The sequence below is a fragment of the Olea europaea genome, chromosome 22 (assembly GCF_002742605.1).
Source record: "Olea europaea var. sylvestris chromosome 22, O_europaea_v1, whole genome shotgun sequence".
Taxonomy (NCBI): Eukaryota; Viridiplantae; Streptophyta; class Magnoliopsida; order Lamiales; family Oleaceae; genus Olea; species Olea europaea.
Genome location: NC_036258.1, coordinates 7,524,779 through 7,596,867, shown reverse-complemented (window position 1 = coordinate 7,596,867; position 72,089 = coordinate 7,524,779). Strand labels below are relative to the sequence as shown.

Here is a 72,089-nt window from a genome sequence, read left to right as displayed (position 1 = left end):
ACCGTCTTAAAAAATGCAATCTTTCTTCCTCCTCCCAGTTAGTCCTAGGAAAGTAGGATAGATCTTTGAAAAAGTTAATATTCATAGTTTTAAAGACTTCCTCTATAGGGGGTTTAGACAATTGAAAACTTTTTGTAGGCATACATCAAAGGGAAATTCATTTGAGAAACCTAAGGTGTAATCTAGACCATGCTCTTTCTGGAAGTTGGAGAAATGCAAAGTGACCCAAAGATGAACATCAGGACGTGTTCTCCAGAAACTTGATTGGGTTTTTGAATTTAGTGGTTCCGATGGTATTCGTTTGATCAAAATGCAGTACTGCATCACTCCAATATTGTTTTAAGGACATTTTGAGTGGATAACGAAGCTGTAGCTACCTCTAGCAAGTATAGGTTTTCTTTCAGCTATTCCATTTTATTATAGTATGTCAACTGATGAAGACATAGTGAACAATATTGTTTTCAAGAAAAGTTATTCCTTATATGTTAAAATGTCCACCTTCATTATTAGACCAAAAAACTTGAAACTTTGTATTGAACTGACTTTAATTCATTAAATAGAATGACTTTAAGATAGAGGAAACTTCATATTTGTCCTTCGAAGAGTAGAGGTAGAAGTACGAGTACAATAGTCAATAAAACTTATAAACCAGCTAAAACTAGAGGAATAAGAAATTACTTAGGAAGTCTCCCTATATCACTATGAATATTGAGAAATGAATTCAAATTTGTTATTATTAGTTGCAAAAAGAACACGACGACTATTGGATATCTTTCATACTTCACGTGAATCTTAGAGGGTAAATGCCCCGAGGGGGGGGGGGGGGGGTTGGGGGGGGGGAAAAAAGTGTTGGTAATAGAGGGGGGGGGGGGGGGGGGGGGGACTTGAGGATGGAAATAAAGTTTGGATGACCAATCAAATAGTGAAGCAGCATAATCTCCTTTTCTTTATCACAAATAGCCTTAGTGAAATAAACTTGAGCATCTTTCTTTGTTTCTAGACAAAAATAATATCACTCTTTTTCTCTCCTCGGCACTATCAATCCCAGTAACCAAGTCCTTGAAACACAACATTCAGAACAGATTATAGTTTTTGAGGCATTACTCTAATAAATTGTAAGTAATGTGAGGAACACAAATAGTAGAGGATAAATTTAAAGCAGATGACAAGGGTATTAAACCTTGCACACGAATGGGGATGAAGAAACCATTGGCTACTTTATTCTTCCATAAACATGGTTTATATGACCAAAAAAAAAGTCTGAATTACCAGCCATATGGTCAGTTTCCACAAATTCTGTGATCCAACGGTAAGTTTGATAAAAAATGATAACACTCAACGTTGAATGATTATTACTTAAGCAAAAACTACAAGAGAACTAGAAATCCAAATTTTCCTAGCATATTATAGGAGGCCTATAACTGATTCTCAGTGAAAGGACTATCCTAAAATGTCTCTGTTAATGACTTGCTATACGTTTCACCAGGTTTCCCATGTATCCTCCGGCATGTCTCCCTTAAATGCCTCTGTTTGTTGCAAACATTACGTCACCGAGTATTTACTTTCCCCTCTTTTTCCACATCGGTTTATAAATTTACCTGCAGCTGTACCATGACTGTACAAATTTCAGTGCTGATTTTTTAAATCGAAATTCTCTAGAGAAATAGGCCTCATTATTACAGTCTTCCGTCCATATCCACTTCTTACAGCAAATAAAAAGCTTCTTGTGAGAAAAGAAATGGTATTCTACCAAAAACTATAACGAGAATTTTTTGTAACCACACCGTAAATTTCTCTTGTGTGGTGATTTGAAGGGTGGTTCTCACTATTGATAATAGATTGGGTTGGAAATTGGTTTCAGTTGGATTTTTTAAAATAATTCCTGCCATAATGGGAAATGGACATAGAAGATGCAAAATACAAGCGGTAATGAAGAAGGCTAAAGGACAAAATGGAAGTAAGAGTTTGAGTTCTATCCTAAAATGTCATCCTTATCAAGAGTAGTCAAAGCTCTCATGTGTTGTTTATTGTTTGCATCTTTGTTCAACATAGGCCCATTTAACATGTCCCACAAGATTGTGGCTTATATGATAAACACTAATCTGGAATATGTATGCTTATTTGGGTCTTAGACAGATCGAATTGTTTATTTGAACTTAATAGAATCTAATACCATATCAAGAAAAAGTCGAGCTTAATAAGAGTAGCAGCATATGCTCTTAAATATTGTTTATTGTTTTCATCTTTCTTCATCTTGTAAGATAAGTAGACCAAATTTTCCCCAACCATTTGTATTGTCACCAAATGTACTTGTCTTATGAACTCAACCGCCTAACTAATGATCCCAAACGAGTGGTATTGATCAATGGGTGTTTCAACTTTAAATATAGTTTATTATTTTCATCTTTCTTCATCTTGTAACATAAATAGACCAAATTTTCCACCAACCATTTGTATTGTCACCAAATGTACTTGTCTTATGAACTCAACAGCGGTACTGATCTATGGGAGTTTCAACTAGTTTACAAGCAAGAACCTATCTCCTTAAGTAGGTCAAGTGGATAGTTCCTTTGAGACAAATACATGCTTTGTCTAAAACTATTATTCCTAAAACTTACCTTGTCTTTAATCTTAAATTTATTATCCAAGTTGTTTGTGAGTTTTTCATTTCAACAAGACTATGAGTCAAAACAATGGCACGACAAAAATACAGTCATCGATATATCCAAGAAAAAAAGATCATACCACCAAGGGACATATTAGCATTTATCTTTAGACAGCATGGACCAGATAGTAAGTTGCTGAGATATAGGATGCAAATTTAATGAATTTCCTTATAACTATTAAAAAGAAAGTATCACGTTTTTCAGTACAGGGTAAAATGACCTATTGATTCTAAAGAGTTCGCATTTAGTTTAAACTCTTGATACTATTCCAAAGTAAAAGACTGAAAGACATCGAGTGTTCTGTTTACTTCTTGATTAAATACAAAACTCAATAGTTGGTCCACCAAAAGGTAATGCTCATTCTGTCTAAGATTCTTCATTAGCTAATGGTATAATAAGTTACGAATGTGACATGATCACAATCCATAAAGGAATATTCCAAAACTTATATTGTAGATACCCATTCTTCCTTTCCATGCAATCTCCCATGTCGGTAAAGGTCCAAGAGCCTTGAAAATTTTTATGTTTTTCATCCTAATGTTAATTTTGAGATCTATGTTTGGAGAAAAGAATCGGCAATCCCACAAAACAAAAGGACTACTACACTAATCCTAAGAAATCAAAGGACTATCTTACGTTGAAGATCATCCTAACTAGAGTGAATAGGCTCAAGTTGTGATGTTTGTGAGACTTCTCTTGCATTGAACATTAATAGTGTTATGACATCACAAGCTAGATCATCATAGCTTTTCTAGATAGAAGAGATCTTTTAGGCATTATCATGCAAAGTTGCCTATTATCTACTCGTGTTCATGTTCATTTTCTCACTTGATAGTCCAAAACATTTTTCCTTGATAAAATCAATATTTGGAGACCATGTGTGGCAATCATTATGACATTGGATCATTTGACTGAGGCTTTAGGCACCACCACCCACCATTATTCTATTAATGGGTGCCTCTCTATAAGGGGTCTAAGTAGGTTTTTTCATATAATCACCTTATTCAGAATGTAGCAGGATATCCAGTTAGGCCGTTTGCCTATTATCTTTTGGGGGCAAGATCACACTATTGAACTCTATTCTTTCCTCTATACCACTCTATCTACTTCATATCATGTAGCCTCCTAAAGTTGTACTCGAGAATTTGGAGAGTGTATTTGCACTATTCGTTTGGGAATCCAAGCATCAAGTGTGTTGATTACATAGACGGAGATGAAAGGATCTTTGCCTTCCTACTAATAAGGGTAGCGTATGCTTAAGAGATTTCATGACATTGTTGATACTTTTTTCTTGAAGTTTTGGTAGCTTTTTCGTTCAAAGAGATCGTTGTAGACTCAATTCTTACTGGACAAATATTACATAGGGTCTCACCTTCATATAATGCTTCACCTATTTGGAGAAGGTTGAAGCTTGGTAGACTAAAAAGACTGAGCCACATATTACGTAGCACCTTGGAGCAGGGCAAATGGCTTGATTGATGGATAAGCGAGACTAATTTAACATCCTTATTCCCACACTAGCAACACTCATTTCCAAGGGTGCAGGACTTCTATGATGGCTCAGAATGGGATACTGGACAATTGTTACGAGCACTTCCATCATCTATGGTTGAACATATTTTTGGGTTACACCTCTATAGGCAAGTGTGATGTGGTCATTCAGAGGAAGACTAACTGCCATATGGCCTCCTATTATCTGTAGTGATTGGAGATCAAAACTAGATCACACATCTTCACATGAAACACAATCCCTAATCGAGAATGGCATCAATTTAGAGATATGTTCTAGGATTCAATGAGATCGGGTGAGAGAGTTAGACCACAGTTCAAGAGATGGAGGTATTCAGGCCGTATGTCCACAAGGGACACATTCAAACTATCATTCCTCTGTTGATATTTTGGTTCCTATGGATTGCGAAGAATGATGCGAAGCACGATGAGATACAAATAGAGCCTAAACGGATCATTTAGAGAGTCTAGCATAATCTCACATCTCCACATAGGTAGCTTATTCTAGCCTATTCATTAGCATAGAGATTTGGCAATCACTTCTTTTTTTGGGTTTCCGTCAACTTTTTCTTGGTGTACTCAATTGTAGGATCTTACAAGATCAACACCAACGAATACATCAATGATAGATTTGCTAGTGGAGGAAGCATTATTCGAGAATGATGATAATACATTAAGGCTTTCTCGTCATCTTATGGGGACTACCTTATTTTGGAGGCTGAGTTAAGGACCATCTTGGATAGGATTTTACTTGCTTGACAACTTGGATTCAGACATTTTAGTGGAGGCATTCTCGTCTATGGCCTTCTTTGCATCACTAGGAGTGAAGGACCATGAAAGATCCAGTTCATTCTCAAACATATTAGACATCATCTCTCATTTGGTTGTGATACTATTTTTCACATTTACTATGAGGGAAACTAGGTGGTTGACTCACTTGCATCTGAAGGATGAAATCAGCACCTTTATCTAGAGTATGGTCCTTTTGATCTACCATGACAATTTCGAGCTCTTGTACAAGTAGACGGATATAGATTTTCTAGTATTAAAGGACGTTAGTTTGATTCTCACTTGCTCTTTTTGTATAGAAAAGTATTTAGAAATGGTTGGAGTTGTTGCCAATATAGAAAGTATCATAGAATTATTATGGATTGATTGTATTTACTTGTATATTATAATTGATGACTAGTTAGACTTGTATGGTATAATTGATGATTTGTTAGGAGATATTTTTCTTTCTTTAGTTAGGAGTTAACATTCTTTTTTCATATATTCTTTTATATTATATATTGAGCCATCACATGTCAGAAATCTATCGAGGAATATGAAATCAGTGTTTTTTCTCTCGTCTTTATGGCATCAGGGTTAGGATTAGTCTAAACCCAACCATCAATGGCGGAAAACACCGTCAATAGCAAAGACTCAAACCACCTCTAAATCTGCAACCAACGAGCTCGAAACTACTACAACCATGAGTTCAATTGGAATTGATAATTCATTCTTTCAACTCACGGTGGAAAAACTCAATGGAAGAAATTGTAGAGAGTGAGCTCAATCAATAAAATTGGTAGATGATGGAAAAGGAAAAATTGGATACCTTATCGGCGACACAAAGCAGAATATGGATGCAAGCCTTCAAAAAAATGGAAATCTAAAAATTTCATGGTAATGGCATGGCTTTTGAACTCGATGAAGCCGTCAATTGGCAAAATCTATCTATTGATGCAAATCACAAAGGATATGGAAAGTTGTTCGAGAGATGTACTCCAACGCCGAAGATTCGTCCCACAGTCTTTGAAATTAAAACAAAATTGTAGCAGGTAAAGCAAGGAGAAAGGGATGTTACTGACTATTATATGGAGATGACGATCCTTTGGCAAAAATTGATCTTGAGCGTAGATGAAGAATGGGACTGCCCTGGAGACGGTATGCAACACAAAAAAGGGTGGATAATGAACGAGTGTGAATTTTTGGTTGGGTAGAACAGAAAATTGGACTACTTGAGAAGCCGGATCCTTGGTCGTGAATCACTGCCCTCTACTCGTAATGTGATCACAGAAGTCCAGCGTGGGGAAATTCATCGCCAAATTATGATAAAGAAGGAAGTTGGCCTGTTGATATAGATGGATCAACCCTTTAGCAAATGCACATGCGCCGTCTAGGTCCTTTAATAACAGGCCAACTGGGTCTTTTAGTGGTGGCCAGATGTAATTACACAGTTCAACCTCTTTATTCTTTTTTGTAATGAATCATCACATACTTCTCATACCAATAATCTTTTTTTAACTAAAACTACTTCAGGCAGAAAATTCTGCAAATATAGCTTGAAATCTACGGACACTGACATCAAAAGATCATCAGGTCCCAAGAATCTCTGCTTATTTTTCATCATCTATGCACTACGAATAGTGTGGTCTCTAATAAGACATAAAGAAGGAAATGTATCACCACCCACATCTAGCCTTGCACAACAAGAAAATAATTTCTGCTGGGCATTTTTTAAATTCTAATAAACATTCATAAGCATGTTCACAAGACATGTAACTATTGGTCTACATAATGCAAACTAATGAAAAAATTTAGAAATCTGTCAACCATTTTGAGATGCTTAACTAGGCAAAAATGATGAAACAGAACAAATAAGAATGAAAGTAATTCACGAAGAATACATATATGATGTCCTTAATAGAGGTTCTATTTAGAAGACAATATTTTTATGAATCACAAATTCAAAATAACAACTTTATTCAGAATTTACAAATTCGAAATGTCGTTCACCAATCTTACTCATGTAAATCAGCATATTTGAGTCTTCAAAATAAACATCACTACCCTCTTCTTGCTAAATTAAATGAAGAACTACAGCTCAATATGAAAACAAAAAAACACATCCTTGCAGCGTGTTTCTCCAGTTTGATGGGATAGAAAACACTGAACGATTTCTCCAAAAATTTATCCGTTGTGGTTTCCAAGACATCTTCCAAAGTGGGCGAATTTCCATTCCACGTAGAGAAGCTCAAGAGTATTTAGATTGGATCAACAATTTAGATGCTAATGTCTACAATAAAAAAGAAATTCTAGAAATGGTGCATTGTATGAAATTATTAACTAAATAAATTTCCAAAAAAATCATGGTCAGCAAAGATTATTTGCAGAACAGAAAACTACACAAAATGCCAGCAAAAAGAGTTTGCTATTGGCAAGATAGCCTACCATAAACCCAACAAAAACAGTTTGCTATCGGCAAGATAGCTATCTTTAAAAAAATAAAAATAAAATAAAATAAAATACAATCAATAAAACAGTTTGCTATCTACAAGATAGCTATCAAAAGATCGCTATCAACATATCATAAACCCAACAAAAACAGTTTGCTATCGGCAAGATAGCTATCTTTAAAAATAAATAAATAATACAATGAATAAAACAGTTTGCTATCAACAAGATAGCTATCATCATATAAGCAATAAAAGTTTAGGGAGTTTGCTCTCGGCAAGATAGCTATCAACACATAAAGCTTATCAAAAACAGTTTGCTATAGGCGAGATAGCTAACATCAAATAAAACTCAGGAAAAACAGTTTGCTGTCAACAAGATAGCTATCATCAGAAAAGCAAAAGAAGTTTGTTTAGGGTTAGAAATTTCATACCAAGCAAACAAATCTGAGTGTTCATTATTATCGGAGAGACGCAAAATTAATTTTTCATCTGTAGTGCTTACGTTTTCCAACCTATCAGTGTTAAAAAAGACTCCATCATATGCAGAATGAAGAACAGCAGTCAAGGAAGAGTCCACAACCCTTCATGCGCCCACGTGCGCCGCCAGCAGATCACCGCACGCCACATGCACCACCACCAAAGGGTCTCCTAGAAGGTGCGATCGTAGTGACAATGTTCACATCCAAGAATCCAGCTGGATGGATGGAATTGCCGGGTAATGAACTCTGTTCTCCTCTTTTTTCTTCAAAACTTGTTTTGGTATACTCGCACTCATCTGAAAATTTTCCTTCAATTTTTCAAGCCTTTATATTATTATTTTCTGATAATTTACATCTATAAATTCCTCTTCTTGAAAAACATTTTTTATCACTTGCAATTTGATGCACAATATTGCTAGTGTATAAAGAATCTTCCTAGTAAGTTGGAAGTTAAAGAAGTTTGACGCTTTATTTTGGCATCTATGAATTATCATATTCATTATTAAGCCCCTAGAGATTTTTTGAGAATAGATTGAGTGAAAAGTGATTTTTTATTTTATAATGTGTGGAGATTGGAAAATTTTATTGATCCACATGCAAAACCGTTCTCCTGGGTGAATATGTGATTGAAAATGAGTTTGAAGAATATGAGGCCAAACACAGGCTAAATACTACTTGCACATTTTCTGTACCAACAGGTGTACATCAGGCTCTATTAGCAGGTCCCATATAGCCCGTATACAGTTGATCAAGGTTAAACGCACGTTGTGACCCGGTCCTATAGTTGTGAATATAGCCTATTTACTCATAACTTATCTGAGATGGGAGTAGGCCAAGTTCGTTTTCCTAGCCACTGGTAGAGAGAGAATGCCTATTGCCATTCAAATACTATTTTGGACAAGTAACTTTGCAAAATCTTTGGAATAAAAGGTAACTTAAGATAAGGTTTTTAGCTTTTTAATTTAAACATGCTTTTTAAGTATAGACAAACAGGACCTTGATCACCAAGAAAGGACATTCACGTAGAATGGGACTCTATCTTTATTCTCCTCTGATTAATCAATTCTTTAAAAGATCTATCCGACTATGCAGTGAATGATTTGATCAAAACAAAAGCATCAATAATCACAAAACAGAAAACAAAAGTACATACAGCATAGTTTGATAACACGCTTTTCAGTCAATAAATTACCGTAAAAACACACAGACGAGAACACCAGAACTGTTTTAGATAAGTATCCTTGAAAAATATATTTGGCAAAATAAGTAACTTAGCATTTAAGTAGAGATAAACGCGCCCTTAATCCCTTAATCATCAAGAATGGACATTAATTAAAACAAAAGCATCAATAACCACGAAAAAGAGAACACAGGGAAAAAAAAAAGTACAAGCAGTACATACGAATTCAAACACACAAGAACACAGAACGAGCAAATCAAAAAACAAATACAAGTAAAACAAGAAGGAACCTTGCGGGACCAAATTTCATCACTTGAAGCTATGCTATGCCATCCACGAGAGATCAGGCGAGATCGTGCCACGCTGCGTGCGTCAAGTTGTTTCAGTATCATCACCATTATTTCCGAACCAAAAGCCACAAATGGATCCTGCAATTCCATTTCTTCTCCAATATTTTTCCTTTTGCGTACCCTTCCTCCTGTGTCAACACCTTCATCATGAAAATCATCACCCGGAGTAGAAGCCAAAGGAAAATTTGAAGGCCCATCTTCAGTTTCTCCTCTATTCGCCCCTTTCTTGCCATGTCTTTTCAGTTCCTTGCTTCTACTCTCAGACATGGAAGAAAAGTGAACAGAGCCTACCCACTAAAGAGTGTATGTAAACTGTGAAGTGTATCTCTCTCCTCCTCGTGTGCGTTCTTGGATAGAGAATACAAGAGAGAGGGAGAATGGTGGAAAATGAACAAAAATAAATAAATAAATAAATAAATACTACGTTTTTCTTGTTTGACGTACACCGCACCGACCTAAGGAGAGAAAACTTAAGCTCGCAGAAATTGATGTCGTCGTACCCTCCTAGGTTACTTGTTGGATTTTAGTGGGGTGCTATTTGTGTCATCCAATGAGAGAATGCCGCGTGGATATTGACACGCCAGGCTGGGGAGGCCTGCAGCTCAAATTTGTTTAGTGGGTATATTGCATTTGGGGTCACCAAAGGCTCAGTAAAATTTCAATTGGCTCATCTAACTTTAATTTATCTAAATCAGGTCACTAAACTCAATTTAATTTCAATGGTGCAGTCACTCATCGAGTCTTGTTATTAAGCCCTTGTTTGAGCCCCATTTTGATATGAAACTGTATTTTAATGTATTATTAAAAATGCAATAATGTATGGTTGAAAATATGTTTTAAAAAAATTGCGTCTTAAAAAAATAAAGGTCAAACATAGACTAAATTTAATGTCACAATTAGACGTGAATGGTTAAAATTAACAATAATATAATGGTAGTCAAATACTCAAATAAAATATGTTACATAATCATGTTGCGATCATAATTTTGAAAAATAACATTTTTTTAAAATCATGATAACTTGTACAATAATACATACTCAAAATCCATTCCTAAGTTCAAGATTTGTGAGGAAGATGTCAAAAGGTTGCACACTTACCTAAAAGGGGAGTTACACAAAGGATTAAGACATTATGTTTAGTAACAAAAGCAAATCATAAAGTGATTAATATTGAAAATAAATTGAAATTCGACATTTTAAGGTAATAAATTAAAATTGAATGACTTAGCCCATATTTGGTAACCATTTTTTTAAAAATCTTATTTTTTCATACTCATTTTCAACCACGTATTCTCATAATAAATTATCTTTCGTGAAAATTCTAATTTTTTCCTACTTTTTTTACTTGTACATTTTCCAAAAAATTACAATTCAAAAATTCATTATTCTCAAAATTTAAAAAAAAAAAAAAATTGTCTAACAGGAGGCTTAAAAATAAATTGAAAATAAGAGTTGTTAAATAGAGGCTAATTAAGTTTAGTAATAGAAGATAATGGATCTTAAACATTCAAAGTAAATTGAAGTCAAGTTATTGGGTAAACTAAAATTGAGCAACTTAATTGAAATCTGACCGAAAGTTCAATGACCAAAAGTGAAATTAACCAATACTTAGCAGTTTGAAAGTGGACTAGTGGTGTAGATTCGCACATACGTGGACGCGGGCATGTTTTGCAGACCTGGCTAGTGCGTACAAAGAAGGTCAATTTACTTGTGGCTATGGAATTTTTGAATTTGTATTTGACCATTTTGGACATTAATTAACACCTTTTTAAAAGTCGTCGTAGTGGGGAAGATAATGATCCAAACAAAATAACAATTATTTCGATTGATGACGAGATTTATAAATATTGGAATTCTTTTTTCTTTTTAATTTTTTTAATTTTTTTTTTTTTTTTTTTGGTTTCCGGTAGAACGGCCGTTTTGCCAAAAATTTTGCTGAATTTCATAGTTTACAATCTGTGTTGATTTGAGATCGATAGCTGTTTTATGTAACAAGCAAAACGTGGACATTGAACTTTGTTTTGCGCATATAATGCCCTCGAGCAAGACGTATGACAATGCATTAGATGATTGTAATTGTGACGATGTTTCACTCTAAACTTATTTTAAGGTATTAAAATTATGATTTGATTAAGATGTGTAGTAGTAATTGTGGATCTTAAAAAATATGTACTTAAAATTGATATTAATTTTGGAAAAAATAAACTACAAATTACTTTTAGCTATTAGTTATCTATTTTTCAATTGGAGAATGTTGTGCAGAAAATTGGAATCGGATTAATTAAATACCAATTTGTTGGAGAAAATACGAGATTATGGCACAATATGAAATAAAGATCATAAAAACACAAGAACAATGTAATTTATAGAGAATGAATATTTTATTATAATATGGAGAAAGAATATATATGTTTGGGTTTACAATGTTTCTAACTTATACTAAACCGTTGTTTGATTCCCTTTTTTTTTCAAGATAAATTTTTTCTCTTCTTTTCGATCACTCATTCTTCAATGAAATAGTATTATACGCAAATTCAAAACTTTTCTAATTTTTTTAACAGCACATTCTCCATCAATCTATTATCTCCTAATAAAAAAATGGAGTTCAAACATGCCCTAGATCATAATGAAGAGCCAAATTATGACCCTGTTTGAGCCTCATTATTTTCTTATTAAAATGAAAAATATGATCGTTATCCATCACATCAAACCACCATATTTGACTTTTTATCTCTTTTGTGGGGTTCATAACGACTATATTTTTCATTCTCATTTTTATAATAATGTGGCTCAAATTTAAATAAAAAGGAAACGCCCAACCCTAATAGTAGAGTTATCAATTAAAAAAATGTTCAAACGCGAAACAGGCTTGGACCGAGTAACTACATCACTTGTGCACTAGACAAGCGTCAGCTTCGTCGCTCGAGCACCATGCGGGTGTTAAGTTTTTTTTAAAATTTTGACGTCGTCGCTCAAGCTCCAAGCTAGTAGGCCAGCTAGCGAAATTGTGGCTACTTTTCTCTTCGATCCATAATTTGATCCCTTCAAGTTTTACACATATTCCAACTCCCCAATTGAACTTCCAATTAGAATTAAGTATAATTTGTCAAATAGACTTTAAATAGGATTTCAAATAAAATTTGAGTCACACTTTAATTCTAACAAATTCCACCCAGACACGAATTCCACTACAATAAACAAGCTTCAAAGACTTTCTACCAGGACGCAAATTTCATTGCAAAGAATAAACTTTGACTCTTCAACAAAAGCACATACGAAATTCTCCACCAAAAAATTTGTGGCTAGAAATATTCTCCATTTCTGCCACACCAACAAAAACACAAATATGACCTTTGTGTACAATGAGTTCCTCTTTTTCCTCGCATTCACCTCTTTTTTCTGAATTTGTCCGTAGAAAAGTCATTTTGTTATACCCTTTAGTCAAATTTAAAGAAACAAAAATCCATAAAAAAAATAGAACAAATCAAAAAGTCCACTTGCACTCAGCATTCATAATTTGTTGTCATAAATTTGCATCAATCCAGTACTCTTGGAATTTCTCAAACGTATTGTTGACCTCTAAAAATGGCTCTTCCACGTGGCCAACTTGTAGCTACTTCATGTATTCCTCCCTACGAAATGAACAAACTGTCAGGCGCACACGGTCGGAACCGACGAGGGTGGCGGCCGTATACACTCCGACGGTCAAGTCAGGTTTGGATGGTCGGAACAGTGCCCAGGGACTACACAAATCAATCAGTCAATAAAGGGGGGAGGAGAATATATAAACTTGTTATGGAGTGCTATCTATTGAGAGTTTCATTACCTTTGCCTCTGGCCAATCTTTGGGTATTTATAGGTGGTATGAACCGTGGGATGTGGAACACGTGTATACATTTGACGGTATGAAGCGTCTGCTCATAGGCGTCAATCAGCCGCGCTTGTAGAGTGGGCGGACAGTTTGTTTCCCCCAAGTTGAATTGACATAAAGTTGATAAATCACATCAAATAGCTTTATGGGGGACGTCAAATCAGTTTAAACCTTATATGCAGAGCAAATCTTAAATTGGCAGCGAATCTTCTAACGGGGGTCCACTTGAACCCGACCTCGGAGACGGGACACTTCGGCAGATCAGTGGCAGGAATCGGTGTATTACTTTGGAGAAGCTTCGGGAGGTCGGAGTGGTCTATTTGATTTCATCGGCTTCGGGGTGGCGAGATGATACTTCGATACTTCGGTACCGAGGCTCGTAAAATGAGGCGTAACAGTGGTCCCCCCAAATCCGAGAATGAATATTTATATTATACGTGGATTTGTTTTCCTGACCGGATCGCGGCGTGGGGATAGCTGAAACTTTGTAGAGCATGGGAAGAACGCAGAGCCGAGGCGATGAGCCAATGGTACGCTCGCGTCGGGTACGTTAAAGTGTCATAAAAATTTTAGGGACTCGTCTTCACCGAAGCGTTGGCAGGAAGAGGGAGACGGCTCAAGCTTTGCAAAGCATGGGAGGGGACGCAGCGACCGAGGCGATAGCGAACGGGGCGTTCACATCGGGTGCGTCCAAGCTTTGTAAAGTTGGGGGACTCGTTTCTCGCCAAGCGTTGGCGAAAAAGGGGTCGACGCGTGGGGAGATGGCTCGAACTTCGTAAATCATAGGAGGGAACGCAGCGCCCGAGGCGATTAGCCACTGGGGCGTTCGCATCGGTTGCGGCTAAGCTTTGTAAAGTTGGGGGAGGAGATCATCCGAGGCGACCCAGAAGTCAAATGATTTGACAACTGTTGCGTGTTTCCAAGGTGACAGTTGGGTACCACGCCCATTCCCCTAGAAGGCTGCTGCGGCCAGTAATTATTATTGACGGCTGTTGGTAACCGAGGCGACGCGTTTCAATTTAGCGTGAAAGCCACAGCGACATCTTGGGTGTAGATCAAATCTGGCGTTTCGTTTCAACGGCTGGGATCGGGAATACAACGAACAGTTTAGATTGATCGTATTTGAATTCAACGGTGGAGATTGGATTTGTCTTTCCTATAAAAGGTGAACTTTGGGGGCTTATCAAAGTTTCTACCTTTGCCAGACGAAAAAACAAAATTTTCTCCCAAATTTTCGGCGATTTTCGACGTTCTACAAGCAACTCCGGCGAGAGAGAGAGCAATATTTCCGGCGATCTTGCACCATTTCCGGCTAGGAAACACTTCCAAACCCGTAAGTTTCAGTACCCATTTAGACTCTAAAAATTTCTTAACGAATGGCCTCGGAAGGGAGTTCTGGTTTGGGTAGGAGTTTAGAAATAGTGAGGGTGGACAAGCCCATTGTGGCGACCTCCTCAGACATAGCCGGGGCCATAATGGGGGAGAAAACATGTGGAAGCGACCAGATAGCCCTCCGGATATTTCTGTGCATTGGGGGGCGTCGGACTACCCATCAAAGTTGAGAGAGGCCGACCTTGGTAGACTTAGGACAGAATATAGGATCCCGGACAGTGTGGATCTGATTCTCCCAGAGCTGGAAGAGAGAGCTTGTTACCCAAGGCCGGGCTGCGTGGCCATTAGTGAGGCGATCCTTAGGGCCGAACTTAGGCTGCCTATTCACCCGTTCTTTAGGTTGGTGCTTAGGTCTTACGGGCTAGCCCCGACGCAGCTCAATCCGAACTCTTGGAGCCAAATGGTGGGCTCCTGGATGTTGTGGAAAGAGGCGTCGTTAGGAGTGGAGATGCCCCTTTCCGTTTTCCAGACTCTCTACATACCCAAGGTTACTGTCGGGGGGGATAAGACCCGAGGTTGGTACTACCTGACGTCATGGGGTTCCCACACTCCATTTGTGATCGATCTGCCGAACTCCATCAAGGAATGGAAGAGCTCTTGGTGCTGGGCAGCGGGGCGATGGGACACAATGGAGGGAGACCCCCTGGCGCCTCTTACAGTCCCGGCGAAGTTTTCAACACTTAGTGATTATAGTAGTTGATATTTTGTTTCTCTTCGGCCGGGCTTGTGTTTAACAGATATGTTTCCTTTCGCAGGTTCCCTCCCTCGGTGCGAGCTATCGATAGAGGACTTCGACACTATCTGTGTTATTTATCAGCTGCCTCAGAAGAAGAGGTCATATTACAGGCTAATTCGGAAAAACATACATTTCATCACTCACGACTTAATGGCGTCCCAAGGTAATAGGACCGAAGCCCACACTTTTTTAACCCGAACTCCCTATACTTGTATTAATTCCTCATTCGTTTCTTTGCAGATAACTTCAACAAGAAGCTGCCAGTACGCCCCGACTTCAAAACCATTCAGAAAATGATGGCTGAGGCAAGGGCGCTGAAGGCCTCCTCTTCTTCGTATAAGAAGCAAATGGAGGAGCTGGTGGAGGCCAGTAAGAGACTTCAGCCTCCGACGGAGGAGGAGGTTCAGGAGGATCCGGAGGCTGACCTCCGAAGGAAGGGCAAGAAGAGTGCTGCCCCTCCCAGACGCCCAACTGTGGCGAGGCCACCCCCAGTCATGCGGCAGACAACTATTCCCACGGGGGTGGCCCTCCCAGAGAGGAGCCCCACTGCTACGGAGCCCGTCGCTGCCTTGGACACGGCGCCCCTTGCGGTCGTACCTATTGAACACGTTCCGGGGCAGCAGAGGAGGAAAAGGGCTCGCTCTAGCAAAGAAGTTGACTTCCTCGGCACCAGTTCAGAAGAGCCAGTAAGGGAGGTGCTGGAGGCTCTCCCTCCGGAAACAGCTGCAGTAGCGGTGGTCCACAGCAAATATTGGACCGAAGAGTGGAGGGACCACACCGCCTCCTGCACTGCTGAAGACTTGGTGGCGGCGAACAACGCCTGCGTGGCCCGGGCACTAAGCACAAGTATCCAACTCGAGGGCTTGGTGAAGGATCTAAACTCCAAGAGGGAGGACCTCGCCAAGCACCTCGAGGAGGCGATGCACTACGGGGACGCTGTGCGAGCTGCCCAGGCCAAAGCTGCCAAAGTAGAGGAGGGGAAGAGAGCTGCTGAGGTCCAGCTCGCTGCTTTGCAGGCGGAGGTGGAGCGACTGAAAAAAGAGCTCTATGAGGTGGAGTGCCAGGTGGCTGTGGTGACTCGGCGACTTAACCACGCTAACGAGCACCACAAGCTTGCCACCGATGCCCTAGAGGCCTCCAACAGAGAAAGAGCGGAGCTGAAATAGCAAACAGAGGCCCAGTTAGCGGAGATTGCCTCTCTGAGGGAGGAGTTAAAGTCTGCGGGGGAGGTGGCGGTTCAAAATTTTATTGATCACTTCGAAGACCACCCCCTTTACGAAGACTTTGCCAACTTCTGGGCCTCGTGGAGTGCCCAAAGCCTACTGGGTCGGCTGAAGGAGGTGCACCCTACACTGGACATCTCTCAACTAGAGGCAGAGTTCGGGGGACCCGCTGGAGGTCGGCCTAACAAGGTTACTGAGGAGGTTCCAGGGGCCCAGGAGGCGGCCAGTGCTGAAATTCCTCCCACAGATTAGGGTTTCCTTTGTAATGGCTTCGGCTCCCTATGTACTTCAATTTCATGAAATGGAAAATTTTGTTAAATTTCTGTAAAGTTCTTTTGCTTCTGCTTCTTTGTATCTCCTTTTGTTTTATACTTGTATGAATGACAAACATTAGGCCAATTGCCTCGTGACAACGACCAGTTAACAATTGTGAATCGGTCCCCTTAAGCGAACACAAGTCTAAACACTTAAGTGAGTAGGAAGTGACCCCTTACTTTAACTTCTTAATAATCTGAGGCCAGACCAATTGGGAAAACGCGAGGTAACGTTTGTTTATCAGCTAATAAGTGACGATCGAATCGCTCAAATGAACCTTTCGAAGAACTGAGGAAACCATTCCCTGGCTGATCTGGTTTGGAACTGAAAATTCATTACTGAAGATAAATTACACCACCCTTTACAAAGGTGATTCCATCACTTAATAATCTTTACAACCAATGTCGGATCAGGACAACCGATTTAACTATGACGACCTAGGATCAAATCGGAACATTCTTGTCACTGATAGTATTTTCTCAAGTGCTCGATGTTCCACTTGTGAGGTAGCACCCTTCCTGACATATCTTCGACCTCGAAAGTACCAGGTCGGGATTCTCCCTGAATGCGGTACGGGCCTTCCCAGTTCGGTTTTCAAGAATGCCTCCCTTTTCAGGGTCAGTCGCCGGTTTTCCGGTGGCTTCTCCGACGGGGAATGTAGGACTTTGAATGGGGAATGACGGTTCCCACAGACGGCGCCAAACTGTTGACCTCTAAAAATGGCTCTTCCACGTGGCCAACTTGTAGCTACTCCACGTATTCCTCCCTACAAAATGAACAAACTGTCAGGCGCACACGGTCGACGGGAGTGGCGGCCGTATACACTCCGACGGTCAAGTCAGGTTTGGGTAGTCGGAACAGTGCCCAGGGACTACACAAATCAATCAGTCAATAAAGGGGGAGGAGAATATATAAACTTGTTATGGAGTGCTATCTATTGAGAGTTTCATTACCTTTGCCTCTGGCCAATCTTTGGGTATTTATAGGTGGTATGAACCGTGGGATGTGGAACACGTGTATACATCTGACGGTATGAAGCGTCTGCTCATAGGCGTCAATCAGCCGCGCTTGTAGAGTGGGCGGACAGTTTGTTTCCCCCGAGTTGAATTGACATAAAGTTGATAAGTCACATCAAATAGCTTTATGGGGGACGTCAAATCAGTTTAAACCATATATGCAGAGCAAATCTTAAATTGGCAGCGAATCTTCTAACGGGGGTCCACTTGAACCCGACCTCGGAGACGGGACACTTCGGCAGATCAGTGGCAGGAATCGGTGTATTACTTTGGAGAAGTTTCGGGAGGTCGAAGTGGTCTATTTGATTTCATCGGCTTCAGGGTGGCGAGATGATACTTCGATACTTCGGTACCGAGGCTCGTAAAATGAAGTGGTCTATTTGATTTCATCGGCTTCGGGGTGGCGAGATGATACTTCGATACTTCGGTACCAAGGCTCGTAAAATGAGGCGTAACACGTATTTCACTATCGAGTCATTAGGTAAATATATTTAAATCTAGAGTAATCATTTGTAAAAGTGGTGATATACTATAACACCCTCTCAAAGATGGACTAACATGTCCATATACATCACAATAAGCTAGTTCCAATACTTGTTTGGCTCTATGTCTTTTTACCAAAAATTGATCTCTTGATCATTTTAACTTCCAATAAGAATCGCAACCAACAATGGTTCGACCTTAAGCGTGTTAAGGGAACCATCTCTTGTCAATCTTTATATTATGTTATGGTTAATATGTCCAAATCTAAGATGTCCTAAATATGTATCACTGCTAAGATATGACTTTTGTTTACGATTTGTAGAAGTTACATTGATTTCATTTGTGGAACTATTTAAAATATGAAGAACATTCACCAGATATTCGACACAAATAAGAGCTTTATTCATCAAAATGCAAAGCGTATCAAGGGTTGATTTCAAAGAATAATCTTGTCTGATTAAATAGGAAACAAAATTAAATTTCATTTCATTTGCTTGACATAATGATAGTATTTAAGAATTAAACGCCCACAACTCCTATAATAAAAATAAACTACTCATATTCTTCTTATTCTAACGATGATTTTAAATTGGCCTTTACAGAGATTTTGCTCTGCCAAAGTACCTAGTAGACTTGAAGATATGATTAGTGGATTCAAAATGTACAACCTAGGAATTTGTAGAATCAACCATTGAGTAAAACTCAGTAACGAAAAACTCAACTATGCTAGGTAGTCTTTCTTCTAGTGTTTTTTTCAACCATAGTTGAAACACTTTCCTTTCAGTGTTTTTTTCAACCGTAGTTGGAGCACTTTCCTTTCAATGTTCAATTTGATTTGAGCTTCTTGTTGCTCTCTTCTTCTTTTCAAACCTGCCTTCCAACTTGGAGTCAAGAGCTACCAATCGCTGAATGTGCATTGCCAATCTTAACTTTATGAATAATTCTCACACAACGTAACTCATTCTTCAAATTAGTTAATGTCATCTTCATTTTTGTGCAATTGATAGTCCACAATAAAACAATGAAAAATATCAAATAAAGAATTCAACACAATATCAATATGAGTGTCTGTGTTGGTTTCACCTAAATTCTCCTCTGCATTGAAATTTGCAATCATAGTCAATATATGATTCCTCAAAGGCATATTGGGTTTCATTTGGATCTTTTGTAATGTACGAATGAACTTAGAACGTGCCTTGCATTGCTCATATTTTGCGAGTATTCCAATGACGACTATTTCATTCTCAATTGATTAAGCTTGCCACAATTTCTATAATCACTCAAATGCGATTGTTAGCTATATAAGCAATTTATTTGTTATAATCAAAACGTGAAGTCAACCTTAGGTCAACAAGTTTCACTTAATAAATACCTAAAAATTTCGGGTCCGGTGAAGAACCAAACAAAACTATGTCCAACCCTATCCACTATAGTTGGAACACTTTCCTTTCAATGTTCAATCTGATTTTAAGCTTTTTGTTGCTCTCCTGCTTCTTGTTAGCTCTCTTCTTCTTTTCAAACCTGCCTTCCAACTTGGAGTCAAGAGCTACCAATCGTTGCATGTGCATTGCCAATCTTACCTTTACGATCACTTCTCGCACAATGTAACTCATTCATCAAATTAGTTAATGGCATCTTCATTTTGTGCAATTGATAGTCCACAATAAAACAATGAAAAATATCAAATAAAGAATTCAACACAATATCAACTGAGTCTCTGTGTTGGTTTCACCTAAATTCTCCGCTGCATTGAAGTTTGCAATAATAGTCAATATATGATTCCTCAAAGGCATTTTGGGTTTCATTTGGATGTTTTGTAATGTACGAATGAACTTAGAATGAGCCTTCAACTTTAATGAACAAACATGCCCTAAAGGCTATGTAGTATGTCATATGAGGTATTCCAAATTTTAAGCTTTTTCAGCAACACATTTGATATTAAAGTCAAAATGTAACAACGAGCTATCTTGTCAACAATCATTCACCTGTTATACGTAGCCCTTCTTGACTTGCCCATAGTCTGTGTACATTACTTGGGACATTCCTCCTCAAGTACAAATTATAGTTTCTTCGCAATAAGAATAAGCATCAAATTACATTCCCAAGTCTACATAATTATACCCAATAAGTTGTTTTTGTTCTAGAGTAACGAAAAATGTTACAAGAGACATTTTGCTGAAAAATAATCATACATTGCATGTTAAACTAGAACGCATAAAAAGAATATAGCACGTGATACATGAATACATATATAGATTTATAAAACTATAATATTTAAGTAGGTTTGATTTCATTTGAGAAAAACTATCAAATATTGTAGAGAAATTTGGTCAGTAATACATGAATAGGTGTCAAAAGTTAATATGCGAAGTAACATCGGAAAAATAATGGTGATCTTAACAATTCTAGCTCTTTTGATCATTGAATTAATTTCAAGGTGGAAATCATTGAACACTAGTTTATTGTTTTTATTAGATGGTCTAATTAATAATTTCTTAATTCAAGTGGACGGAAATTGAGTTTTTTTAACTAAATAATTAATAATTATACAGTATAATAATGCTCTTGTTGGTGAGATTAAAATCAAAGTTAATGTCAACAATTAATTTTAACAGATTTCATGATATCCACAACTTTTCATTTTTCAGTTTCACATTTCATCAATTTTTATTAAAATTTACAAAAAAATTGATTTTAAGTGCTTGTTTTGTAGGGATTTTGATAATTGATTTTTCAATCGTTAGAAATAAATTGGATGCTACCTGTGAGAGAAAAATTCAAAAATAATAACTGAAATAGTGAAATAACAGTCAAAAAATTTATTTTAATTGGCTTAAAACTGTACTAAACAAGCACTAATTCACACCAAATATGGACAACATATTTTGTGATAGAACGACTCATAAAACCCCATCCCATTTTCATGCAAATTATCTCAATTAACATTCTTTAATTTCATTTTCTATGGTTGCTTGATTGACAAATAATTTACATGCATATACTGTATCATGACAAGCTACATACTTTCCATGCATGTGCACGTAGTTGATAATGTCATGTCTTCATAAATCTGCAAGTAATTATGTATGTGAATAACGTCTAAAAGGGTGTGAATAACGTTTTCATGCACAAATAATTATAGCCAAATAAATAAATCTTTTTTCTTTTTTTTCATCTATTTGTGTAAATAAAACCCACAAATAAACAAATAAATGTTAGGCAGTAAAAGTGCATCTATAATAACTATTAAAATAGAAAAACTTAAGTTTAAAATATCATTACTTATAAAAAAATCTAGACTGATTTTCACAGTTTTAACTTCTAACTAAACAAGTCCTACTTAGTAGATTTATAAGAATTTCATACATACTTTTGAATTTTTCAACAAAATAATAAGTTTCAAAGTCATAATTTCAAAATGTAGATAGCAACTTAGTTTAAATTTTATCTAAATCTTTACCAAATAAAGTCATTATTGATTTTGAAGCGATAAAATCATTTAGATTTTTGAAACCAAAGTCAAATAAAAACCTCTTTAAAAAAAGAATAAAATAAAAGGTTTTCCAAAAGGGATGAAAATTTAAAAAATAAAAAAATTAATAGAGCGCTCTTAGGCGCGTATTAGACAGTCAACTTAGCATTTGACCACTTAATTCGTGCTTGACAGACAAATCGTTCTCTTCATGCTTTGCATCTAGGCCCTCTTTTTGGAACACTGAACAAAATAATAAAAAAGGAGAAGTCAAAAGCAAAAGATAAATAAAAAATAATTTTTGGAAAAAACTCTCATCTTTTTCGATCCACCCAACCACTAGCATCCCACCCAAACCGACCCACCACCGCAATTGCCAGGGGATTTCTCCTGTGGTTTTGGTCGAAAAATAGGGAGAGATCCCCTTGTGTTAGTCGCCTCTCCTTGTTTTTTTCCAAAATGAGATTTACGTTAAATTGGTGTGGGGGTAGAATGGTGGCGTGATTGGATTTGGGGTGGAGGGTAGGGGTGCTAATTGAGTTAGGCTGCTCATGAGCTTCACGACTTTGTTTGTAAAAATAGAATAAAGCTAATAGCCAGGGTTAAAGATAGGGCCAAATTCAGGGATGTCAAATGTCGTTTCCCTATTGGAGGGGCGGCTGCTCAAACAAAAGGTTTGTAAAAATATGTCTCGGGAGTTGTCTGACCTGTATTTTTTACAAGTCGAGTAGGGACTCACCTCAAATGCTCGTGAGATTCTCAAGTTGGCTCAGCGGCTCGATAGTTGCAGGCACAAGCAGAAAGCTTGTTTTTGGCCTAAATAGGCCTACTCAGGCTTGAAAATTCTACAAAAGCAAGCATGCAACGGATGTATCCATCGTTGAATGTGAATTTGAATGTTGCGAGAAAACATTATGTCTCACGTCGTTAGAAATCCATTAATGAATTTAATAATTTTTTTTAATAAAAATCTCAATTTTGTTCCATAAATATTTTTCTCAGTTCAAAAGATTTATGTTATGTAACAATAAAAGAATCAACTAAGCAAATTAATATAATCAAGTAAATTTAATTACTTTCCAATAAAATAATATATGATATAATGATTAGATATTACAATCAATAACTATAATCAAATTAAAACTTTGGATATCATCGAAGCATATTCAGTAAATAGCAATGCTCTACAAAGTGAGAGACGTAGCAAGGGGGCAAAGTCAAGCGTTAAATCTTTCGAGTGTAGTTACGATAAGACATTTTTTTTAAAAATAAAAATAAATTAACACTATTTTAAGACCATTGATAATTGTTTTAATAAGATCATTTTGTCTAGTATTTTAATGACAACAATAGTAATTATTTTCTATTAATCAGTTTATTTAACCTTAAAAAAGTAATTAAAAAAAAAAAAGGGACATGTGCCTTTTGGTGTCTGGGCTTATCTTTTGCTGCCTAGCCTTTTGCCTTCTAAGCCTCATCGGGCATTAAGGAAAGAGTTGATAGTCGTTTTCACGCCATCATCATATACGAGGCTTTTTCTTCATGCCTCATACCTAAGTCACGCATTTTCGTGAGAAAATGCAATTCATAAAATAAAATTATAGTCGAGAACACTACAAATAATACACTCAAAATTTCAATATATTTATAAAATTATAACAAATTTCTATATTATTTATTCTAATCAGTGATCACCCAGTGGACAACATAGAGTCCCCAGCTCCAACTACTCAACTTAGAATATTAATTATTTTCAAGTAATTAAATTGATATATTAATTATTTTTCAACATAGAGTGCACATTTCCAATCCCTATTCAGCTATAAATATAGTTGATTCTACACAACGGGAGACCATATAGAAAGTACAATGGAACAAGTAAAACTATATGGTTTCGGGCCTAGCCCGTTTAGTTACAGAGTGATATGGGCTTTGAAGCTAAAGGGTGTGAGGTTTGAATACATTGAAGAAAACCTCCCTATCAAGAGCCCGCAACTTTTGCAACTCAACCCGATTCACAAGAAAGTTCCAGTGCTAGTTCATGGAGGCAAACCAATCTCTCAATCTCTTGTAATTCTTGAGTACATTGAAGAAACTTGGCCCGAAAACCCTTTGTTGCCCAAAGATGCATATGAAAAAGCTATGGCCCGGTTTTGGATCCGATTTGCACAAGAGAAGGTGACCTCATTTTCATTTTCATTTCTATATTACACTGCGGCTTGTGCCTCGAAAACCTTAATGACTTTATTTGTGAAGTGCACTCCACACTAGATAACATAATATTCTAATTTGTGCTCTCGAGTTTTATTAAGTATTATGTTTTCAACAAGTACTAAAAGTCAGAACCAGAAAGACCTTTTGAGAATCAACTTATAAATGATTTATAAATCCAGTGAAAGTCGAACATTCATAAATACTACTTACCTATAAATTTGTCAAATGGAGGCTAAGCTTATGATAAATTCCTCAAGGATAAGGCTTCTCTAGGGTCCTTGTGTGAACCAATCTCCATATATCCAAATCACAAATAATAAAAACTCGAGGGGTGAATGCTCATATTATCCATGTAAACAAAATACACGCATTAAACTTATGTGGCTTCTACATGGCTACAACTAAGGAGGGTGGGATGACGTGGAGCACGATTGGGTCTAGGGATGGTGGTTGCAGTATGAGGTGGCAGCCGGTGGATCGGGTAGTAATAGTAGTGATGACTAGAAATTGATAAATTGTATTTTATACTTAAACATTACGCGTTGTTGAAGAGTAACTTCTCGTTCACCATGTTATGTTATTTTGTTAAGTCAATTCAATAGCACAAGGTACTACAAAGGAACAAGAAAACTTAATTTTTGTTTATGGTTGCTCTTGTATCTTGAATCATGTCTAATACTTTACTCCTATTTGGCCCCATTTTCCAAAATTCGTTATTTATTTATTTTTTTCAAATCATTTATCAACTTTTTAACAACACATTTCATCAATTTTTTTTTATCAAAATTTATTAAAAATTTGACTTTTAGCCAAACCAAACTGGGTCTTTACATCGAACACGTCTTTAAATTATTTAAACAAGCAAGAAAGGCATACATTTCCAATAATTTTTATATCTTCTTGAGTTCTTTGCATGAAGTATCCTACCCTAAATACATTCTTTCGAACTGTTGGACAAGATCAAGAACTGGCAATCAAAGAAGCACTACAAGTTCTGCAAATTCTTGAAGATCAAGCTTTAGGGAACAAAAAATTCTTCACTGGCGAAACCGTTGGATTAGTGGACTTATCATTTGGATGGCTTGCTTATTGGAACGAATGCATGGAAGAAACAGCAGGGACCAAGATAATAGAATCAACCAATTTACCACGTTTGCATAAATGGATAGAGAATTTCAAGCAAAATCCAATTATTCAAGAAAATCTTCCGTGCCGTGACAATTTACTAGCATATTTGAGAACAAAACGAGAGAAGATAGTCTTACGGCGTAGCCTTACATCGAACGGTCATAAACGGCAATACAATTTGTTACTTAGTAATCCAACGTATTAGGCCCCCCATTTGGTGTAGCTAAAAGTGATATTTTACTAGATTGTGATAAAAGTTGATGAAATGTACGCTTAAAAGTCGATAAAAGTTATAGGTCCCTTAAAAAGTTGTGATTGTAAATGAGTTTGAATGAAAATGACTTTTTGAGAATGAGGCTAAACATAAGCTTGGAATACTGTGAATTTAATTTTTTCTTTTTAAACATTATCGTCTAATTAAGCCACAGTTTGATTTAATTAAAATTTAAATCAAAATCAATATTTAATTTTAATAGAGCATTTCAGGAAATTCACAATTTTTATCAACTTTTATTGAAAACTATTAAAAATCTGAACCAAACATGGGCTAAATATGTTTGTCCGTGTATCTTATGAATGTCATGGGCATAATCACTTTTTCTGCTTAATGAAAATAGTTATATTTCATGGTTTTTATGTAACAAAGAATTATTTTTATTTTGTATGAATTATGTGGACAGATTTTAATTGAGATGGACAGATTTTAATTGAGATGGATAGCCTGTAATGGGCTTGCTTATATAGATTGTTTTATAATAAAATTTAAATAAATTTTTATTTTGAAAGAGGAGACAAGAAAATCTTCCTTGCCTTCGAGGCACAAATTCATTTTTGAGCCTTACTCAAGATAGAATTTAAGGGTTAAAATAACTTCTTCTTCTTTTTTTTTTTTTCCATTAAATTTTTCAAAAGCTTCGAGGACGCCAAATTGGGGGCAAATCGGCTTGCTTTTTGTCCGTGCCAATAGTTTGATCTAGGATACATAAAATAAATTTAGCGATCAAATTCATATCTGGACCGCGAATCGTTATGAGTCGATTCTATCAGGACACCGAGCCATGCCCGTTCAATCTAGGAACGAACACGCTCATTTTGACATCTCTAGCACAACCTGCCCCCCAACCCCTATAATGGTGTTTATTTATTTTACTCGTACCTATTTTTGCACTGTGCCTCCTTTATCACTAATCAATCATTAAAGAAATTAACTAGTGATCTGGGTTTTTCCCCCTCCGATAATAAAGCTTATCTACCACTGTCAACTTTAACCATCAATATTTTGAAGTCATATCTAACCAGCACTGAGATAAATAATGGATAAGTATCAATCATTCAATTGAAATGTGTAAATTAATCTAATATTGTAAAAATTGCAATCTTTTGTCCAAAAGATTAGGATCTGCACCTATATATTCTTTAGTGTTTAGGTGGGGCCTAGGCAATGTTGGAGAAATTTACACCGATTATGTGTATATTATATTCATAAAAAATATACCGTTTATGTTCACGTTCGATTTATTGAAATGGAGTTTGAGAAACTAACTATTTTGATTATCGAATCTGATCATTTCCATTCTTGAATTAAAATATGTGATTCTTCCTATCGAACATTGCATAAACCATATAAATAAAATTAATCATTTTCTAAAATCAAGTAGAAATTAAATCAGAAAAATTAGATGTAAGTGATGCGATTGACCGAGGCGAGTATAACTCTTTCATAATTCAATTCATAATATCCGTATCGAGTGCTTTGTGAAAGTCTATATACTTTCAAAGTAGTAATCGTCAACTTGCATATAATGTACTTCAATTTAATTAATTTTTAACTTGATCATCCAAATTAAATCAGAGCCATCATATGAATCAGCAATGCTTTCCAAGCATAAACCAATTTAATTGGTCTCACGATTGAAGTCAATTTCAACATTGAAGAAGGCTAAGCATCTTGATTTACAAGAATTGCAATTTCTCCAAACATATGTAACTTATCACATTTGTGACATTTCACATGATAATTTCATTTCAATCATCGGTTAAAAAGTTGTGTTCTTAAAAGATACAATCATATAAAAGGACACACCTCTTGAATTAATCTCTATGAAGAGACATACCCGTTGAAAAATAATTATACCAAAAGTCATGATTATTCATATGAAATAACGCACATTTTCATCTAAATTGATCATGAAATATTTCAAATAATTAAGTGGCTTAATTCTCATAAAAAAATAATTATATCCACTTAAATCATCTCACTTAATTTCATATGATTAAATGAGGCTATCAAAATTAATTAAATTGTTGGGGAAATTTACACCGATTACGTGCATATTATATTCACAAAAGCATATCGATTATTTACGTGAAATCGAAACATAATTTCGACTTATTGAAATAGGATTTAAAAAGCAAAACATAAAAGTTACTAAATCTGAATGCATGGATATGGATTCATCCCTTTCAATTTTTGAACGAAAGCAAATTATTCTTTTGATCGAACCTTACAACATAAACATGTAAACAATGTTAATCATTTCCTGAAATCAAAATAAGATCAAAAGAAATCAAAAAACTGGAGGAAGAAAGATGCAAGTAATGAATTTTTGGTCGAGGCAAGTGTTTGACACTTGGTCCTTAAGATGAATTTGCCTCGCATCGGCGCTAACGATTTTTCGACAATCATCTCCCAAGATACAACGATCACGTCAAATCATAGGAGCACTCCAAATGACTTCCACCAACGTACTCGAATGGAATTCCCTCTTTATGAAGGAAATGCATGAAAATTGTATAGAATTAGAAATGAGAGAATTGCAAGAGGTGAATGAATGTTCAATGCAATTGGTGTACCTAAAATCATGTCCATAGGGTTCTATTTATAGATGCGGAAAGGGTGCAAATAAAGTAGTGTGGGCCAAAATATGCATCCTTTCAAAAAGTTGCAACACTTGGCTAAAAATTGTATTCCTTTCGAAAAGTTGCAACACTTAATTTCTTCCAATTTTGGTCCATAATTTCTCATTCATCCGAAATTGGTTTCGAGATTTCAAATATACCACGATGATTTACACGACAAGTAGAATAAGTTGGTCTATTTACTTTTATAATTTGACCATCGGATCAAGTCCGAATATTTAGTCGAAGTTGATACGTAGTCACACCTTTTCATTTTTCACTTTTACGCACATTTTTATTTTCCAAATTTTGGTTAATTATTTGAAACAATTCCTACAGGCAAAACTACTCATGAGACATGAACAGGGCTAATTCTTATTTTGACCATCCACAAGCGGGCTTGGATGACAAAATGCGTGGCAACTACATAGCTAATCGTCAAACGCGTGATTAATGCGAGCCTAGGCGAAAAAGGATGCCCATTTTTATAATTAAATAAATAAATGATTATTAAAATCTAAGAATAAATTAAACAATATTAAAAATAAGAAAACGCCTTATTTTGTCTACACTTATAAAGTTTAAAGTTTGGTCTAGCCATTTTATTGCGATTTATGCTTTTTCGGGCATTAATACACATAAACGTGAGAGAGAACTGAATTGTCCTAAAGTAGTTTATGCTTGAGGTATTTTATGCTTGAGGGATACTTAAACTAGAAAATTCATGTCATACCCATCATTTTCTTTCTTTGTTTAATTATGCAGAGAAAAGGAAGGCTACTAAAATTTAAAATATTCAAACTTAAATTATCCAAAAATAAATAAGTTTTTAAATAGATAATTCTTTATTGGTGAAAAGGGAAAACGAGTATTCTTAACATATGGGGTCCCAATGGATATTCTTCTAATATTATATAACTAAGCACCCACTTTTATAAAGTTTATCAACACCATCAATAATACTCGATGTTATCGGAAATTCGACTAACGCAATCAAAAGAACAAATAAAATAAGCAGAAAAATAGAAAACAGTAGATGAAGCGAGATATACCAAAGCAAATCCCCTTAAAACAGATTTCGCCCCCCAATAAAGTGCAAACAGGATTATGGACGTCTGTTTCCCAAGATACAACGCTCCTTCCAAAGTCGATATTGCACAATACCAACATTGTCGGTCAAACCAATGAATGATCATACTCGAACGGAATAACCACGAAAATATAAGAGACTTTTTAGAGCAGAATATGGAGAGAGAAGAATTTAGAAATCAATTGAATTCGTAATTGATTTGGTGTGTCCAAAAACGAATCTGGGGGTCTCTATTTATAGAGATTGAAGTGTCTTATGGAACAGGTGTGTGACATTTCATGAACTGGTGCACCACTTGGTCTGATTCGTCTTAACTATTGGATCGCACTATTTTCATGATCTGACGGCCCAGATTGAACCATGAAGTAAAGTGTCCATTCGTCATGCCTATTCACCAATTTCTGAACAGTCACAGCCATACGGATGCCACGCGTACATCTAACCGCCACACAGGACGAAGGGACGTGACCTACTACGCGTGCGCCACCTAGAATGCCAACTCACCGAGCCTTGCGCTGCCACATTATCAAACCACGAGTCCAATTTCGAAAACTATAAAGCTCCCCAGCTCCTCGCGACGATGCTTACGTGCGAAGTGTCAAGTACGCCTCTAAAGCGCCCAATGCGTACTTTGCGACGTGCGCGTGCCGGGACCGGGTCCGGGAAGTGGCGGAGTGGTGCGAAGCACCACTCTAGTGGTGACTAGCCTTTAGCTAGCTAAAGTTAGCCAAGTGGTACGTAACTTATTAAATTATATATTATTCACACAACCCACTATATAAACAAGATTATTTTCTTGTAAACTTTTGATGTGGGATTCCTTTCCATATAAAAAACACTTAAAATGAGTTTATCAACATATGGGCCTATATTAGAGACTTTTTCAATTCACCCAAATTAATTGCAATGTCCCACATCATTAAATATTACATTTAATGTTTTAAACCCAAATTAAATTCAATTAATTCCAACAATCCCCCACATGAATGAAAGAAGTCGACTCAAATCAAGGAAGACGGAAGAAGAGTACTATCTGAAAGATAACGCATCAAAATAGGTAGCTTTCGCTTTGAACCTTCTTTAGTAAGAACCTATCGAACTCACTTGGCTAATCAGTGAACGCAACGTTTTGAACTGTCACGCGTTATTGCAAGGTCAGACAATAGACCAAACACATTATCTCTCATATCAAACTTGGTTCTCTATTGTGTTCATTATTTTGGCCCTGAACTACTTGGGTTCTGTGAGGGCTTTAGAGAGTTCGCCTAAGTAAATTCTCATAGAACCGGCCAAGTTCGCACTAACATAGGTGATGTACTATGAGGAGTACCCTACTGTAATTACTTGTACCATTTATAGTCATTATTAAAAGCAAAGCTTATCCTTAATACACTTCATAGTCAGCACTTTTTGCATCATAGAAATGGAAAGGAGTTAAACTCCTAAGTGTTTCTTATCGAGTCATTCATAATTAGTTTTCCTATTGAACCTAGTCCATGGGATCTCCAGTTGCCAGGTTAGGTTTCCACTAAGATGACTCATTGGGTTTTAGGCTTTAAACCCATTTCCCTCGATGCGCAGTCTATACGCTCTCTAGATAACCCATTAGTAAACGGATCCGCTAGGTTTTCTTTTGACTTAACAAAATCAATTGATATTGTTCCATTTAAGAGTAACTACCGAACGGTGTTATGTCTACGACGTATATGTCTCGACTTACCGTTATACACAAAATTTTCAGCCCTGGCTATTGTGGCCTGGTTATCACAATGAATACAAATAGCCGGTACAGGCTTTGGCCATATAGGAATATCTTCTATGAAATGTCTTAACCATTCTTCTTCTTCTCCTGCTTTGTCTAAAGCAATAAACTCATATTTCATAGTAGATCAAGCTATACACGTTTGCTTAGAAGATTTCCATGATATAGCGCCACCGCCGAGAGTAAATACATAGCCACTGGTAGACTTTGACTCGTCTGTATCTGATATCCAATTGGCATCACTATATCCTTCAATTACTGGAGGATATTTTCCATAATGTAATGAATACTCTCTGGTCCGTTTCAAGTATCCCAAAACTCTAAGTAATGCATCCCATTGTTGATTACTTTGATTACTTGTGTAACGACTCAGCTTACTTACCGAGTAAGCTATATCAGGTATTGTACAATTCAACAGGTACATTAAACTACCAATAATTTGTGAATATTCTAACTGCTGTTTCCCATTTCCACTATTCTTGTGAAAAACTATATGTGGAAGAAATGGGTTACTCGTCTCTTTAATATTATGAGTCTTAAACCTCTCAATTATTTTATCAACATATGGGTTTGAGATAAGACTATTCCATTTGATGTTCTAGATATCTTTATTCCTAGAATCACGTCTGCTTCACTCATATCTTTCATGTCAAAGTTATTGGTAAGTATATTCTTTGTTCTATTGATGACTTCTATATTAGTCCCTAATATAAGCATATCATCAACATACAAACAGACGAGTACATATACATTTTTGAATTTTTTTCGAATATACGCATTTGTCACATCTATTTATGACGAATCCATTCCTAATCATGACGCTGTCAAACTTTTCGTGCCATTGTTTAGGAGCTTGCTTCAAACCGTATAAGGACTTAACTAGTTTGCAAACTTTGTTCTCTTGTCCTTTCACTATGAAACCTTCTGACTGTTCCATATATACTTCTTCGTTTAAATCACCATTCAGAAATACAGTCTTAACATCCATTTGATGTATTTGTAAGTTGTACAAGGCTACAATAGCAATTAAAACCCGAATAGAAGTAATTCTTGTTACTGGAGAATATGTGTCAAAGAAATCAATTCCTTCTTTCTGACGATATCCTTTTGCAACCAGTCGAGCCTTGTATTTGTCTATTGAACCATCAGATCTTAACTTTCTTTTAAAAATCCATTTGCATCCTATTGGTTTAGTTCCTTTAGGAAGATCAACCAATTGCCAAGTATTATTATTCATAATAGATTCAATTTCACTATTTATAGCTTCCTTCCAGAATACGGATTCTGGACTAGTCACAGCTTCTTTAAATGTTTGGGGTTCTTTCTCAATTGCGAAAGAAATAAAGTTTGGACCAAAGGATTTAGCGACCTTTGCTTTTTTACTCCTTCTTGATTTAAGTTCTATATTGTTTTCAATAGAATTATCTCATGTTCTCTTTTGAGTATTCTCAAGAATATCTCTTTTATTAGGGAACACATCTTCAAAGAATTCAACATCTCGAGATTCAAAAATTGTATTGACATGAATGTCACTTATATCAGATTTATGCACAAGAAATCTGTACGCACTACTATTTATTGCATATCCGATAAAAATACAATCAATAGTTTTAGGACCTAACTTAATCCTTTTGGGAGGTGGAATAGCCACTTTAGCTAGGCACCCCCACACTTTTAAGTATTTATAGGAAGACATTCTACCTTTCCATAACTCATAAGGTATCGAACCAGTTTTTTTATGGGGAACTCTATTCAGAATAAAGTTAGCAGTTAGCACTACTTCCCCCCACAAGTTTTGTGGTAATCCAGAACTTATAAGCACAGCATTAACCATGTCTTTTAGAGTTCTATTTTCCCTCTCAGCAATCTCATTTTGCTGTGGAGTATACGGGGCTGTTGTTTGGTGAATAATACCAAACTTAGCACATAATTCATCAAACATAGACGAATCATATTCACCACCTCTATGGGATCTTAATACCTTAATTGTTTTTCCAAGTTGATTTTCAACTTCGTTTTTGTAAGTAACAAATGCATTCAATGCTTCGTCTTTGCTACTTAATAAATAAACTTGGCAATATCTATTGTGATCATCTATAAATGTGATAAAATATTTTTTACCACCTCGAGTCTGAACAAATTTTAGATCACAAATATCACTGTATATTAAACACAATAGTTCACTACTCCTTTCAATTGTGTTAAAAGGTTTTTTAGCAAATTTTGCTTCAACACAAATTTCACATTTATGTTTATCTTCGGAGTCAAGTTTAGGTATAAGACCTAAACCTACAAGTTTTCTTAAGGAAGCACGATTTACATGTCCTAATCTGCTATGCCATAAATTCGAAAATTCAAGCAAGTAAACAGAAGCATTAGTTTTATTGATAACTTGTGGATACAAATATGTGGATTTCTTGTCCACTACAACAACATTAGCCTTAAATAGACCATCAAGTAATAACCCTTCCCAACATACATGCCCCCCTTAGTAAATACAAATATATCAGATTCAAACACCATTTTAAATCCTTTCTTACTAAGAATAGCTCCTGAAATCAAATTCTTTCTGATATCTGGGACATGTACAACTTCATTAAATGTCAGTTCCATCCCCGATGTGAATTTCAGAATAACCTTTCCAATCCCTTCAATATTGGATGTTGTAGAATTTCCCATGTAAAGACACTCATTATGATTCAAGGTCTTATATTCAACGAATAGACCCTTATCTGCACAGATATGACGAGTGGCTCCTGTTTCCAACCACCAATCCTTGGCATTAGATACCAAATTGACTTCAGAAACAACAACACATAGGTTGATGTCTCCAACATCCATAGAAATTTTATTCACTTCGGTTATATTGGCTTGGGGCGGTTTCTTTTTCTGTGTATCCTTCTTTTTGCTTTGACAGTCTTTAGCCCGATGTCCCGACTTCTCGCAAATATAACAATTGCCTTTGAACCGTTTTGCATTGTTGATTTTTTCTTTGTCTATAGATGAGCCAGAATGCTTCATTTTCTTGTTCTTAGACCCCGAGTCTTCCACTATATTAGCCTTTGCTTCCATGTTGCGGACATTATTCTTCTTTTCTGCAGCCCGGTTGTCTTCTTCAATGCGAAGTCGAACAATTAGATCCTCCATCGTCATCTCTTTGCGTTTATGCTTGAGATAGTTTTTGAAATCTTTCCATAGTCGAGGTAGTTTCTCGATCATAGCAGTAATCTGGAAAGATTCACTCAAAGTCATACCTTCAGCTTCAATATCGTGAAGTAGAACTTGTATCTCTTGAACTTAACTCATAACTGTTTTTGAATCAGTCATCTTGAAATCTAGAAATTTGCCGACAATGAATTTTTTCGTTCCAGCATCTTCGGTTTTGTATTTTTTGTCAAGAGACTCCCACAGTTTTTTAGCCGTCTTGTAATTACAATACACACTATATAAAGTGTTATCCAATCCATTGAGAATGTAATTATGGCATAAGAAATCTGCATATTTCCATGCTTCAATAGCTAACTGAGTATTTTTATCAGTAGCATTCTCTGATGTTTGTACAGGACATTCTTCACGCAGAAATTTTACTAAGTTCAATGTTGTCAAATAGAATAGCATCTTCTGTTGCCAACGTTTGAAATCCGTGCCATTGAACTTTTCCGATTTCTCATGTTGTGAAGCCGGTGGCATGACAAATTGATTAGAACCAGAATTTGGCGCAATCACAGCATTAGTATTGCTCTCAACAGTACTAATCACAGCGCTAGTATCATTATTTTATGTACTAGCCATTTTCTGTAAAACCACAATTACAGAAAATAATCAATAATAGAAATGTAAAAGAAATGAGAAAATAAGTCTGTCTTAAGATTGTTATCGGAAGTTCGACTAACGCAATCAAAAGAACAAATAAAATAAGCAGAAAAATAGAAAACAGTAGATGAAGCGAGGTATGCCAAAGCAAATCTCCTTAAGACAGATTTCGCCCCCCAATGAAGTGCAAACGGGATTATGGACGTCTGTTTCCCAAGATACAACGCTCCTTCCAAAGTCGATACTGCACAATACCAACCTTGTCGGTCGAACCAATGAATGATCGTACTCGAACGGAATAACCACGAAAATATAAAAGAATTTTTAGAGCAGAATATGGAGAGATAAGAATTTAGAAATCAATTGAATTCGTAATTGATTTGGTGTGTCCAAAAACAAATCTGGGGGTCTTTATTTATAGAGATTGAAGTGTCTTATGGAACAGGTGTGTGACATTTCAGGAACTGGTGCACCACTTGGTCTGATTCGTTTTAGCCATTGGATCGCACTATTTTCATGATCTGACGGCCCAGATTGAACCATGAAGTGAAGTGTCCATTCATTATGCCTATTCACCAATTTCTCTCTGAATAGTCACAGCCATGCGGATGCCGCACGTACATTTAACCGCCACGCAGGACGAAGGGACGTGACCTACCATGCATGCGCCACCTAGAATGCCAACTCACCGAGCCTTGCGCTGCCACGTCATCGAACCACTAGTCCAATTTCAAAAACTATAAGGCTCCCCAACTCCTCGCGACGATGCGTACGTGCAAAGTGCGCCTCTAAAGCGCCCAATGCGTACTTTGCGACTGCGCGTGCCGGGACCGAATCCAGGGAGCGGCGCGAGTGGTGCGAAGCACCACTCTAGTGGTGACTAGCCTTTGGCTAGTTTGCTAGCCTTTGATTAGCTAAAGTTAGCCAAGTGGTAGGTAACTTATTAAATTATATATTATTCACACAACTCATTATATAAACAAGACTATTTTCTTGTAAACTTTCGATATAGGATTCCTTTCCATATAAAAAATACTTAAAATGGGCATATCAACATATGAGTCTATATTGGAGACTTTTCCAATTCACCCAAATTAATTGCAATGGTCCACATCATTAAATATTACATTTAATGTTTTAAACCCAAATTAAATTCAATTAATTCCAACACTTGATAAAGTGGAGTATTACAGCCCCTAACTATCTCGATTTTATCAAAACGGGCAAATTGTTAGATTCCGTTTCTTAATCAAGTCGATTACTAAGTTTCTCAAAATTCCTAACTGTCTTCACACAAGGCATTCATAATGACATCTTCCATTAAATTGCTCCAAAAAAAAAAACAAAAAAGAAAAGAAAAAAAGATCTAGTATTTAAATCCTCAAATTGCTCTCAAATGAATCAATCATCAAATTTGAAGATTTCTGAAGAATGGTGGTTAAAAGTAGAAAAAATTTAAATTTATAAATAAAATATTTTATTGAGAGAATGTATAATTAAAAATGAGTTTGATATTTATGTGTGTGTATATATATATATATATATATAATCTCCCAAAAACTTAGTTGCCCACAATAGTTTACCAACTAAAGGACTCTAGCTCCTGCTAACCGTCTTTATATATATATATATAATGGAATCAAACAGGGCCTTAATACTCCAAACCCAGGCCAAGCCCATTTCAATGCCTGTGGATCAGATAAATGGCCAATTATACCCAACCCAAACTAGCCACCCACCGCGTCATACCTGTTACCAAATTGTCCGTTAACCGCAAGCGGAACAAAAATCACTGCTCACAGACCAAAGTCGCACGCGAAGGACAAACGACTTCATTTTAACGGCAATAATATAGTACCGGCAATTTGTAGGCATGAAATTCCAAATTTGACTTTTTTTATTCAACTAATCAAACTTGAACGTGCATTGCACGCTATTTTAAAATACTTTGTAAGTGATGTAAAAGTAATATTTGATACCAATTTATTAGAAGATTTGATGAGTTATGGACGAATTAAAGAAGATAAAATTTGGCATAGAAATTTAAGAGCAGAAAATTGTACTCAAATTATATTCTCAAAACTCAATTTTTATGATTCAAATTTTTTGTAATGATGAAATACTATAAATGAGCAATCTTTTTATATTATATTTGATACATAAAAATTAATTGTTAATACATAAATTTAAACACATAATAAAATTTTTACATACATGAATATGAATAATTTCATTTATATTAACTCTACATTGATGTGAATGTTAATTAATTAGAGTTAATAACACAAATTTCATAAATGACAATAATTTTGTAATATTTATTACATATCGAAAAATGAAAAAGTAAGATATTATTAAAATAATTGAATTATAGAGGTTAAAATCGTTTAAAAAATGATTCTTGTGATATTTTAGTATATTATAAATTTAATTTTGCGCATGGCAATTTAGGCTGTTTGATCCAGTGAACAATATGTGTGTGTATAACATTGGCACACTGATCTGATTATACTTCGAGAATGATGAGGGTTTGATAGGCATTTATTAAGGGAGTGAGAACTTGGTTGTGGGGAATTTTTTTGAATGGCATCGAGGATGGTGTTGAGGAAGAAAGAGCATTTGAAGCTGGCAAAAAAAGGTGTCTTTTTTTTTTAATTGAATTGCATTCTTTAATGAGTTTTTGTTTATATTCTTTCAAGTTTATTTCATTTATGGGTGGCTATTCATTTCACATTTGTGTGTTTTTGGTGGTTATTGATGATGAATTTATTGGGTTTTTACATATGGAATTCAGAAAATATAAGGTGAATGTGAAGATAGTAGTTGCTGTAGTTGAATTTTATTTGGATAGTTTGAGAAATATCTGGCTTTTGTTTGCAATGTTAATGTGCTATTTCAAATGATTTTCTTTTTGGCAGGTTCAGTTAGTATTAGTTTTCTGCAATGATTGGAGCTAAAAGTCAACACACAATTTAAGATACTAAGCACGGATTTAATAACTTATCTGGAATTTCATCATTTGACTAAAAATACATAGAAACAATGTAATGTAAATTGTATTTCACAATTGGTAAGATCTATTACAATGTAGGTGTTGTTGATTTTAATCCTATAAGTGTATGGATCATAACAAGTAGTAAAGTGGATCTTTTGAGTCCAAATTATTTTCTCCCACGAGAACTATTCTTTAATACTCAATTTATTATTTCTAACTTCTATTCGATGAAAATAAACAAAAACAATGATTGGTTATGATTTTGAATCTAACTACCTAACAATACGTGGATGCACATAAAGAATGATTGAGAATTCAAATAATAAATGGATATTAGGGTGGAATAATTTCATCTATTGATCACCTTTAAGTCTTAAATCAAGATTCATAAAATCTAAGGTAGTGTTTGGTCGAATTTTCCTATTGTATTCAATTTACTCCTCTCGAGTTTTCATTGAGCCTATTTAACCATTTCAATTTCATGTCTCTATGCGAATCAAATTTAGTTAAAATGAAATAATAGTTCAAAAAATTCATTTATGATACGTTAGAAAGCTAACATAAATGGCTACAATTTTGATTCAGAAATCATTTTCAAGTTCTATCATTTACTATGTCAAAAACTGATGCATAACTTTTTTTTTCGATTAGAAATTGATGTGTGATCATATTTTGATCATGTTTCATACCTTTGACGTATTTCTTTATCCAATTGACTCTGAGCACTCTTGAATCTTTATCCTGAGGTTCGACATAACTTTTGGATATTTGCACTTTAGTCCTTAAACTTGAATCTCTTACAACTTAGTCATTTTCTCCAATTTTGTCCACGTTTGTTCTTTCCAATTTCTTGTATCATAATTGAATTTTACCTATTTAACACTAATGTAACAATTTAGACTATAATTCATCCGAGAAGAAATTAAATATCATTGTTTTAAAGCCTTGAATAAGTGTATGGCATTGAGGAGCCACAGTTCTGTTTTGGTAGCGCCGCGGCGCCTTGATGGTGGTGCCACCGCGCCACCTTCGGGTAAAAAATTCTGGCTATGCTTCTTTTAGTATTTTTATCATAACATTTTCTCCCAATATCCGATTGAGGTGATTCAAGATGTGTTGGAAAGATAACACAAAGAGCTACAACTTTGATTCTGAAATCATTTCCAATTTCAATCATTTGCTATGTAAAAAATGGGTCTCAATATGAGGCTAAAATCGATGCATAACTTTTTTCGGTTAGAAATTGATGTGTGATTATACTTTAATTATATTTCATCCTTTTGACATCTTTCTTTATCCAATTGACTCCAAACACTCTTGAATTTTCATCACGAGGTTCGACGTAACTTTTGAGTATTTGCACTTTAGTCCTTAAACTTTGGATCTCTTACAACTTAGTTATTTTCTCCAATTTTGCTCTTCCAAATTTTTGTACCATCATTGAATTTTGCCTATTCAACACCAGATGTAACAATTTAGACTATAATTCATCCTAAAAATAACTAAATATCATCGTTTTAAAACCTTGAATAAGTGTATAAAATATACTTATCAATAGGGATTACAAGTAAAAGACAAATATAAAAAAGATGAGATTGATTAGTGCAGGAGCAGAGACAGAGAAGTGAAGATAGATTCAGAGAAGGAAGAAGGGAGCGAGAAGAATAGAGATAGTAGAAGAAGAGGAGAAGTAGAACCGAGAAGGAGAAACAGGGAACAAGCAGGAAAAGAAGGAGAAGAGGCTTACTAGAGGGGAGAAACGCGGAAAATCAAGAATAAAGAAGAACACAAGAGGGGAGGAAAAGACGGTTTTGGGCAGCAAAGCCACGATTCAATTCAACAAGCCGCCATCATCTTCAAAGCAAAACCATATGTAGAACAAAACAACCCTAAAGGGCTTGGAATAGCCCACTAATAAAAAGCCCAATTAGATAAAATGACAGTAATGTAGTTAACAATGACATTCCCTTCCCCTTAAATTAACCTTGTCCTCAAGGTTCAAAGTCAGATGTCTTCTTTGAATGCAAATGAAGGAGATGAAGTAATGTATAAATTAGAGTTAGTTCAATTATTCATTAATCATTTATAATATTTAATTTTGGCCCAGGGATAAAATTTCTATTGGGTAAAATGATGAATTCTGTAAAGGAGAATGAAACTGCTGTTTGCAAATAAATGAGTGTTAATATTATTCTTTGATTAACGACATTTCTTTTTCTCATCATCCTTTGCATTAGAAGAATAGACATAAAACTTGATATGATTCAACCTCACACCCAAGTAAATGTTACTAATGAAAGGAATTTCGTAGTTCTTATGTATTGTCAACATATATGATCTTGACAGTGTTGCTCTTGAGAAAAAGATTGTGAATATTGCCTGGTCCAATATCTATGGATGGCAATTGGGCGGACTCTCCCCTCTCCCTGTTGGGAATTTTCCTATCCTGTTACCCTGTTTAAGGCAAGGTAGGGCGGGGGCGGGACGGGGCAGTTGCCCTGTTTACATACCCATTTATCTTTTGAAGTTTTTGATTATTCATTTTAATGTCATAAGTGAGACAATAATATAGTTATTAAAATTTTTAAATTAATTAATTTAATTTTAAAAGTTAAATTATTTGAATATATTTGATAAGCTAAGGTTTTGATTGTTGATCACATTCCTTAGATAATCTTAATTACCATATTCTATTAGAATTAATAAAATTTCATGAAATTTTTCTATTTAGGGCTTGTTTGAGCTCCATTATTTCCCAATAATGCAATTTAGAATAGTAAATTGATAAAAATATGTAGTTAAAAAATAAGGAAAAATTTTGAATTTACTTATAATATTAATTTATTAAAAAACGTGTGGTTAAAAAGAAGAGAGAGAAAAATATATTTAATAAAATAATGAGAATTAAACAAGGGTTTAAAGTATTAAATTCTTAAAACAAAAAAAAAAAAGAATTTTTTTTTAAACAAGGCAGGGGGGGTCCCCACAGGTATCGGGTTTGATGGGTATTTTTGCTATTTCTACCAATATCATGTTCTTAAATGAAGATGCAGGCATAAATGCAAATACTTTTCTGAAAAATGTGATCAAGTGTTATATGTTGCATCATCATCGATTTAAAATCTATTTGGCATGACTTTTGAAAAGCCAAAATGAGTTTTTGAGACCCAAAATCTGATTTTGAATCTGTTTAGTTAATTTTATGAAAGTGATTCTTAAAATTAAGATAGTTTTTAAAGGATGCTAGTCTATTGTGGTTTTTTTAAAAGTACCTCCAAAGTAGGAAGCTCTTCTAAAAGTTAGTTTCTAAATAAAAATTAAGGTAGTTTCTTCCAAAAACTTTTCTATAGAAAGTAAAAGTCATGTCAAATAAGCCCTTGATTATTTTATGCAGAGCTGATCAAAGTCTTTTGTTCAAGTGTTAGCTGACTATTTACGCTTAGACTTATAATTATTTTTTCTCTGCAACTAGGTCATGAAATGGGTATTGGGATGGATTATGAAGCTTTTCCCTAGAGGGCCATCGAGACGAAGATCTAGCAAGCTTGATTGCTTTTACGATAAACATCTCCACGCTGAGCTATTCCGTGGATATTTTTTACTTCAGACTGTGCTTTTTTGGTGGCAAGATGGAGGCTGCAAAATTGTACATTATGAGAAATTTTTGCAGATTTTGAAATAAATTGTGTCCATTAGGTCTATTAAATGTTAGTGGGGACCTAAAGGGAAACTTTCTGTACTTTGAGGGACAGGTCTGGTAAATACAACATTTTATGCTTCTTTCTTTTTCTTGTATGTATTTTGTCAAACGTATTGGTTCTATTTAGCCCCCGTTTGGCCCCTATTCTTTTTAAATTTTAATGATTGAAATAATATTTTTTTAAAAAATGTGTAATTGAAAAAGAATGATTTTTTTTTAATTTGCGTGTAATATTATTTTATAGAAGATTGTGTGATTGAAAATAAGAAAGAGAAAAAGAATGAGAAGGAGAATGAGGGTCAAACGGGGCTAAAAAGGAAATAAAAGTTTATTATAAAAAAATATATTTAAATAGATGTTCACCATTTGTGATTCCCTCTCCTTTCGAAAATTAGCTATTTCGATGAAGTGGTAAATATAAACATTTCAAAATTGTTGGGAAATAATCTTAATTATTGGGAAATAACTTCAAAATTCCAAAAGAAAAGAGTTTAAAAACTATTTGGAAATAAATTTTAAAAGTATAATGAGCATTTGAGAAAGTTTAAAACAGTTGAAAAATAAAGTAAGTCCTTGTTTGAGTCCCGTTTTGTAGAGAAAAAAATGAATTTTTGAATAGTGTATTAATGAGACGTGTTGTGAAAAAATTAAGAAAAATTTTGAATTTACGTATAATATTAAGAATGTGTGGTTAAAATAATATTAAAATACTATTTAAGAATGTTTTTTTCCCTCAAAGAATTGAGTTCAAACATGGGCTTAAATAAAAGAAAAACGAAAAATCCAAGAATTAAAAAGTTGAAAATGAAAAAAAATAACGAATAAAAACCGTGAATACGACGTCGTAAAAGATATGGCTGTTGATTTTATTGCTTTAGATACTTGTGGCCCAATTTCACTTGGAGCCGTTGAACACTTTCCCTCTATTCCTATGGCTATGGTTACTGGAACACTCTTCTCTTCACCCTTCACCTTCTCTATTGTTTCTTCATCTACTACAGGTACACACCTTCTAACCCCTTTCTTGCATTTACCGTTTATGGATATGTATATCTTAATATAAGGAATTTTTTAATACACAGAAGGCACAAACCCAAAGTCAGTGAAACTAAGAGATGACTGGAGGCAGAGGTCCAGACCCATTCCTCCTGGTGGCACCTACCCTGCTAAGGATCACTGCAGGTTCTTCTTGATTTTCTGCTACTACCCACTATTGTATTCTTTTGTTAGTTTAGTTCTGCAATCTTTTCTTTTTCAGACTATGTTTTTTTCAGTATTGTTAATTGCCCTTGTACCATCAAGATTTATGCATCATCATGATCTTGATCTACTTTTATCAAATTCTGTAGACAGTGTATATGACATTCTTTGTTGCTTTTGGGTATAGAGAAGTTTTGCTGGTGGTGGTAGATACAATTTTTTTTTTTTTCCCTAATAGTTTCTTTGTTGGTTTTGAGCAGCCATTGTGGGTTGTGTGATACATATTACATTGCCCATGTCAAGAATGCTTGTGCCTTTTTAGGAGATGGCATGTCTAGAATTGAAGTAAGTTTCATTCGTTTCTTTTGTTTTTCCCTTTTACTTGATGTTCTCTCTCTTTACATTATGTGATTATGTTCCATCCCATTCCACTTAGTATGATATTGTCCACTGCTGGCCTAGCATGCATAATTATGTTTCTGAGCTTTCACCCAAAATGCGTCGTCCCAATTGGGAGAGATCCTTTCAATCAGTCACATTTTCGTTCCCTAGACAATGCGGGAGTACAATCACCCACCTTAGGGGGCCCAATGTCCTCGTTGGCCACAACTCAGGAATCAAGCACCTTCGAACCGCAAGGGCTAAGACTAGGGATCTTCTTTGCATCGAGAAAGAAACTCATTGATCACTAAGTCAGGTGCTAGCCTAGTTCTTCTAGTACGTTCGTTACTGGGCTTAGGCTCTTGTACGACTTGTGAAGGCCCAGATTCTAAATACCCTAGCGTCACTGAAACCTAATTAAGAGTTCAAAATAACATTAAGAAAAATTTTTATGGTATCATCGATGCAATAAAATGTTAGATTAAAAAAGTTCAAAATAATAAGCTAATCTAAAATCTAACCATAAAATTTTCATGTAACATCTGAAATCGAAATCCATAATCTTGTTACACACTTCGTGCATAAATTGTTGTTTAAACGTGACATATAGCATCATTTAGTGCATACATAAATTCATAATAAATTTCAACATAATACTATCTTAAACATATCTAGGACACAGAGACATATTCGTACAATTATACCTGATTCGAGGATATGGAAGCATGGAGTGTGGTCCTTTAATTTATTAATCAGTCACATTTTCCTTCCCAGGCGACATGGGATTGTGGCTGCTATAGATTATGTTATTTTTTGATATAATAGCTGCTATTATATTCCCTTACTGAATTAGTTTCAAGTTTGTATCATGACCTATTTGTGTGATTTAAATCATGAATCCTTCATTTCCCAAAATGGGTAAATTGTCTAATATGAAATACTATTTTTATCCATTTGAAAGGAATATTTGCCCCATTCTAAATAATTATGAATGATCTCAATGATTGTGGGATAGATGGTAGTTTATCATGTTTTGGCACCCGACTATGCTCATAATATATGGTGTATGGTTTTGTACTTTGCTGTCTCAGGCTCTTGAACCCGTTGTCCATGGCCGAGGGAGGAAAGAAGATTCATTGGATGAGACTTATATGGGAGTGTATGAGAACCTACTTTATGCTCGTAAAACTAACCCTGTAGAGGGTATACCTCCTCTAGATTTAATTTAGTTGTCATTTCTTAGTTACATTTTTTTTCCTGGATTCTGTGATGCTTTAAAAAAGAGGTTCCATTTTTTTTTTTAATTTGTTGGAATTGAAATGCCTCTCTCTGGTAATATGGGACTGTTCATTTTTTTATTTTTGTGCCTCTTTATATATGTATTTGTATTCTCTAAGCTGACTTAAATTAACCTAAAAAATACAGAAGCAAAATACGGTAACAGTTGCTAGCAGAAAGGCTTCGAGGATAATATAAACAAACTATAAGGAACTTAAGAATTTATTATTTAGAGTCTGATTTGTATTGAAGGAATAAGTAGAAGAAACTTTTGATCGTTCTATTGATGGCAGTTGATTTTTTGAATAGCTTACTTTATTGCTTGTTTAGAATTAAAATAAGAAGACTCTTATTGTTTTTCCAGTAATAATTTTTTTCATCTCTCCACTTTTCTTTTAGTCGATGACACAAATCATTTGAGGTTGATCTTCTCTTCGAAGTTGCTTTATCCAACATATCTCTTGTGCTCTTGTAATTCAAGAGCAATGAATTTCTAGCATCTTAATAATTGTGGCCATTTCAGCTGACAAGTGATTCTTCTTAAATTTGGTCAATGAATTTTCATCTGCAGGATAGCCTCTACTAGTCTTTGGGCATTGCCTCCTTTGGATTTGCCTTTTTGTTATAAAAATAATTATATGCTTCCTTTGCAACCTAAATGTAACCTCAGCTCTGCCTTGATTGCAAATATGGTTTGGCTGTTATTGTAATACAGAATATTTGGTGAACTACATTAGTTAAATATATTTTTCTTTTCATCCAGAAATGTTTCTTCCTATTTCTAGGAACCCAATACCTGTGAGTGTGGGAGCTAGGTGTTGAACACATATATTAGATAACTGTTCTCTAAAAGCTTGAACTTTAAGATGAGATAATTCAACATGATATCAAAGTAGAGTAGACTGTCAGCTTAAACTTTTAGATGAGATGGTGCATTGAGCATAACTTAAATAAATAAGTTTTTTTCACTTTTTCACGATTCAAGCTTTTCTATAAGGTTGTTCAATGCTAGGATTTGTTTGTTTCAATACATTTTTTTTACCATAGAGTCGTATGCATATCAGGTTGACTAGGTTATTCTTGTATTTTTCTCAATGTCCATGTTTTGCATAATTTTATGATTATGTAGGGGCTCAGTGGACGGGTATAGTGACTACTATTGCAATGGAAATGCTTAGAACTGGCATGGTCGAAGCTGTTGTCTGTGTCCAGAGGTATCAGTCCATTTCACTGTCTTAGTAATGATTTGATACACCCCCTTTGATTGTTTCCTTATAAAGATGCTTTCCGTCATTCATTTGTTTGTAATGTTCGCACGTCTTTTCTTTGACCTGTCTTAGTGATCCAGAAGATAGATTCATTCCAAGACCTGTCTTGGCAAGGTTTGTTCATTTGTTACCATATATGTTTATGGATAATACCTGACTTGATTATAATTGTCCAAACCTCTAATCAGATATTTTTCTTTAAAATAGGACTCCGGAGGAAGTTCTGGCAGCTAAAGGTGTCAAGCCAACATTGTCTCCTAATCTCAATACTTTGGCGCTAATTGAGGTTCTTTCTGTTACTCCATTTCTTTTTCGTTATTGTCTGCCAGTTTCTTATGTAAATTTATGCACATACGAGTGCATACAGTTGAACTTGAGCATGCTAATAGTGTTGTCCTACAACCTAGTGCTCCGGGTTTTATTACCTCGTGACTGAGGAAACATGTTAAGCTAATGAACTGGGGCCAAGGGCGAAACCTTTGTCCAATCCTCCACCAGGATACTGTATGGAGTTGGCATTTTTTCCTCTCTTAGATAGAGTTGGTGAGAATAGAGCCCGAACGAAGATAAGCCTAGCACAGAGAAACTCAGCATTTAGCTGAATTTTGAATAATCCCATGAGCCATGGAGATAATTAGGACTTTCTGCAGTGCAATATACTGTAATTGCTATTATTTAGTTTCCCCAAAATAGGTTGCATGAGGCAGAAGTATTGTTATTTTGATTTATATTGGCTTAGTTGATTTAGTACTCTCCCTCATTTTGACTGGGAGCACATATATATTCTTTTATATAGGGAGTTTATTTGTTGGTTGAGGGAATGGATGAGTTTGGCACCTGAATATTTATCACCACCAAGTTCTCTTTTCCTGCATATAGTTATAACTATATTCCTTATACTCGTACTGAATAGTATTTTAATATTAAGACTGTGAGCAGGAAAATTTATGTTGGGTAAAGGTAAACACTAATAGTGCAGTTGGCTTTGCAAAGTTATTTACAATCATCAGGAAACTTCTCCAAAGCTGTGAAGAAATATAGGTGTAGGATATAGGGGTGATTATTTGCAGGAAGTATGCTGGATCTTTTTGGCTGAGAATTTTCAGATTCACTTGCTATTCTGGAATCATATTTATGGGGTAGCCTGCAGCTGTGGAAAATTGGTTGATGGAGGATCATTTAGTAAATACTTCTAAAGAGAGTATTGCTTCTAAGTGAAATCTCATCTGGAAGGTTTCTATATAAGGTTTATGTCGATATTTGATTGAATTATGGAGGAGCAACAATGCGAGGAGTATTCTAGTTTTGTTCAGTTACTTCCTTTTGATCTAGGACTTCTGTTGTAATTCATTTATGAAGCCTTTAAGCTTTACATATAAAAAATTAGCCAACCATGATATCCTTCATAATTTTGAAATATGGGAGCTTAGAAACTTTGCTTTTTTTCTTGTTAGGTATCCCATTTTCGTCCCCAAACCGTCATAATTTTGATGTGTTGATGAAAATATATGGGACAAATAATTAGTTGATTCCTTCGTCCAGTTCAAGTACATGAGATTTTGGTGTACTAAACAAGGAACTTATTTTTTTATGTCAATACTTCTCTGGGAGTTATAGGGTCATAATGTTTTCACAAGAATAATTCTCTTGAAGTTATATGGTCTATATATATATGTAATGTGAATCATAGCTCTGGAGTTATAGGTTCGCCTTAGATACTCATATCTTGGTACATTTTTTGTGGTCATGATCCTATGATATTCTTATCTATTGTTATACACTGGTTGTTAATGTTGAAAGATGTTGTTTGCCTTGCATCCTTTTCCATATTTTAAAGTATTTGGATTGTCCTTTTTGTAGTAAGCTATAAGAAGGACCTGTTTAAAAAATTATACGAGCCATATATTATTCATTCTGACGGTGTAGCTCAAAGTTTGCCTGTATATATTCTTACTTACATTTCTCTTAGTAAACCATCGCCTTTTCATCACAGGCATCTGGGGTGAAGCGTCTTCTCTTTTGTGGTGTTGGATGCCAAGTACAAGGTACTATCATTTTATAATCTGGTTATACGGCTTCAGATATCTCCTTTGTTATGACTGGTAATATCTTAATGCAGAGAAATTTCTTAAACTGCAGCATTAAGATCAGTGGAGCACTATCTGAATTTGGAAAAGCTTTATGTTCTAGGCACTAATTGCGGTAATATATGCTTCTTATTAAGTTTCACATGATTACATTTTGATATAGATGCGCATCATTGCGCCGGTATCAGATACATTATGCTAAGATGGAAAATATGTGCACATTGTAATAAATATCAGGTCTTAGTGGATACCTCTATCTCAAAAACAATTTACTTTATCATATCTTCCAAAATAATGTTTTTGTTTCAGAACTAACATCATCCTCTAAACTTTTAGTGTACACCATTATATTTTCTGTCTATGTTATTTTTTTAATAATGGTTTAAACTTTAAATCATGCTACTAATGCTTAAAGTTCCAATTTGAAGACATCAGTTGATTCGGTTTAGATGGGTCCAATTTGTAACATTCTGTGAATGAATGGACGAAAATAAATCAGCATTGCATGTGATGTTGGGAGGCCATTAACTGAAATTTACAAGGTTCTTTGGTTTTATTTCTCAAAAAATCTACAAGAAGTTGTAGAACAATCATTTGAAGTCCCCTTGTACATTCTCTTGTTTTTTTAGATTAAAGACCACCCTCTAAACATGCAGACGATGACAAATAAAGGGTATTTCTATCAATTCATCGATGAGTTTATCAAATTGGACCATATCCATAGCCTTATGGTCTAATATGTTGAAATCAGAGCTTAAGAAACTAAAGTAACACTTTTTAAAATTTTTTGAAGACTATAATGTGATTAATCCTTATAGTTTTTACCCTGTGATCTCATTGCTACTCTAGACTCCATTTTTCTAGTCCTACAAGTTGCAGCTTTCAACAACATGATACACATGTTTTCGTTTGTTCTCGTTATATTGTTAACAAGTGGGCTGTGCGTGTTCAATGTTTGATTTTTATCTGTATATTACTTAAATCCCCTGCATTTGCACTCTAGATAAACCTATTGACTGTTCTTCTCTACAGTGGATAATGGAACACGAGATGGCTTAGATAAGTTCCTGAAGGCAGCTAGTAATGAACCAGAAACTGTTCTGCATTATGAATTTATGCAAGATTACAAGGTTTGGCTTCTATAATTTTTATTCTCACGTGCATGATATTCCAGGACATGAGTATCTGTGTATATCAGTATATGTATAGGAAGCAGAACATCTACCTTTGTTAGTCTTAAATAGGAAGGATAGTAGATAAGATAGATTTAATTCACCTGATATAAGTTTGACCGATAACTCCTGACTTGATGGAGAAATCCATTCTGCATTGGTGATCATCATTATAATTTAATTCTAAGGAGAAGATGGGAAGTCTTTTGTCTGCCTGTTGCTTTTATGTTGTTTATAGAAACAGCAGCCAACCAGAAGTATGGACATTGGGACCACATATTAGATGCTGGACTTATAAATTTGGCAAAGAAGACAGTGTAAAACTCTATGGCTTAGGCCTGGACGGACCCAAGTGTTCTGGAGAAAAGATGAAATCGTATTCGTTCTAAATAATTTCCTCCGTAAATATTGGTAGTACAGGTTCACTTATATATTCCATGGAATGCTTGAACTGAAATATACTTGAATCCAGCAAATGGTGTCTGATTCATGTTGCGTGCTTTAGCAGTCTTGATCATTCGGTTTATCTTGAGGTTTTAGTTGTTACACTCTTATCAGTGTGAGCAGAGAGGCATGAAGTTTGACATTCTTTTTATGTATTTTTGTAAATTTTAAATTCTTTTGGCCAAATCAGGTGCAAATTGAGCAGCAATTGTTACCTTTCCAATGCGCGACATACTTGATTATATGCTCATTTTCATTGCTATAAATTTGACAAGAGAGGCGTGTAACTCTTCTATGAACTTCTTTGTATTATCCTTTGACAGGTTCAATTGAAGCATCTAGATGGCCATATCGAGGAGGTAACATATCTTCAGCTTTTCACGTGGTTTTGATTCTTGTTACCATGCTGCTTGATCCAACTTATATTTTACTAAAGCAGGTTCCTTATTTCTGTTTACCAGCAAATGAGTTAACTGATGTCATCGCTCCTTCTTGCTACAGGTAATTCCTAGTTTTATTCCTTTCTTGCTATCTAGATTTCATTGACAGCTTGTTTTGTATGTGACAAAAAACTCTATATTCTGTAGTAAATCTGTTGAAATATGTTGTATATTAGTTGTTTGTAAATTAATTACTGATTTGATTGAGGTGTTTTAGGAGTAGAATCAGGTTGTATTTATGTTAATTCAAATCCTTTGTTCTGTGGGATTAGTTACTGATTTTTAGGGTTTAGAATGCTCTTAATTGCTGAACTTCTCCTCTATTTAAAATGGATCATTTTCTGATTTATTCAATCATCTGAAATAATCACTCTCTCAACTTCTTATAAAATCATATTCTATATTTGGTCCATTTCAATTAAAATAAGTAATTTATTTTCTTATGCTTTCCAAACGCAGTTATGGAAATCCAACTCTATATTTGACATTTTATAGGATGCTTTCTTATACAATTCTTTCACTTTGTAATTCCAAGGACATAAGATTTATAGAAATATTCTGTTTCACAGTTTTCTGTCTTAATTTCTTTTACTTAATAATTTGATGGTGCTGTTGTGTTAAAATCTTAACTGTTCCTTGATGGAAAAGATGTATGGCTGGTTATTTCAATCATTGAGACCTGCATGTTTTGGTAAATATATAAACAAGTTGTCTGTTTAGTACTTTTCCTCTGCCTCATGGCCTTGACACTACATCAGATATAAAAAGTAATCAATTTAGGTAAACTTAAGAAAAGGATATCTTATTAACTGCAATAATATAGGAAAGCTATATTAATGATACAAATGTTTCTCTACTGAAGTGCCTTATGTTCTCTATCATCGATTCTTTTTGGATGTAAGTTCAATTGATGGATTTATTGAGTTGCTATCATTACCCACTGCCATTGTTGTTGGTGGCATTAAATTCCGTTATTCAAATGTACTATAAATTGGTTCAACAAAGATTTATGTTTAGTGGATGTCTTCCATTTTAATATTCTTTCTTCTATTTATGCTTTGGTAATTTGTGAACTTTTCTCATGTTGCAGCTGTTTTGACTACACGAATGCGTTGGCGGTGAGTATTTTGCTAAATAACCAACTTTAGACATGTCATATGAATCTGTTAAGTGACATTACTGAATTTCAAGTTCTGCTCAAAACTATTGTAGCTTTATTTGACTTTTATCCTTTTTTCCCAGATAACTTTGTTGAACATTTGAATTTCAGTACATTTTATGCAATTGCTTGGCTCTTTTGCATCTTGCTCATTCCTTTTTCTCCGGTTGTGGGCAGAATTTATGAAATATATTTGGTTTGGTCTAATCTTTAGATTATATAAGGTTATACAATTCATCGCAAGCTAGGACAGAAAATAGGAGCATGGTTCAAGTTCTATAGTTCACGATAATTTGATTGCCTAAAAGATGAGAAAGAGAATCATGCTTCATAAATAGAAAACCTGACATTTTGGCAAACAGAAAACCTGTAAAAAGAATATCATATCACGTAAGGATTATACTAATGTATTACGAGAGAGTTGGGCTTCCACCATGATTTAATGTCATTGATTATCAAAACTGATTTCTCCGTTTTGCAAATCAATGGAAATGTTCAGGTTTCATTCTTCATACACCTCTCTTTTCGTATAATATTTCCAAATGACATACCAACTTTGTATATTTTCTTTTTGATTGATCATGTAGTGTATGTAGTTTGTTGCATGTGCATTTCAGTTAGAGAGAGGAGAGAAAGGAGGGTGGTGGTGGAGTGTGTATGTTTTTTCAAATTTAATTCTCCTAGGCAGTTCTATTTCTTTATTATATTCGAACTCATCATTCGTGGAATATTTCAAGTTATAGCATTTTCTTTGCTTCATATAAGCTGTCAAAAGCCATACGCTAGAAGTAACCTTGGGGTTCTTTTAACTTCTGAACGCTTGTGTAATTATGAAGCTCCTTGAAATATTTGGTGAAAATATAATTTTAGTTATTTTATAGAAATGCCCTATCCCAGTCAAACGAAACAATTACTGAAAATAACCCATCCGAATGTCATTTCCCTGCCACCACCACCATTTGCTGCCTTATCACTATTCTATAATCCTTATAATTTTTCTTTTTTCATCTCCAACTCAAGTCCGAGTTATCCAACTTTTTCCTATCCTAGGAAGCTTTCCCCTTTATCCTCGCCCATTCTTTCCCAACTGAAACCAGTCCCTGTCCTGTCACCAATTCCTTCCCAGGAACCCTCATCAACTCCTGCAACCTCACCACCCGTTCTTTGATATTTTTGTTTTCGATATTCTTCTGTGTATATGTGTGGGTAATGTAAGGATAATCTTTGGGTGGGGATGCAATCTAATGCTTCTTACTTAGCAGTCAATTTAACAAAGGGAACTTTGCTTGTGCGAAATGTGTGGATTCCTAGTTCAATGAATAATGTCTTGATTTTTTTCAAAGAAATAGAATTGTTTTCTTGATTTTGATCTTTTAGGTATGAATCATCTTCTATCCATCACGTATGGTGTTTTGCTTTGCCTAATAGATTAGGAGGACTATTTATCAGCCTTAGCCCCCTCGTTCTCTGGCAACCTATTGATACAATAAAAGTCTTAGGTTTGTCTAATTTGATGTTGTACTTAAAGTGATTACTACATGAATATCGTTATGTCCTTTTAATCTTCTAATAAAATTTCAAGTTAATACGATGTTGAAACTAGCATTTAAATGATATACATGTGACATCTTCCAATAGGTTACAATATTAAATCAAGTGGTTCAACATTGTATCATAGTAGAAAAAAGGTCCTTGGTAAAAGTCTTGCCACCACCCTTATAAATGATTTATGCATGTACTAAGCTTTGAAGGAAAAAGGGGTGTGTTGAAGTTAGTAATTGAATGACATACATGTAGCATTATCTAACAACTTAGCCCCTGTTTGGCCACCATTAATTTCAATTCCGTTACATTTCATTTTTCTCTCTCCTATTTTCAACCACACAATCTTATATAAAATAATATTACACGTAAATAAAAAATATTTATTTCTTTTTCAACCACTTATTTTTCAAAAAACACTATTTTACCCATTTTCATTTCTCTAAAATGGGGGCCAAATGGGGTTTTAATCTTTTAGATTGAGTGGTTCAACATAATAACAGAGTAACAAAGATTCTAGGTTAAAGTCTGGTTGCCCCCTATTTAAATGAATTATGCACGTGTTAGGCTTGACGTCTCCCTAAAAAGTGGAACTATATATTTTTATGGTATATAACATAAATTTTTTGGAGCCCTTTAAATTTTTCTCACATTCTTAGAGTCCATAATATCTTGGATGATTCTGTGACGGCCGAATTCTTGACTATTCGAGTGTTACAAAATAAAACTCAATTCTTTTGTAAGAACTAAAATAAGAACACGAAATAAATTTTTTTTTTTCGATAAGTAAATAAATTTTGGTTTTATCATGTAGCTGCGAAAAATAAATAAAGAAAATAATTCCTACATAACAACTAAATTGAAAATTCAAAGTTGTGTTTTAAACACAATAGTTTATTAATCCTAGCCCGTCGTCATCTCCACCTTAACTTTCTTGAACCATCAATTGCCTGAAAGGGTGAATTATTATAGAGTGAGATTTATAAAAATCTCAATAAGTACGCCATGAATTATTATCGTGTATAATTTAAAGGAGCATAATAATCATAATCAACATAATGAAGCATAATAATCATAATCAACATAATGAAGACACAAGAATTTTACCGAGCATAGATGGTAAGAATTCTTATGTGTAGTACTACTAAACTCCAGTCTCTTTAACATAATCATAATCATATCATACCATATGGGACCCATAAAAATTTTCTTAAAATTCATAATATAATAATAATCAAATATAGGCAGCGTACTTACAGTGAAATTTGAAAAAGAGTAATAGAGACTTGATCCCTTTACAATTTTCACCTCGGCTTATGAACATATATATATGTGTATATTATTTAGATTGAAAAATAATAATGAGTGGTAGCATGTGAATGTGAATGAGGGGATAGGACAAGACTAGGCATGCATCATTAAGGAAAAACTTATGATGATGGAAATTGTTCCTTGAAATTTATGAAATGAGCAAAAATCTCTCCGTCATTCCTACATTTATGCATTCACACTACACATTACTTTATGTTTGGTCAATCAAGCATATATCAATAATTTTCTATTTAAGTGTTTGACTAAAAATTCAACATTTCTTTAAAACAAAAACATGTGGGAATTAGCATTTATAGTAAGTTTGATAAGAGGTCCTAGAAGGTGGATTAACCCTCAAATGAGCCCCTAAATTTTCAATTTTAATAATTAGACCTAGAAATTCGGGTTTGGGTATTATAGATTTCATCTGCAGTCTACTACGTTGCTGTGACATTATGCTATTCCTCTCTCTCTCTCTCTCTCTCCACCCCTATCCATTCTTATTCATAAAGTTGCTGGCAAGTGTTAAATTTAGCTTTTTGGGCTTATAGAACAAGTAGTATTCTGTGTTACTGCATGCAATATCTATTGTTGTCGAGTCAACGTTACTATAAATAACCTTTCAACTAGTAAGCAGTACAATTGTTGCTTACGTGATTTGAGTTGGTACAGGATCTGGTAGTAGGGTACATGGGTGTGCCAAAGTATGCTGGACTCAGCATGACTCAACATCCACAATATGTCACTGTTAGGTAATTCAATGCAAATTTCTGGATACACTATCCTGTCACCTCTTTTGCCTTTTCCATGTGATTTTAAGCCTGTAATTTCTCGTCCATTTTATCTCTATTTTCAAGGCATATTTATAGCATTTTTGCCTATTAATATGACAGAAATGAACGTGGAAAGGAAATGCTAAGCCTGGTGAATGATCTTCTTGAGATCACGCCTACAATTAGTGGTGTAATGCATCTTTTTTATCATGTGCTTTGTGCATTTTTGTAATTCCCATAAAACTGGCCTCATAAGTGTTTGATATTCCCAGGGTGAAAGGCGTCCATTTGTTATGGAAACAGTGAAGGCAGATGATAATGCTAAGTTAGGTATGTAATCTACTCATATATCTCTGACCTACATATGAATGTGCTTATAATTAGCATTGAATTGTTAAATATTATGTGACTAATCGTTTTCCTTCCCACATTAGGGGTTCCATGTTAGGATTTCATTGTTCTATCAGTAACTTTATAATTTTTTTTTTCTTTTTCTCCTTTCTCTTTTGCTTCAATTTTTGGTTTTACTACATTTGTTTAGTGTTTGGCAAATATGTTGGAGACGACCAATCCAGGAGATTGTAAAGCTGTATAATTTCCTGATTTGTATGCATAGAGAATTCCAGGAAAATTTGAGTAAGGATACAAATTTGATGACCCAACAGAAGCAATAATGATTTTATACTCTAATCGTAGTATTCTGGACAAATGATAAAGCTGTTATAACTGAATTAAATAGTAGAGTTTGAAGATCCTACTAGGAGAAAATCACATTTTTTTAAAGCAAAAACACCAGCCCTCAATGGGTTTTCAGGCTCCACCAGAGACGCCTGATGGGTTGTGGGTTCTCCAACCATAATATAAAAATAAAACTCACAAGAACAAGAGGAAGGGGGACCTGACCTCCCTAAGGCAAAGAAATGCAACAAAGGAAAAAAGGAATAAGAGGGGAAGTACTACTTCCAATACATAAATGAAAAATGAAAATTAAGCTGACATCATCTAATATTAGGAAGTCCATATCTGTAAATCTGTCCAAGGGCAATAGGGTCTTATTGCTGATAGTGGTGTTGGTCCCACTCCTATAAGAAAATAACATGCAGGGTTTAATACTCATGGACAAGAAAGCATGTAATGAAAACACTGTTGAATATCAAGAAAACTATTTCGGCAGAATATACTAATACAACAATTATTTACTAGAATCTAGACTCAAAAGTAGCAAGAGACCAAGGTAATTTTATTGTGTGGAATTGTCTAGTTTTTAATGCTAAGTTGAATCCTAAAAGATTATTGAGTGTGAACATTTTTTTTGCATAGCATGAAGTTTCTCAAAGTGGGAAGTATGACTCACAAGTGTATAATTAAAAGGAGCTTCAATTATATGGTAACTATGTACTTGAGAAATAGGCTGAAATCTCTTCTAGTTATCTAGTGGTATTTTTTTATAAGTTCTTTATGATTCCTCTTTATCTTTTTGGATCTTACATTTAAATATTGCTAGGTGATGGTGTAGCCTTTGAATTCCCTATTACTTCAAGATACCCTTTTTAACTATGATCTTGATTATTTTCGTAGGGAGAGGACCATCACAGCCTGCCCCAAGATTCATTGGCAACTTTATAGCTTTTGTGTTAAATCTGGTAAGGATCTTTTGCAATTGTACTTAAATCATTAGAAACAATTATCAAAGGTTTTGTTTTCTCATATCATTCTTCTTGCTAAGATTGGTCCCAAGGGTTTGGAATTTGCCCGGTATTCCCTCGATTACCACACTATCCGAAACTATCTCCATGTAAATCGTGCCTGGGGTAAACAAAGGTATGCTTCCAATATGAATACTTGACATAGTTGTAACTGGTGAAGAACAAAGATGTTTGTGTGCTTATTTTACATTTATGGGTGCAGAGCTGATAGGCATATTCCATCGTATGCGAAGAAAATTGTGTCTATGTACAACCAAAATGGTGAAATTGATCAGATGGTTTCTTCCAAATGAAAATTTTGGGGAATGACAGCTGGAAATAGCCTGCTTGTTCTTGTACATGAAACCTATTATTTAATGTCTAATATTTATGTGGTCATAGAATTTCCGTAGGGATTTTAGGCTTTTGTTTCTTCCTTCATCAGTATAAATAGTATGAAGTCATCTGATTTTATTGGAGCAATAATCTCTAATTTTGCATGAGATATTGGAAAGAGAGATGTATGTTAAATTTGATGCCTTTCTGCCCACGCATGCAAGCTTCCTTGATGAAGTGGATTTGATCTTTGCTCTTGTACATGCTATTCAAAGATTTTGTTATTTGCCGCTATCGAATTTCATTAATAGTTTATCATGCTTCAAGTTATATATTGAATTAATTGGCACTTGATGCTGTTCTGACATTAATTAATGAACATTGATTATTTGAAGTAACTCCAATTGATGTTAGGGGTAAAATTTTAAGGCTTACTTTTAATTGTTCTCAAGCAGATTTATAAAACTATCTGAAAGCAGTTAGTTTCTGTGTGACAACGGACTTAACATTTTAGAGTTGTGTGCTCATAGATTCTTTGCAGACTAGTGAATAGTGAATTCAGATCCTGATGCCATCTAGTGTAACTTTCGAGCCAAATGACTCTGACTTTGCCCGTCTCAAAGAAATTGTTCATTCCTGCTGTATAGCTTTTAGTAGAATACCGATATACTGAAAGCAGGTGAGGACAAGAGTACCATGAGAACTTATGCCTCACATTGTTCTGGGAGCCCTGCAGAACTAGGATAAGAAGATTGAAGAATGTTGAAGTGGAAACCTTACCTGGCCAGATGCCGGGACCCGTACAATTGCATTTGGATAAATTTGCAGATTTTTTTTAAGGTAGGTTCGGCTGCAGCGCCAGGTCATGCACTGCATGAAGGCTTCGGGCTACCTGGCACGTTTTTGACACCTCTAGGACAGTGCTTACAATCCACCAGTTAAACACTGAAATTGAATGAAAGGTGCATCACAACATGAGGGAACGGGCTTTCTTCATTAGTAAGTAGAGATACAGTTGGTGAACACCCCATGTGTGTTTCTTTCTTGGTAACAGTGTCAAACTAGGACATTTTCTGAGTTTGTTATAAAGGAGAGAAAATTCGAAACTCAGAAATTCCAATGGAAAAGGACACAAGTACAACTGTACTTTTCATGTCTTTTTCTGGTAAGCCACAATCTGCCATGTCACTATTGGCTCATGGAAGTGCAAATTTCAAAACGTAGTTTGATGAAGCAAGTTGGTGAGTGTGAGCTATGGTTTTGATGTTCATCTAGGTAATAAAGTATTTGGTTTCAATGAGAATGAAGTTTTCATTCTGTACTGTGAATTAATAACTACTTCCAATCTTCGAAATGTAGTTTTCTTGTTTACCGTCCCAATGCATTCCTTTCTCTCCTGGGTGTCGTCCCGCAGAGAAAGATCATAGGGTCCCTCCCAACCTATGGGTCCAAAATTACTTTTTTGTTTGTCTTTGGTATATTTGTGTCTGGTGGTGATTCAAATCTAAATGGACACAACAAGATAAAGATTTTATGCATGGTTGAATCAACAGCATGGGAACTCATGTGGGTTGTCCCATGTATGGATTACTTTTCTATTCTCTCTTCCCCATTTTTTCCCACCCTTTGAAAATGGAGAATAAGCATTCAGATTTTTACTGTTCATCCTCAATCAAGAAACTTGATTCATGCTAGATATAATTTTTTGTCATCCTCTCCCTTGTGGCTTGTTGACCAGATTTTAGGTTTGATCTCTACAGTTGATATCTGAACTAATTTAACATGGAGGGGCTGGAAAATTGTGAACTAGGTTTTGTCATAGGGATCACATAGAATGTTCCTTTAGGGTTGAGAATGCTGTAATTTGGAAATCTAGAAATTTGGGAAGAATTTCAAGCTATATGTTGTGAAGGTACAAGTAATAAAATTAGAAGTGAGAAAGGAAAAGAAATGAAACTAAAAGTAAAAATGATATATGAAATATTGAATTGCTTCATCTAAAATGAAAGCTATTAGAAAGTAAACATAATTAGTTATTTGCATTTCAAAGCTCCTATGTATGGACAGGGTCATAAATGGATGGTGCCAATACTTGGTATCTTTATCTACGTTGGTCATGTGTTGAATTGCCTTATTTAAAAATCTAAGTTGTTTAAAGAAGGGACATATTTATTTATATAAAATTATCATATCAGTGCACTACCTCGCGCATTGAATTACTTTCATAATTGAAAAGGGACGAGATACCATATAGCTTTTTGATGAGGCAGTTCAATTTTAAACAAATAAAATCAAGAATTCAAACCATACAAGAAGATAACATTGAAGGGATTAACCTTTTTGTTTGGAAATTAGAATTTAGGAGAAATGGATAAAGTTGAGTAATAAAGATGAATGTTGTATGTTTTTGACTTAGAAGATGAAAAGATTTTGGGAGATTTCACCTAGGAATGAAATGTCTTATCCATCAGATTGTTCCTTGTAACCTATGATATCTTTATATTTGGTGAAATTGACTTTCTACAATCGTAGCATTTGCACATGATATTTAAGCATATTTCAAACAACTAAAAGAAAGTTCTACTACTTTTAATAAATGAGTAAAAAGTTGAGTAGACACATATTTCATGTGTGTATATTGACGTTTTCTCATTCTCTGCGCAATTTGCGCGATTGCAATCGTTTACTACTTCGTTGATTTAGCTAAAATATTGGTCAAAATCTAAGTTAAAATCAACCATTAATTTCAACCATACAACTCATATAAAATTTACAATCGCACATTCCTTCAATTTTTATCAAAATTTACAAAAGATTTGATTTTGAACAAAATCAAAGAGAGACTTGATATCTTGGACCGAGTATAACATCTTGCAAACTACCATGATGTGGCATTTGTACATGGTATTTAAACATATATCAAATTAACAGAAGAAAGTTGTTTACTTTTCCTCTTAGTCAATCTGTAATATTTTAATAATGAGTATAATGTGAAGTACATGCATAGAAACAATTTGATTTGATTTTAAGCACGATTTTTTTTATTTTTATTTTTTCAATTTCAATTTTTTCCTTTTCTGAATTCCAAGAGTATCCTGTGTTCCCACGATTTGTCAATTATGTTGCAATTTTGACTCGAAAAAACAATTCTCCACCGTTCTTCATTAATGTTGTTGGTGCTATATATGCTAGTGCTAAGCAACATGGTCTCTCTAGAGCTTTTATATGTACTTAATAAAAGTTAAGTGTATAGTCGATTTCACATTTAAATAGAGTATTAACGTTGGGGAATTATGGATAAGGGGTTCACCAAATTCAGTGGGACCATAAATCGGTAAAAAGTCGGAGCTAAATTTGTAATGCTAAATATATATGTTTGTAAACTTGAAAAAGTAACTCATTATTTAAATATACTTTGATTTTTTGGCGAGTAAAGTTTTGGATGACAACAGTAAGATATATGTACTATTTGACATCATGTGCTTTATGCGCTTTATACGTTTTGAGCATAGAATAAGAAAATACTAGATGGGCCAACTTGAGAGAATGAAATAGAAATACTTAACTTTAGTCGAACAACTCAACTTATTTATACAAATCCCTTGGCACTAAAAATGGAAAAGCCTCATCTTCCTTTCGTACAAAAATGCCCAAAATTTTTATTTTGGGACTAACTTTTATGAAGAGGGCTGCTCTGATTCAAGTGTCACCTTTCTTCTTTTCATGTCTAAGCAAATCTACAAGCCCTAAAGAAAACACTCTTAATTAATGCGCTAAAGGGTTGTTTGGCATAAATTAGAAATGGGATTTGCACTTTTTATTGCACACAATTTCTTTTTTCCAGATTTTGCTTATATCTTGGGCTACTCTAATGGCATCCAAAGATGCACCAGAGAGGCCTCTTCTTGAGAAACCAACTGCATATATCCCACTTTTGCCTTTCCATCCATTTGGTAGGTTTGATTTGGGAAATCCATCTTTTGAAAAGAACTCATTTTCCTGCATAACATGAAAAGAAAATAATAAAAAAAATCTTGACTTAGTGAATTTATTTGTTACAATATGTCCACACAAGAATCCTTGAACAGATATTCTCGACCTAAAAGTACATCTCATATTTGATTATATTAAAATAAAGTTGAACAACAAGCATCGGGAGAAGGAAAAAGGATGAAAGAATAAAGTATTTTTTTATCCCAGAAAAATTAAGGATTATGCTGTTTGTACATAAAAAATGTACATAAAGGATTACATAAAATGATGTTGAGGAATAAAGATTGGATGAAAAACTTGATTGCGTTTTAAACTGACAAATGATTATGTGACATGTGACATTATGTAATCTATTATGTAAAACTTGATGTACATGTAGCAAAACCCAAAAATTAATTGAGAAAAAAATATCGTATTCATATTGTACGTCTGGTACATTAATTGTAGAATATCGAGAGTATTGAACAATATTGTCAAATTTTTGAATTAAGTCCAATATAAAGATAATAATAGTTATATATAAATTAGAACATATCCCACCAGCCTGACTAGTGACTATATTCAGACATGGGAACATGGAATCTACAAGGAACCCAACTTTCATGGGATTTTGATTCTTATACATCAAAATGGTACATAAGCTATTACTAAAAATGATGTGTGGGAAAACATTGGATGAAATAATTGATTATATTTTAAATTGACAAATGATAGAGCGCCACACGACATTATGCAAATCTTGATANTCGAACAACTCAACTTATTTATACAAATCCCTTGGCACTAAAAATGGAAAAGCCTCATCTTCCTTTTGTACAAAAATGCCCAATTTTTTTTTTTTTTTGGGACTAACTTTTATGAAGAGGGCTGCTCTGATTCAAGTGTCACCTTTCTTCTTTTCATGTCTAAGCAAATCTACAAGCCCTAAAGAAAACACTCTTAATTAATGCGCTAAAGGGTTGTTTGGCATAAATTAGAAATGGGATTTGCACTTTTTATTGCACACAATTTCTTTTTTCCAGATTTTGCTTATATCTTGGGCTACTCTAATGGCATCCAAAGATGCACCAGAGAGGCCTCTTCTTGAGAAACCAACTGCATATATCCCACTTTTGCCTTTCCATCCATTTGGTAGGTTTGATTTGGGAAATCCATCTTTTGAAAAGAACTCATTTTCCTGCATAACATGAAAAGAAAATAATAAAAAAAATCTTGACTTAGTGAATTTATTTGTTAAAATATGTCCATACAAGAATCCTTGAACAGATATTCTCGACCTAAAAGCACATCTCATATTAGACTATATTAAAATAAAGTTGAACAACAAGCATCGGGAGAAGGAAAAAGGATGAAAGAATAAAGTATTTTTTTATCCCAGAAAAATTAAGGATTATGCTGTTTGTACATAAAAAATGTACATAAATGATTAAATAAAATGATGTTGAGGAAAAAAGATTGGATGAAAAACTTGATTGCGTTTTAAAATGACAAATGATTATGTGACATGTGGCATTATGTAATCTATTATGTAAAACTTGATGTACATGTAGCAAAACCCAAAAATTAATTGAGAAAAAAATATCGTATTCATATTGTACGTCTGGTACATTAATTGTAGAATATCGAGAGTATTGAACAGTATTGTCAAATTTTTGAATTAAGTCCAATATAAAGATAATAATAGTTATATATAAATTTGAACATATCCCACCAACTTGACTAGTGACTATATTCAGACATGGGAACATGGAATCTACAAGGAACCCAACTTTCATGGGATTTTGATTCTTATACATCAAAATGGTACATAAGCGATTACTAAAAATGATGTGTGGGGAAAACATTGGATGAAATAATTGATTATATTTTAAATTGACAAATGATAGAGCGCCACACGACATTATGCAAATCTTGATATACATATAGCTACATCCACCTTCCATAACTTTTACATAAATCCACCCCAACCCACTCAACCTCCCACCACCCCACAACACGCACAAGTATATAGAGAGAGACAGAGAGGGGGGGGGGGGGGGGAATTCTGACCTTTAACCAAGATGGGACATTGCTGCAATACCCAGTTGCCAAAATGACAGAATCAATTTCAAGAATTTGCCCGTTGACCAATTCAACTTTCCCACTTGAAAACCTGTTAATTCCGGGGATAATCTTGATTTTACCAGATCTAATCTGTTTAAAAGCACCTATATCCAGGGCAGGGGTTTTCCCTTGTGTGTTCTTGAGCTGTAAAGGACCAGTGGATGGCCTCTTAAGCCCATACTTTTCAACATTTCCTAGGATTAATCTTGCAGCTACTAGCAGTGTTTTATCCAGAACCCAAATTGGCAACCACGTCGTTAGTTTAACTGACAACTCGAATGTCGATTTCCCAAAAATTTCTCTCGGCAGTATATGAACCTACGCATTTTAGTTAGGAAAAATGTTAAAATCTTGTTCACTGTATGTAAAGTATTTGAGATAAAACAAGAAAGACAAGATTGACTGACCGAGCTGCGAACCACCATTAATGGAAGTGCATTATGGTGGCAAAGATCAGGAGAAACTTCCATTCCTGAATTTCCACAGCCAACAACTAGTACATTCTTTCCTTGATAAGCCTCACCTGTTTTGTAATCACAAGCGTGCAAAACACTGCCGCCAAATTCTTGCAACCCTTCGAATTCGGGCACAACCTTTTCAGCATTTTCTCCGGTCGCCACCACGAGCCACCTGCAAATGTACTCTAAAGTCGAATCATCATTCCTAAGGGTCTTAATGCGCCATAAGTCACATGTTTCATCGAATTTAGCGGATTGAACCGACTCATTGAACCTAGGATTGATATCAAATTTTTTTACATATGATTCAAGTTAGTCGACGAATTGGTGTTTTGTGGGGTATTCTGGGAAGTTTTCTGGGAATGGATGGTATGGTAATTCGCAGAATTGTTTTGGAAGATGAAGTTTAAGTCGATCATAGGTCCAGTTTTACCATAAAGAGGCAATGCAGCTAGCTCTTTCAAGGATCACAAATGGAACCCCCTCTTGTTTAAGGCCAGCACCAACTGATAAGCCTGATGGACCTGCCCCAACAATACAGGGCCATTTACCAGTATGCATCGACCGGAAAATAGATCATCGAAAGTAGTATCCATTGGTGGTGGCATACAAAGATTACAAGGATTCATCAAGAGTTTATATAAAACTGGAAAATGGAAATGTTGGGAAGCTTTCAAAATGTTTCCAAGGAATTTATGCGATTTGAATGAGAATAGGACAGAAGACAGATAAATAGAGAGAGGGCAGAGACAACATAATCTCCAGTTTGAAGAATTGTGTGGAGTGGGTTAAGGGTTCAAATAGAGGAGGTGGTGTTGAGGGTAGCTGATAATTAGGACTTGAAAAAGGAGGATTTGATTGTCCTTTCGGATAATTGAGACATGTCAACTGTAAGAATTATTCTACTTGTACCGATATGATTTTGTATAGATGAGTTGACAGTTGCATGCACCTATCAATACAAAAATTCGGTTCAAGTAGCAAAATTCTAGTTCTAAACTACTGCCATAAAGATAAACTTGAAATTTGTTACACTTAAGCCCTCAAAAGAAAAGACTTGAATAACTTAAAAATGACCGATAAAATAGTGACAACTGCAAAGACACGCATGCAAAAGAGAATAAATCATATGTGGATACTAGTGTTCTTTTCAAAAATATGGTGGGGAGCTTAGTGTTACAATTTAGAATATTCGACTAATCCTAGAGAAGGACGTAGAGAAGGACCAAATAAGCAAGGGCTACTGTAGTACATGGCTCAGGTATAATGAATAGGTATCATGGTCTTGAGGTTATTGGTAGAGGCTAGAGTTACTTTGAGAGAGATTCGAGTGGTGGTGCACGTGTTGGCGTAATATAGTCCATAGTCATATTTTTGAAGAGGCTAACAATATGAAATCTGGGAAATATCTAGTATTATTGATAAGTGCATTTTATGTCCTTATTCGGACTTATATTCTTAATTTATTATATATAAATTGAGCGATTATCTACTTAATTTGTATAAATTATGTTAATTGTAGAAAATTCCCAACTTAAATACAATTTATATAAAAGAAGTTATTTGGAACTTAATTGGAGTTTATTTCAAGCAATTGAATATTAACCGGATTGCATGAGATCAATTGGAAATATTAATGGAGCATTCAATAAAAATTTATAAAGTTTCGAGAGTGAAATTCGATATTTGGAAAGGTTGAGGAGTAAATTGTAAACTTCGAAACTTGTCTTGGATCAACAATTATGATTTTGGAATGAAGAGGACTTAACTGCAAAATAATAGAAGATGAAGAACTAAAGTCATGTGAGAAAAGGATTCCAATTGAACAAGGAATTTATTTCCTTTTATTTCTTAAGCTCTTTGGTAGACACCAGTTTGAACTCTTTTGTGGAAATTACGTTGAACAATGATTTTATTTAAATCTTGTTTTATAAATACATACCGAAGTCCAACAATTTAAAGGGGCTTGTGGAGTTCTATTATACATATACATTCAAACCAAGGATTAGGGATTCATTATACATATATTATTCAAGCCAAAAGGAGTGAAAAATCAAGAAATCAATCAAGGAGTTAGGGTTTCAATGATTTCATAAGAAGATGCGGATTCTTGGTGCAAGATATTCACCATTTTCTTGGTTTTCTTTAATACCCAGTGATACACTTTAATTCCTTCTTGTTTTGTTCTTTTCCCATGATGTGTAATTAAGTATCTAGTTAAGATAAATGATTGAACCCTAATTTTAAACCTAATTTTTAATTAAAGAGTTTTATATCTCAAATTGATTTTCCGAATTGTTTTTACTTCTAATCTTAAAGCTTGGATTAATTGGTCACTAATTCATTGATTTTGTGAACAATAATTACGTAGAAATGCGAATTATTTGTTAAGACCATACAGTAAAAGTTAGTAACTAGTACAAAACGTGGGGATATTTACGCTATTTATTAAGGCCATTACACGAATTCTTAGAACATTAATACGTTTAACTAAGATTAATTTATATAGAGATGTGTAATTGAATTAGTTAAATAAACTTAATGAGAACTCAATATGGGTAAATTGAATATAATAGAAAGAATTTGATTATGTAAACATAATCAGTTGTATAAAACTTATTGATTGAGTTAAAGGGGATAACTATGGTAAACTTATAAATCCTAACACTTTAACCATCATATAAAAAAAGTCAATTTTATTGTTTAATTTAGGGCTTGTACGGTAGTGATTTTGAGAATTGATTTTTTGACCGTTTGAGAGAAAAGTGAGTTCTACTTGTAAGAAAAGAAATAAAAAATGATGGGTTGAATAATGAAATAACAGTTAAAAATTGATTTTTTAATTCTTTCATAGTAGTCCTCGTAGAAATGATATTTGGATTTATAGGTCCACTTTATTACATGTTACAATTCGTACACTTGTTGGATATAAAAATCGACAACAAATAGTTGGCACCGTTGCTGGAGATTATATTATTTAATATTGATTTTAATTATTTCGTACTTTTGTTTGATTTTTTTCTTTTTTCTTTTTCGGTTTATTTACTTGTTTTTTCTTTTACTCCATTGAAAGGTTTGAAAAGAAGCAAGATGTCAAAAATTCACAATGATTAATCCCAACTTAGATGATGGTGACATGGTTTTTTGAGAATTCATTTTAGATAAGAACTTAAACAGTGAGAACACAATCAATCTATTGTATTAGATAAGGATGGCTTCCTGGAGCGACTAAATATCAAATCTATTGTTTATGGAGAGATTAGATCGACTTGTAAATATTGTGGTGCATTACATTAAATTAAAAATTGCTTGTTATTGGTAATACCAAAATGAAGAACAAGATGAATACAATAAAATAATTATAGGAGACATTACTGTGTAAAAAATATAAAATGATTGAAGATCAAATAATTCTGGATGAGTCAAGTAACATGTTTATGGATGATCAATTCATTAGTAAACCCGAGGAACCAACAACTAAAGAAAAAAAATGTAGAATCAAATGAATTAATCACGAAGGAGCCAAACGAATTAGTGGTATTCAAAGAAGATGTAATTAGCATGCAAACCTTCAACTTCATCAATTTTGTAATTAAAGAAGATCAGAAGATCAAAGTATTCTTCATTGAGTTCGAATTAGATAATTTAAGCAAGTTATACCATATTCAAAATGACAAAGTAATAACGACAATCCATGCAAGCTAAACAAGATCTCCAAAGATATATAATTAAAATTCCATGAAATATCGTTGTTCAAAGTCGAGCTTGAGACTATAAATCAAGAACTAATGAGAAGTAACCCATTTTTCTAACCCTTAACTCTTTAATTTTGGTTATTATGGTTGCACTTAGCATATCCACTTAATCTATTGAAAGGATAAGTTTGGAGGGTGATTGATCCATTGTTGGGAGTTACTTAGATCTGCGTTGATTCCATGCATGTTCAATATTTGTGTGGTTTTTGGCTAACACATAGAGACTAGGTAAAAATCATCTGCTAGGAGTTTGATTTCAATTATTCTTCTAAAAAAATAAAAGGCATTGCATTAGCTGTGGAACATAGAAAAAAGTCATCTATATTGTTGTGTGAAGGTAGTCTTGAGTAATCTGGCCCTATTCATCATCAATGTTTAGGAGATAATCTACAAGGAAGAAGGCCGGTGTCGATGTAGAATGAAAAGTACCTTCAAAAATCAAGGAAACTATCCCAAAAATAAAAAAAAAGGGACAAAAAATACACCAAAGTGTGTTGAGGTAGTGACAAAATAACTATAAGCACCGTTTCTGTTCGGCTAAGCCTTGGATACTTAATTTGAAATTTAGACTATTGCGATGGTTATTATCGTAGTTGAAGTTTAGAGATTGAAACATTCAAACTTAAGGGGCATTATCGTGTATTGAGAAAAGAGTGTTGTATGACTTTCATTGGTGGAACCTAATCAAATTTGAGTGGGAAAAGATAAGAGTATTGTATGATCAACCATAGAATAAATATCTTGTGAATGTGATTGAAAAACGAGTTTGGAGATGTGCATCCTAGAAGAGAGAGGAAATATTTGACTATAAGGGGTTGGGATATAATCAATTAAAAAATTCATGATAATTTGATTGACTATGAACACATACACATCGATCGAGCATTGAAAAAGCAAAGAATTAATTTAATTGCTGGAACTTTTTGTGAAGTATCAAACAATTTCAATACTTGATGCGAGCTTGGTAAAGTTATCTAATATATTTCTATTTTTTTTGCTCGTGTGTTTAGTAGATGTTCTTGCTCGGGACAACAAGAGTTTAAGTTTGTGAGTGTTTGTTAAGTGCATTTTATGTGCCTAATTGTAGGAAAATCTCAATCTGAATACAATTTATATAAAAGGAGACTATATGGAGCTTATTTGAAGTGATTTGAAGCAATTAAAGATTAACCGGGTTGCAAGAGATCAATTGAAAATATTAATTGAGAATTTGGTGAAAATTCATAAAGTTTCGAGAGTTAAATTTGACATTTGAAAAGTTTTGAACTAAATTTCAAATTTCAAGACACGTCTCGGGTCAACTATTATGATTTTGAAATGAAGAAGACTTAATTGCAGAATAACAGAAAATTTAGGACTAAATTCATATGAGAAAAGGAGTCCAATTGAAAGGGAATTTGTTTTCTTTTATTTCTTAAACTCTTTAGCAGAAATTAATTTGAACTATTTTGTCGAAATCAAGTTGAACAAAGATGTTACTTAAATTTTGTTTTATAAATACATACCTTAGCCCAACAATTTAAAAGGGCTTGTGGAGTTCCATTATACACATACATTCAATCCAAGGCTTGGGGATTCGTTATACATATATTATTCAAGCCAAAAGGAGGGAAAAAAATCAAGAAAACCAATCAAGGAACTATGGTTTCAAAGATTTCACAAGAAGAGATGGATTCATGGTGTTGGATCTTTACCTTTTTCTCCTGGTGATGTACTTTAATTCCTTCTTGTTTTATTCTTCTCCTATGATGTGTAATTAAGTATTTATTAGGATGAATGATTGTAACCTAGTTTTAAACATTATTTTTAATTTTAAACATTTTCTAGAAGGATCTAGATTACTGATTTAGTTTAACCTTACGTGTGGAATTAACACAATTAAAATCAACAGGTCAATTTTTTAATTATTTCTAGATGATTATTAAAGTAGTCCAATTATCCTAATTTGAATTGTTATAGTTTGTGATAAGAAAGTAGTAAATAACACCGGATATGTTAACGGAGAAACCCAATTGGATAATAACTCCTAGACTAAGCCAGTTACCTCCACCATAAACATTATGGATTTACAATTAGATGATGACTAGTCAACTACACTAGACTTCTTGACCTACTTTCTGTAACCTCCAAGATCCTGCTGAAATCACCCGCTCCCGATCTCCAACAATTGTCTCTTCTGAGTGCATTACCAAGAATAACCAATTCTTGTACTCTTCTTGTGCTAGTAGTCCAACCTCTCTCAATCTTCAGCAGCCTCTGAAGTTTAGTTGAGAAAGTACTTTACTAAGGGTATTTAAGAAGTTGGTGTTTTAGATTCAATGTTTTTCCCCAATCTGTGGTTGTATAATCTCAAGAATAGGTGGATTTAATCAATACATGAACAAGCTCTTGGATCTTTAAAGAATGTTATGAATGTGTTATAGAGAAGATGTACAATGAACAACCGCACCAAATTTCGTGCTAGGCATTGAGTATTTAAAGTTGAGGACAATTAGGTAGTTTTGGCCACGTAAAACTTTTCAAAAATGTGAACTCGCGTTCTTCATAAATAAGTATCGCTCGAGCGAGAGACGAGCTACAGGTGAGCGATGGGGTTTCAGTTTTTGACTCTCGAGCAATGTCCAAGGGATAAGTAAGTGAAATTGCAACGTCTATTTTTTCCTTATACCGAACTCAAACCGTAACTTACCTAATTCAACTATATAATATTGGAACTAACTCCTTGACTTTTTACAACATATATATTTAAGCCATTTTGTTCACAGAATTGTGAATTATATAAAATTTGATAAACTCCCCTTTTGGTATTTCGTTACAAAACTATACAATTAAAGTCAAGATAGTAAAACAAAAATCTAATATACCCAAACTCTATTTCTGCATTCCTTGTTAAACCTATTTTCTGAAATCAACAACTCAAATACCAAGTGTAAAAGTAAATGATACAGAAAATATAACAATATAGGCACATAATCATTGATAAGCATGCTAGAATGAGAAATAATACTAATGTCAATCAAAACACCAACTGAATTATTAATATTACAAAAGGTCAAACAGCTATGCATCATGATATGGAATGTAATGAAACTAATCAATCTTTCCCTTACTGCAAACTCTAATCAATCAATCATTTTGCCCCCCAATATCTTCTCAAGATATAAATATATAACGATATAGGTGATATAGTCTCTCCTTCTATTGAAATAATCACTCACTTCCCTTTTTGTCACAAATAACGAAGGGATCAATATAAAAAATAAAAAAAATAAATTAACATCAATATATAATAACTCAAAATATGCACATGATAGCATGCACAAGCATAATCAATGATCAGCAAACCTGCCCATATACTCAATTCAAGTTAACATTGAGTAAATTATATAAGTGGCTCATGTATATAAAGTGTCACTAATCCTTTATAAGCAGGATTCCAAAACTTTATTTTGTAAGAATGGACATGCTAGACATTACTGCCAATAAGTTTATTCTTCTACTTATGAAAGTCAAACCATTTAAAGTACATCAAGACCTTTAAATAAAAGTTCATTTTGTATGAATATTTTCTTATCTCCCTTGACTTTGAGCACACATAAATTTTTTATACTTTTCAATATTTTTTAAGTTCATATATAATTTTACATCTTAAGTATAGGTCATTCTCCACTAAACGATTAAGATGATCCCTGTAGCAAGCTTTATGTCGGTTAATCTAAGTCGGTTGATCATAGTCACCAGATTATGAGAATCCCCGTAAGCTTAATTGCTCGAGTCAAATAGGCTCCAAAAGAACGTAAAAAATTGAGCATTTGTTATAGGGAATAAACTTGAACTTAGGTCTAATAAATAAGGTCAATTCATGTTCAAAATCACATTATTAACATGTGACTGCCATCTCGAATCTCTTACACACGATTGTGTGCGATGCAAGTGGTACATGAAGACACCTATACTAAGTACACCGTAATAACCTAATCAAGCAGTGGGAACTATGATATAGCTCATCAATTAAATCCATACTTGATCACAACAGCAAAAATTCAAGTATATTATATATCATGATGTAAAAACAATTTCCATTCCTTTTTTTTTTTTGTATTTTTCAATCTTCCTACTATTTTGTTGTTTATTTTTAAAACATGAATGCACCAATTGCACAAAAAAATATCAAACACAAAAAAAAAAAAAATGTCCATAAGACTTCTACCTAGAAAATAAATAAACAAGTGTGATACATACATAAATCAATGACACATAATGATTAAGTACAAGCATGTACCAGAAGTACCTAATAAGTTAGGTATGCAAACGCTCTAACCATTAAGAGCACCATGATCTATTTCAAGATTATTCAAATCACTTTTTCCACCGAACATGCTTAGTGATAGGAATTTTCCCACTCATCTGTGTCATTAAACGGGTCAATTGACTCACCATTAGTAAGGAAGTCAATCTACCCAGCAAACTCCTGATTCTTGTTTTTGTTGAAGTTCATGTTTCTATTTAAGTTCAGCAATTTATGATACCTAGGTCTTATGTGTCCTAACTCTCCATAATGAAAACATGTAGGGATAAACTTAGAACAAAAGTTATGTGATCGCTGATTTTCATTCCTAGGTTGGCAGGTCCTACACTGTCTAGTGGGCCTCTGTCTTACAAATCCCCAATTCTTAGGTTCAGGGTTAGGTACACGTTTAAGCTGGTTAGTAGTAAGGAAAAACTTGGTCTTGAACGTATTAGCAACATTATGATATATTTTTTTTATATCTTAGACCTCCCTTATTACCAGCAGTCTTGTCCATTCTTAGGATGTTATCTAGCTTCATAGAACCACTAGAAAAGCCAAGAAGTTTAGACTTGGAAATCTCTAGTTTCGCTCATAAGATTCTTTATCTGGATTTCTAAAGTTTCATTTTCAATGGTTAGCTCACTAGCTCTTCTAGAGGTCTTCTCAAACTCATTTGTAAGATTTTTAACTTGAGTATCTAAATATTCGTTCATGGATTTCAACTCACTCAGAGTTGAGGTAGATTCTTGAAGGTAAGCTAACAATCTCTCTTTCTCCAACTTGAGTTCCTTGAACTTCGTACCTAAGGCTTTTGCCACGCGTTTTAAGCAACGTGGTTTAACCGCAAGTGTACGATGTCAAGTTTTGCAATATAGTATTGAAATAAGAGTGTTGAACTCGCAG

At 34.5% G+C, this 72,089-nt stretch overlaps 3 protein-coding genes and 1 pseudogene across 6 annotated transcripts; 2 read left to right on the top strand and 2 right to left on the bottom strand.

Annotated features, from left to right (window-relative positions):
• Nucleotides 1-6,849: 6,849 nt before the first annotated feature.
• LOC111371589 lies at nt 6,850-9,834 on the bottom strand. 3 transcript variants are annotated; one of them, XM_022993652.1, is made up of 2 exons: nt 9,343-9,831; nt 6,850-7,233 (listed from the first exon to the last, which is right to left on the bottom strand). In XM_022993652.1, the coding sequence occupies exons 1-2, from the start codon at nt 9,667-9,669 to the stop codon at nt 7,192-7,194; spliced, it is 369 nt and encodes a 122-aa protein (XP_022849420.1). In that variant the 5' UTR covers nt 9,670-9,831; the 3' UTR covers nt 6,850-7,191. The 3 variants fall into 3 exon arrangements, with proteins under 3 accessions (XP_022849420.1, XP_022849418.1, XP_022849419.1); XM_022993650.1 differs by having other exon boundaries at nt 6,850-7,152; nt 9,343-9,829; XM_022993651.1 differs by lacking the exon at nt 6,850-7,233 and adding an exon at nt 7,506-8,168 and having other exon boundaries at nt 9,343-9,834.
• A 13,945-nt stretch (nt 9,835-23,779) lies between these two features.
• Nucleotides 23,780-25,457, top strand: LOC111371114 (probable glutathione S-transferase). Its single transcript, XM_022993022.1, has 2 exons — nt 23,780-24,088; nt 25,044-25,457. Exons 1-2 carry the CDS (start codon nt 23,780-23,782, stop codon nt 25,455-25,457), a joined length of 723 nt encoding a protein of 240 aa, XP_022848790.1.
• Nucleotides 25,458-42,387: 16,930 nt separating this feature from the next.
• LOC111371588 (7-hydroxymethyl chlorophyll a reductase, chloroplastic) lies at nt 42,388-56,823 on the top strand. Of its 2 annotated transcripts, none has more exons than XM_022993649.1 (19): nt 42,388-42,511; nt 42,593-42,692; nt 42,971-43,055; nt 44,183-44,294; nt 45,499-45,583; nt 45,710-45,751; nt 45,845-45,923; nt 47,631-47,682; nt 47,777-47,839; nt 48,757-48,854; nt 49,664-49,699; nt 49,780-49,841; nt 50,871-50,898; nt 54,465-54,544; nt 54,686-54,755; nt 54,838-54,895; nt 56,144-56,208; nt 56,292-56,386; nt 56,474-56,823. In XM_022993649.1, exons 1-19 carry the CDS (start codon nt 42,442-42,444, stop codon nt 56,562-56,564), a joined length of 1,371 nt encoding a protein of 456 aa, XP_022849417.1. In that variant the 5' UTR covers nt 42,388-42,441; the 3' UTR covers nt 56,565-56,823. The 2 variants fall into 2 exon arrangements, with proteins under 2 accessions (XP_022849417.1, XP_022849415.1); XM_022993647.1 differs by having other exon boundaries at nt 49,777-49,841.
• Nucleotides 56,824-61,426: 4,603 nt separating this feature from the next.
• Nucleotides 61,427-63,736, bottom strand: LOC111371228 (annotated as a pseudogene).
• Between the last annotated feature and the right edge of the window lie 8,353 nt (nt 63,737-72,089).

Coding starts and splice junctions, on each gene's coding strand:
- LOC111371589 (XM_022993650.1), bottom strand. CDS start 9,669: ATGTCTGAGAGTAGAAGCAAGGAACTGAAAAGACATGGCAAGAAAGGG. Junction 7,153..9,342: donor ATGAAATTTGGTCCCGCAAG/GTTCCTTCTTGT, acceptor CCACTTTGGAAG/ATGTCTTGGAAACCACAACG.
- LOC111371114 (XM_022993022.1), top strand. CDS start 23,780: ATGGAACAAGTAAAACTATATGGTTTCGGGCCTAGCCCGTTTAGTTAC. Junction 24,089..25,043: donor TCCGATTTGCACAAGAGAAG/GTGACCTCATTT, acceptor CTTTGCATGAAG/TATCCTACCCTAAATACATT.
- LOC111371588 (XM_022993647.1), top strand. CDS start 42,442: ATGGCTATGGTTACTGGAACACTCTTCTCTTCACCCTTCACCTTCTCT. Junction 45,752..45,844: donor CCAAGACCTGTCTTGGCAAG/GTTTGTTCATTT, acceptor TCTTTAAAATAG/GACTCCGGAGGAAGTTCTGG. Junction 49,700..49,776: donor TAGATGGCCATATCGAGGAG/GTAACATATCTT, acceptor ATTTTACTAAAG/CAGGTTCCTTATTTCTGTTT.